The following is a 72,089-nucleotide window of genomic DNA, read 5'->3' on the forward strand; positions in this document are numbered from 1 at the left end:
ATTATAGGCTAGTATTATTTTATAGGCGGTAATAAATATAAGCTATATATTATACGATTCTAGTATGCTAATAGTTATAAGCCCGGCGCTATAATAGGACGCTTTTACTCTCGTGGATATATTAGTTATAGCAGTTATAGGCAATATAGTGTCTTCCTTCTACCCACTTTTAAAAGCTTTTATCGTGATTCTTATATTAAGTACCTTTTTTAGTCTTTCATTTATTATAAATAGAGGTATCTACTAGAAGCGGCTAGTTATAGGTTAATCGCACTAAGTAAGGCTGAATGATTATATTAGCTAGAATTAAAGAGAAGAAGGAAAAGGTCTACTGAGGAGTATAGGATTTACTAAGTTTATATAAACCCGCGGTAAGGGTAGCGCGCGGTCCGAGCGTCGGGCCTACGCGGTAGTTAGCGGTTCCGGCCTTATACCGAAACTAAAAATTCGGGGGTTAACCCGTGATATTACCCCCCTCCTCCCCCCTTAGCGCCGTAATAACTAAGGCCCGATTCCTTTTATCTAAACGCGTTATAAGAGAGGCGTGTATCCTCCCTTACGTCGGGCAGGTTCGGGTCGTGGAGTGTTCGCGGTGACTCTTCTTATAAGTCGCTAGCGCTCCGCGCTACGCCGAGCGCCTACCCGTTATATTAAATAACGCCCGGTTACTCCTTCTTCTTTATTCGTAAACTACTATGATAAATAGCTTTATAGGCTTTTATTATATTCTATACTTCGATATCATAGTATAAGTATAGTCTCGCCTAGTCTTTTATTTATAGTTACTTTTTCTTCCTATAAGCCTATAATATTGTTTGAGTAGTAAGCTCTGTTACTAGTTTTATACTAAGAACCTTATCGCTCCTTACCAACTCGCGGTATAATTATTTTATCCTTATAGTTTTTTAGTTAATCTTATAATTTATATTACTTTATTTATTCTATCAACTATTATAAGTCTCTTAATAAGCCTCCGCGTTAATTTAGTTAGGTTATAGCTAATAGCGTGCATATCGATAGCCGCCCCCCGCTATAATACCTATAACGCCTATAAGGGTAGTGTTATAAAAGCCCCTATCCCTAGCGATATCGCGCCCCACCTCCCTATCTCTAGTAATAAGCAATAAAGTTAATCTGTTAAGAGCATAGCCGAAGAAGCCCTTACTTATACAGCGAATATCGGTAAGCGCCTAGCTAAATAGGAGGTGTGTAATAAGGCCTAGTACTTCGCTATAAGAATCTTACTAACTCTCTAATAGGCTATATCGCCTTATAAGCGATAATACGGTTTAGTCTATTCCCCTAGCCGCCTCTATAAGGCTTTTTACCGCCCCTATACCGATTATATCGGTAGTATTAAAAAGAAATTTAATTAGATATACTATAATTAATCCGGGCCCGGCGCGGCCTATAATAAGCCTAAATACCATAAATACGCCGTTAAATCCTATACGTGCCGCCCTATAAGTTTACTATAATTTATAGGCTAGGATATCACGATTAACCTTCTTAGCTCCCCGTTATCGCTATTAAATTTATTAAGCCTATAGTTAACGCGGGTTATACTATATATAATAATTCTAATAATGATAATATAAGTATCTCTAAGTCTTTTTTTAGGTCGCTACTAACTCTAGTCTAGCTCCGCGAGGCCTTTAAGTTAGCTTATAGCGATTATTATACCTCTTTATCTAAGGTGACACCTACCGCTGCGCCCGCTCCCGCTATAGCCCCTACCCCTATTATTACCACCGCCCCCACTAACGCTAACCCCGCCCCCGTCCCTATTAGTAACGGCGGGGGTCTCCGCTATAAGGTAAAGGCCCTCTACTAAGAGGTTCGCGAGCAGGGCGCCGCGACGATACGCCTCCTAAAGGGTATCCTCGCTGCTCTTTAGGGACGTAGCGGTCCCGTTACTAATAGCAGTAATAATAATAGTAAGGAGGGCTTAGGCGGTAATACTACTAATTAAAGTCCTTCATAAAGATATTATTTATCTCCTTAGAAACCGGTAAGAGGGCCCGTAATTTCCCCCCCTTTAATTAACTCATAATTATAGGTTATACTGCCCTTATATTAAGTTAGATTTATCCTTATACATTCCTTATAGTATATTCCTATAAAGGGCCGTTACGTTTATTTTCTAGGCCGTATTTTACTTTAAAATAGTCTAACGCTTTAGTATTCTATATAGCGTCTAGTAGTTCTTATATAGGTTCCGTATATCATATTTAATATACTAACACCTCCTATTAGACGCCGCGATCTTATCATTTATTCCGTGTATATAGGATATTATTTACCTCCTATTCCTTATCACTATAAATGGTATCGCTAATTAGTTTAGGCTAGGGGTTAGCCACGACGTACCCGGGGAGGGGTCGCCGCTAGCTCGCTTTAGAATATTAATATAAAAGCGGGGATATATCCTAAAGGCGATATCTAATTCGATAATATAAGAGTTAATTACTTTCGTTACTTTATACTTCTAATATAGCTAGCTTAGTTTCTTTAAGGGCCTAAGCGTGGAGTACTTTACTATAGATAGCTAGGCGAGGTCTCTTACCTTAAAGCGTTCCGCCAGGAGTCGCCGCTTATTCGCGGTCTTTTTATCTTATAGTTACTTCGAGGCTATAATAGCCTACGCGAATTCTATAGCTCCTTATAAGCGACTTAGTAGGTTATAGATAGCGGCTTTTTTTAGGTATATAGGCGATAGGTCGTGGATTTAGATCGGGTTAATATAGAACCCGTGTTCTAGGAAGAAGGGGCTTATCTAGGTTATTAAGCTTTTCCTGCTATTAAGCGATAACTACGCGGCGGGTAATAAGCGACCCTAATCGTCCTAGGAGTAGTATATAAAGGCGTGAAGGTAGGCTTAGATAGCTGAGTTTAGTCTCTTAGGTCCTTTATCGGTTTATGGATAGTATACTATACTAAATCGCTGCTTAATCTCTATAAGCTTATATAATTATCGCTAGAACCTATTAGTCTAGTTCGAGCCCTTATAGCTAGTAATTAAAAGGAGTATACTATAGAATCGGAAATAATAATTTAGGAACCGTTCTATATCAGCTTTTACTTTTATTATTTTTTTCGCTTTTAGCGTTACGGACTTTATTAACCGGTCCGTAATTATTTATAAGTAATAAGCCTTACCCTCGCCGGTAAATAGTAAATCTATTATAAAGTCTATCGCGAGGTAACTATAGATCCGCTCCGGTATAGGTAATGATTTTAGTAGGCTACGCTTTACGTTCTGCTATTAGTTACTCCTATTATATAGATTATAGTTATAGATAAATTTCCGGATATCCTTATTTATACCTAGCTAAAAGAACTATTAGGCTATTATAGTAATTATATTCTCCCTGCCCGGGTAGCCGCTAACAATAAAGTTATAGATCGCTTATACTAAGTATCCTTTTAGCGGCGAGCTATCCCTAGAGCCCGGGACCTAGAGGCGGTCCTGGAAGGTTATATATCCTGCTAGGTTTAGAGAATTTTCCGCGATCCATAACTTTAGCCTAAGGGACGGGTCGAAGCTGCGAGCTTTTATAGTAATCGCGGTAAGAACCCCTTGGTACTAGGGGTTAGTCGCTAAGGTCTTAACCTAGAGTTATTAAAGGTCTATATTTATAGGTTCGAGTTATTCCGACTGTACCACTTGGTTATTCCGACTGTAGTTCAGACATAGACCCTTCGTAATCTTCCTACCAATCTTCCTTATCAATGTATATCGTCAATCTACGTCGTTAATCTACAGATACAGGCAGCGCGCTCCGTTACCTCGTTATATAAAGTAAGAATAAGATAGCCGCGGTCGCGTGGGCATAGGTGTGGACGTGGAAGACGAAGACGAAGACGAAGACGAAGACGAAGACAAAGGAGTTACTGCTACTGCTGCTACTAGCTCGATCGAACAAACAAGCTATCTGTTAATTAAGTCCGAGCAATCAAATTAATAAAAAAAGACGTCGAAGTGGTTTGCGACTATGGTTACGAAGGGTCTATGTCTAAACTACAGTCGGAATAACCAAGTGGTATAGTCGGAATAACTCGAACCTATTTATATCGAATATACACTTACCGGATATCCTTTATATAGCCGGCTTAAGAGCGGTTATAGGGATCGCGGAGTTAGGGATTAATTAGATTACCCGTCCTTATTTCTAATTATCCGAATTATCCTTTAGAGCGTCCTATTCGCGATATAATAACACGTCTACTACGAAGTTCTAAGTACTTTGCCGGTACTTTAATATAAAGTTACACTAAGCTAGCTTACCGGCCTAGCGACTTGACCTTTTAGTAAGGGAACGTTTAGTTATAAAACACTTAAGCGCCTTATAGTCTAATATTAAGTGAACTCCTTACCCTAGAAAGGTAACCGCTATATAAGCTTTATAACGGTCACGAAGAGATGGAACGGAAGAGGAAGATCTAGAGCAAAAGAGGCAGTTTGAATTATGGAAGACTGTGAAGACTGTAGAAGTAAGATACAGAGAGAGAGAGAAAAAGGAAAGGAAGAGGGAGGCGGGCAGCCTGATATATATAGTCCTTTCCTGCGGTTTATTCAAGCTACTGATTTGGTGTCCAGAGGTCCTGAAGGTCCGTGGGTTATTCCGGAGGTCCTGAAGGTCTATGGGCCCACTTAAAAGTCCGTGGGCCTACCTAGAGGTCTATGGGTCCACCTGAAGGTCCGTGGGCCTACCTAGAGGTCTGTGAGTCCACCTAGGGTCCCGGGGGACTCGGGAGGACTCTGGAGGACTTAGGAAGTCCCTGGAGGACTTAGGAAGTCCCTGGAGGGCTTAGGAAGTCCCTGGGGGACTCTGGAGGACTTAGGAGGTCCCTGGGGGACTCTAAAGGACTTAGGAAGTCTCTGACTTATAGGAGGTTTCGTATATCGTACTATACCGTATATAGTTATATTTATTTTCTGGGTATAGTACTAATATAAGCTATTAGTAGCCCGTTTTAGTTATAGAGACTTTATAGCGTATTATAACCGCTTTAACTACTAGGATATATATATAATATACTCCTATAGTAAACTTAAGAACCCCGCCCACTCACTCTTCTATAGAAAGGCCTGTAGCATACTAATCCTATGGATAGGGCGCCGCTAATATATAGTATAATAACTCGGGTATAAATAACCTACCTTTATATAATACCTTTATTTAACCCTTTTCTTCGTAAAGGTCTGCCCTAGATACGGGCCCCTGGACTAATAGAATTATCCCCCCTCCACGTCTACCTGCGTAAATTAACGCATTTAGAACGCTCCCCCCGGACCGGCGCTTAGGGCCTTTATTCTAGCCTGCCTCACTTATAGGACCAGTGGCTACATCAGACTTAAGCCCCGGTAACCACTATATAGGCCTTTAAAGCCGGTAATATACAGTATCACCACTATTATATAACCGGAGGGTATTTAACGCCCCGCTATTCTACGCACCCTATAACTTAACCGAAATCCCGAGCCCTTCCTCCTATACGCTATAGGCAATTATAGTAGCATATAATACTCTCCCTCTATCTTCGATTTTCCTTACGTTCTTTACTTTGCTATATTTTTATTATATTTCATAGAGAAATACTATACCACCTGTATACTACTAGGGTGCGAGACACTATATAAATACTGTATTTACTTATAATATAAAGGAGGACAGCCGTTTTAGGCGTCTTTTACTCTAGATAGAGAGATAACACGATGAAAAAGACCACTACTACTACTACTACTACTACTACTACTACTACTACTACTACTACTACTACTACTACTACTACTACTACTACTACCACTACTACTACTACTACTACTACTACTACTACTACTACTACTACTACTACTACTACTACTACTACTATTACTACTACTACTACTACTACTACTACTACTATTAGCTATTACTCGCGATAACTAGTTATCTTCTAAACCCTAGGATATAGCTCCCGAATACTTAGTCTGTCGCGTTAGTAGAATATCTTAAGAGCGTAAGCCGTATAAGGCTATTCGTTAATACCATTATATACATTATATCTTATTAAGGCAGTTAACGAGGTCTTTAGTGTTATATTAGCTATTAGTCCCGTCTAAAGCCTAAAAGAAGGCAATGACTTAGCGAGGTCCTTTATCTAGATAAGCGCTAACGAAATACCATTTCTTGTAAGGGCTTTAGAAAAGGTGCTAGTCTAGTAATAGCTTCTTGCGAATCTTAAAGAACTAACTTAGATCCTCTAAGCGTTTACTATTAAACTTCTATAATAAGAAGAGTGCCCTTATTCAAAGGTTTAGTGTAGGGAATACGGTTATAAAGGCTAGGATTAGGGCTGGCGTATATATAGGCGTTATAGATTATTATCTTTATATAACCTTCTTAGTAAGAAGAGCTAGGTATAGGTTAATCGATTATTATTAGTTTTAGATTTTTTTTATTAGTCTCGTATCGCTTATTATTAGTTTTATATCGCTTATAGTAATTAGTTAATAGTATTCTATTCATTTTAGATCTGTATAGTTAGAGTCGCGACCTAAGTCTATAGGAGATTAATAATATCCCTCCTTTGCTCCGCTACCTTAGGCGATTCACACGTAAAACAAGACGGCGCGCTAGAAAGTGGTGGTTAATTATAGTAGTAATTTATCTTTATTTCGCGCAGCGCGTAGGCTTCGCTAAACCTTGGATATATAAGCGGCTAGTCACGAGTTATTTATAAAGTAAGGCCTAATAATCACCTTATCTAAAGCTACGCAGAAAAACGAAAGAAAGGAGAAATCTCTATAAGTGCCCGCGGTCTAAATATAATATCACGACGACCCACTAGGGGCGTAATATAATTACCTAGAAGATCCGGTGCTTTATCGGATTATATAGATAGGGTTACTCTATAATAATTACCTAGAATAAATAATAAATAAGTCTTAACTTCAAAATATACTAACCGACTTGTATTATAAATCTTATTAAGTTTAGATATAAGTAATTTTATAAAATAGACTTTAAGCGCTTAGAATAAAATCGGAATAAATATAGTAGCAGCTATAGGGTTAAAATATCTTAGTATACTTTTCTAAAGGCCCGTTATTCCGACTATATCACTAAGATATTCTGACTATAGTTTAGATATAGACCCTTAGTAACTGTAGACGTAAACCACCCTAACCTCTTTTATTAAGTTAGATTAATTTCATCGCTTAGATTGATTAATAGATAGCTTATTCGTTTAATTAAAGCAATAGTATAACTCTTCTTCTTCTTCTACCTTTTCGCCTCCGTCTTCCTCTCTCTTCGGCTTCCACGCCTATGCCTACGATTATTTTATTTCTATAACAAGTTAGCGGCAAGCGCCCCTTTTGCATTAACGATATAGGTTAATAACGCAAGTTAACGACGTAGATCAATAATAATATTAGTAGGAAGATTATAATACATTAGTAATTAGACCTATAGTCGGAATACCTAAATAACATCGTTAGAATATCACGCCTCTTTGCCTAATAATATACTACCTCTTAGTCTTAATATAAGCAATACGTCTATATAATATTAGTAGTATTCGGCTCTAGATACGCGTTAGTAGGATAGGTTACTTATTACTTACTAAGACCTACTATATTAATTATATTAAGCTCTTTTATTATAGTAATACAAGGGCTAGAGTATATTATATAAAAGTTATAGTCTATTAGCTAGTTTTTGGGTATATAAAGATAATCAGAGCACTAACTCCTTTACTTAATTATATACTTATAGGTTTAATACAGTATAATATACATACTTATTTAGCAATCCAATCTTTTTATTACTATCTTTAGCCCGTCTTTGCCACGGGCATATACATCTAAGATTATAGCTACTTTTGCGAGAAAAACCAACTACTCCGTTTACTACCGCTGGCTTCGCCCTGCTGGATATTGCCAATGGTTGGAATGCTCGGCCCCATAGTATCCACGCCGTTACCTCCGCCGCCTCCACGAAGTGGCTTAGCGATACGAGTCCCGGCGCTAGAGAGGTTGAAATTCCCAAGACTAGGTGAATTAAGATTACGAGTGCTGCCGGCCTTGACTGCTTCGAGCTTTTCTTTGACTGCGGCGAGTTGTACTTCGAACCTGCAATAGTAAAATTGTCAAAAGGCGATATAAAGCGAGCTCCGTTTCGTACATGTAAACTGGGGTGGTATAGGCCGGGAGACACCGACACTTGTCTTCATGAAGGGCAGAAGGGAAGGGATAGGATAGGCTGTAAGTCAATATGGGAGGGCTGCGGGGAGCGTACTTGTGGTTTGTTGCTGCAAGTTTCTCCTGGCTTTCTTGTAATAAGCTTTCCAGGCTCTGAATCCGCTCGTTGCGGGCAATGAGTTTCCGCTCAGCAATCGCGACCTCCTTCTTGAGCGCCGAATTTTGCTCGACGAGCTGCCGCTGCACTTGTGTAAGCTGCTCGAGGTTTCGCTCGAGAAATGCCATCTTCTTTTGTTGGGCGCGATTATTCGAGGACCGAAGGACGTTATTGTACTGTTCCCTCGTTTCGTCAAGGGAAATCTCCAGTTCCACGACACGTTCACAGCGATTCTGGAGATCGCGCATTAAACTCTTCTTCATGATGTCGAATTCGGCGATTTGTTGCTGAATGGTTTTGCCGTGTGACATAGGGGCCGCCATACCAGACTTAACCATCTGCTGGAGATCCCCGATCAGCGCCTTCAGTCTAATGTTTTCTGTGGTCCTCTGAGCCATGTCGGCTCTGACGGACTCAGCAGCTAGAAGCGACGCTGTTTGATTGCTGGAAAGAAGACTCTCCAGTCGCGCCCTGATATCCTGGATATCCGTCTCCTCGAGATTCCGAGTCAAGAATGCTTCGTAGTCCCGTTGCACAGTCGCCAGTCTCTCCTCCGCATCTAGTCGACGTCGAGACTCGACCTCGGTCGGCGAGGAGCTGTACATTGACAGCTCAGCTTGACGTACAATATCCTTGATGTCCTGAAATTTCGCTGTGAGTGTTTGGAATTCGTCTGGCGAAACAAGATCGCCGCCGGCGGACCGTTCTCGGAGCCCCTCCAGGTGGGCGACGATGTCTGACATAACCTTATCAGTGTTGCTAAAAGCGTCTGCACTGAGGTCAAAACCAGCCATCATCTCGGCCATCTTCTCCGCCTTCTTCCTCTCTTTCTCATCCAACAGAATGCTACTCTCTTTGGCGCTTATCTTGGCATCCAACAAATGCTGCTTGAGTTCGTCCAATTCAGTGGTCAACTCTGAGTTCTGTTCCTTCAAGGCGTCGATAGTGATTTGCGCCTCTTTGCTCTCGAAGCTCAGACGCTCCATTTGCATTTTGACCTCGTTGAACTCCGAAGCTAGCTTCTCGTTCTCCATGTTCGTCTTGCTATCATGCTCCTTCAAAAACATCAATTCTTTCTTAGCTTCCTCCAGAGCCTTTTCAGCTGCAGCATACTGGGTCTCCCTTTCCGCAAGTTGGTCTTGGAGTTCGTTCTCTCTGCGAAGGAACTCGTCGCGTTCATCTTTATCAAGTGCCAAACTAGGCGTACCGGCACGATCAGCGGTGGCCAGAGTTTCTACCCTGGCTTCGGGGGCAAGCCTCGAAGGCGTCGAAGGACGAGGCACTCTTGCGTCCGCTCTAGATCCACCGGCATTTTCAATGGATAAGGGGCCCACCCATTTGTCTTTGGATACCGATTCCCCAGCACGCCATAGTTGAACTTCGCTCTCCAAGCTCAAGATATAGCTTTCAAAGTTCGTGAGTTGTCCTCGAGCCTTGGTGAGGAGGGACTTAAGCTCCGCTGGACTGAGCTCTGCATTCACCTTGGCTTTGTTCTTGATGGCCTTCGCTCTGGTTCCAAACCGCAACGTGCTCAACGTTTCAGAGTCGTTATAACTGCTCGGGGAACAGTTGATAATGAGGGTAGTGCGGCTGTTGCCACCCAGAGACTCTTGGAGGATGCGGGTCAGCTTAGAGTCCCGGTAAGGAACGTGAGATGATCTTCCATCTGTAAGTGCATTGATGACCATGCCAAGCGCACTCAAGCTCTTGTTGATCTTCTTGGCCTCCTCAAGAGTCTGGCCGCTTGCGCCAGTTTTGCCGACCTTCTCGCTGCCGGCAAGGTCCACAAGGAAAAGCTGACCGCTTTTCGCCGATCCCGTCTCGACATGTTTTTGTGTGACAGTAATGACAAATATAGAGTGCGACCGGGAGGATTCTTGGTTCATATTCGTGGCAGCGACAGCACGTGCATTGCCGCCCCTCCGCATGACTTCAAATACCTCCTGAACGCTCGAAACGTATATCTCCAGTAGACCCTTCACGTAGACGCCCCTGTTCTTTTCCTCGTGCACTGGGAGGTTGTCATTCTGAGGGGCGAGTAGATCGCGTATCTTCTCCATGTAGATTTCCATATAGCTGACTCGTACAGTATATTCCATGGTGCCGGGGCTGGACATGATGCTAGCGAAAATCTGCTCGACAATTCGAGGAATGACGCCCCTTCCATCATCGTCGTCAATGCTGGAGCCCATCATAGTGTACGACTTGCCGGCACCTGTCTGACCGTAGGCAAAGACAGTTCCGTTGTAGCCATTGAGAATGTCATCGACCGTGGACCTGATGGAGAAGTCGAAAATGTCGGACTGTTTACTTGTCATATCAAACACACGATCAAATGTGAAAGAACCCTGAGCATCCTTGGACTGGGACGCCTGGTATGTTAGTAAGATGAGTGTATGAGCAGGCAACGCGACAAACTGCATACGTCTATGGTGCAGGTATCCTCAGCGTCGAATGTGACAATGGGCTGGCCGCCTGATTCCAATTCCACCTTGTTCTGTGGCCGGAACCGGGCCACAACCTTGATGCTGTTTGCGCTAGACATGACGGGAATGGGTAACGCTGAGACTCCTACACAAAAGGATAGTCCTGTAGGACGAGGTTGCTGGGACGGGCGAGTAGGGGAAGAAGGGACAAGGGGTAATATAGTACCGCTGCTGTGGCAGGCTCGCGAGTCGAAACGTAGTCGAGGCGGAAAATGTTTCGCTGACGCCTCAAAACGGCTTCGAAGGAAAATAGAAAATATCCTGAGCGCCAGTAGGCACGCACAGCAACGCATATAACGTGGGGCCTGTGACGAAAGGTGAGTTCCAGGTGCGGATTAAGTGAAATATAGCAAGAAAGGGATTCCCGAGACCAGCGAGTCCCTAGATCCTTTTTTTTACATCGAAGCAAGCAGGTATATAATTATTATCTGTGTTGTGTTATTGGCCAGACTCTGATTCTGGTTAACCAATAAGGGTTATTATTATTATATAAACAGAGTAGAAACTAGTCGTAGATCTAGTTATTTAATTTACTATATAGAAGTTTAATTAAGATATTAATATTATATAAAGATGCTATTCCTAATCTTCTTAAGCTTATATCTCTATACTCGTAATATATAGCTAGTAATACACCCTAGCCCCTGTTTAATTATATATAGTATATTTATAGATCTAAATAAACTAATAGTATTATAGCAATAATCAGATAGAGTATATAAGATTTCTCTCCTCCCCCGTAAGGGGAGGAGAAAAGATCTCGCCCTTCGGGCGCGGCTATGATTTTTAGCTAGCTCCCTATATAATAATTTTAAGCGGGCTCCTAATAGGATAGATTATTAAGCGACCGTATAATAGCTATAGTTTATTTACTAATTCCTGATTAGCTTATTCCGTATTATTAAGTAGGTAATCGCGAAGAGTAAAGAGATAATTAGGATAAGGCACTTAGTGGCTAGGATATAATCACACTTAAGTTAAAAGGTAAGGGGTGCCGAAGAGTTAAATTAATCGCTAGCCTCCTTATCCTAAGGGCGGCTATCTATCCTTTTTTATATATATACTAGCCAGCTTTAGTCTAGCGTAAGAGTCTATTCTGCCCGATTAATCACTATCTATTAGCTTATAGCAATAACTCGAATTATACCCTGATACCGACTATATTATAGCTAGCGCCGGGTTAGGTCCTAGACCGGATACTCTATAGTCGTCTATACTTTATACCGGCCTAAAACCTTATCGTGACTCGTAACTATCTAGTACTTAGGTACTAGAGGTCCGGTACCTAATAGGGCGCCCTGTCTCTATGGTTTCTATCCCGGAAACCTTAATACTAATCTACTATCCCTATATCTTCCTCCGACCCGATATTCCTTATATCCTTTTTACCCCCGATCCGCCTAAAAACTCTATTATAACTTAGGCTTGTCCGGAACGACCGTAAGTCCTACTACCGCGACCATAACTAGTGGGCCAATGACGTGACGTCCGATCTCCCTAACTATCACACCCAATTTGTATATAGAAGTTAAGTAGGTACATACAATCACCATAGGTACGTATATAGGTACCGCCTATCGTGTCACTTCCCTTATCTTATCAACTATCAAAATTTTCCTAGGTATATAGGTACATCGTACTAGATAGAAACCAGGCACACAGGCAGATAAATTCCTTGCTATATCATAACTTAGGGCTTATTTTAGCTAAGTTTAGGGGCGAAATGGATATATTCTATAATAGGGAGGTAAGGGTGGAAGACGCGAATTGAATAGATATTATACCTAGGTAGGTATAACTTACTAAGACCCACTATAGGTGTACGGTACATTGTATGTTATAGTAGAGGTCCGAAGTAGTTATACGAAGTAGTTATACGAAGTAGTTATACGAAGTAGTTATACGAAGTAGTTATACGAAGTATATACGGTACTTTGCGTTATCGCGTAGACCCACTAAGACCCACTAATTACGGTCGCGGTAGTAGGACTTACGGTCGTTCTAGTTAAGCCCTATAACTTTAACCTAATCTGCCCGTTACGTTCCTCCCTTTAATTACGAGTACCGGTATCCCGGAGAACCTTGTCTGGTATCTGGCACAGGCCTTACCCTTTTAGGATAGGTTGCTAAGGCGTATTTTCGGACACGAAATTAGACTCTGGGCGTAAGGTCCCGGTATATCGTTATTATAATATAGTGTGGATATTTTTAAGTATCTCTCGGGTATCCTCCCAGCTAAATACAGTGGTCGGCTACCTAGTATATACCTCCAGGGACGCAGCAGGCGCCGGGCAGCAAGTATCGTATCAATAGTATACACAAAATTAGCAAGAGATCTGTTAATTTAATTGACTCTGTTGATTTAATTGACTCTGTTAATTTGATTGACTCTGTAGAAGAAGGATCTGATCTGCTAGAAGTTCGGGAAAAACTCTGCTCTTGACCCTGTAGGTGACCCGTATCTAATCTCGGTACGGAATAACCCCTTCCGTCCCTGTTCCGCGACTCTACGATATACCGGGACCTTACGCCTAGAGTCTAATTTCGTGTCCGAAAATACGCCTTGGCAACCTATCCTAAAAGGGTAAGGCCTATGCCAGATACTAGACGAGGTTCTCCGGGATACCGGTACTCTTTAATTACCTATTCCGGAATATCGTCCTTTATAATAACCCTATCCTAGTTATAATATAATTCTTTATTAACTACTTTATTATCCTGAATCCCTTTAATAAGGCTAGCCTATAACTACCTTTATTATAATACTAGGGTAGTTATTCCTTTTAGTTATAGCATTACCTTTATTATTTCTTTTATATAGGTAAAATAGGAGATTAGTCCTACCTAACCTTATAGATATCCTATTCTGTTTTTCTTATAATCCTATTCCTATTATTTTCCTCTCTTTACCTTATTCCAATTAACTTTATCGGATTAGATACTAAGCTTTATAAGTAATCCCCCGCTACGCTATGATAGAGTCGGGACTAGCCGATAATAGCTCTATTCTATCGACCTGCGTCACGTCTTATTACTAACTCCGATCTTTTCTCTAGCCTTATCCTTTTATCGTAGCTATCTTTATTTGGTATTATTATAAGTTCCCCTTACCGTTTAACTTATAGTCAGGATATAAGCTAACCACCGTTATAGCGTTATCTATTTATTATAGCTCCTAAGAGTAATAAGAAGCGTGCCGCTAGTGGTGGTAATAGCGTAGCTAGGACTCTTAGTAAACGTTAGAAAAAGGCCGCCGCCGCTAACGCCCCGGCTATTAACGCCGCCACGCCTAGTATAGCTAAGCTTATCGATATAGGCGAGGGTAAGGCTTTATAAGCCCTATGCTTATAGTATACCGGCTATCTAGCCGATTTAGATTTAAAGGATATAGGCACTATCTTATATAAGTCGTGCCGATATAACGCTAGTGCGTGTCCTATTATTAGCCTATATTTAACTCCTTACTTATATACCTTCCTAGAGAAATCGGCGAAATATTATTACTATTAGGTTAATAGTAGTTATTCGTGCCTTAATATAGGGTTATACTCCCTCTGGTATAAACCGCTCCGTGGTCCGTTTAATACTAACCGTTAACTAGTTACTAATAGCGGGTAAGGCTACCGCTAAAGTCTTATAGAATATCATAAAGGCCGTTAAGGTACGGCCCGGCGGGTTTAATAAAGCCTATGTTATAAGTATATCTTATCCCGTGTCTAATTATATACTAATAGCTATAATAGGAAGCTACGCTCTAAGCTGAGTAAATCCTAAAAGTTAGTATCGGTAAGTATAAGGCCGAGACTATTTATAGGTCCGGTAAGGGCGTATAGGCCGAGCGGCGCGACGATAAGGAAATTACCGCCGCTAAGCAGGATACCCTAGAGCGGGCTATAACCTTATTAGAGGAGATATCGGCCTCCTTAAAGGCCTAGAAAGAGATTCCGGATTTATTAAAGCAGTTCCTAGGGGTTTAGGGCGGTATTACCGTTATAGGATCGGTTACCGGTCCTATTATAAATAGTAATACCGGGGTAGTACTCCCTAACCCGGGTAACGGTAACGGTGTCCGTAGCACGCCTACCCCGTAGCCGCTATCCGCCTAAAAGAAGGGTAAGGCTAAGAAGAAGGCTACCCTTATTCTAGTCGAGGATAACACCACGATTAACGATAACGACGAAGATAAGGGTAGAGATACCCCCTTGCTTATTACTCCGACTCCTCCTCCGCCTCCTCCTACCGCTAATACTCCTGTATAGAAACTTAACGATAACCTATGGCTAAGTCTTGCTAGCCTCGCCGCCGATTAATCTTTTTTTTAATAGAAAATCCTTCTAAGGTACTCCGTGTATCCTTACTCTATTATTATATCGTCCTGATCTAGTCCCCGCTATACCGTAGTCGTTACTAAAATATATATAAAATATCCGTCGATTAGTTCTGCTAGTATACTCCTTATAGGTTTCTATGTATTATCTTTATAGCCCTAACCTGCCTACTTAATAAGATATTTATATCGTTTACTTTAGTAGCGGTGGGCTATAATAGCTTTTACCTTATATTCATCGTCTTTTTATAGTTCGACTATAACCTTCTATGGTTCGGGTAGTAATCCGTCGCGAGACCTTTATGGCTTAAGTAATAAAATAGGAAACACGTTATATATCTTTATATTAACGGGTAGCTCTAACCTATAAGCTAGTCTATAGCTGCCTACTACCCCCGTAATCTTATAGGGTCTAATATACTTATCGCTTAGCTTACAGGACAGCCAGCGTTACTTTAAGTTTTTCGTGAAGAGCAGGATATAGTTACTTATTTTAAACTATTAGGCTATACGTCCCTAATTATAATAATATTCGTATATAGCCTAAGCCCTCTATATTAGTTTAGCTAGGGTTTTACGATCGGCTATAAGTTAGGCGGCGCGTCGGTCCGCCTTTACGGAGCGGACTTTATTAGCTTAGTATAACTTCACTTCGTCGGGCCCCCTCGGCTTATAGCCTATTAATGCCTCCGCGGGGGTTATCTTTATAGCTAAATACCACGCTATATTATCGGTAAACTTAGCTAGTCCTAACCTATCCACCTAGTCGTCTTACTATAATGTATGACAAGCTCGTAGATAGTATTCTAAATTCTGGTTTTATCGTTCCGTTTATCCGTCTATCTACGGATACTACGCGGTAGATAAACAGCGATTTATACTTAGGTGATAATAAACCGCCGCCTAAAAACGACTAGTAAAAAGGGCCCCCCTATCTAAAACAATGCTATCTAGGAGACTAAAGCGGCGGAAAATATATATCTATAACGGTTCCGTGAGCCTGGGCGCTATTAGGCCATTACTTATCGGAATATATATTACGTACTTAGTTAGATAGTAGATTACGACTAAAATTATATTCTTTTTATAGCCTACCCCTCTTATAGGCGGTAGGCTAATAATAAAATTAATTAAAATCTCTAAAAATAGATATTCGGGAATAGGAAGACTTATTAGCTTACTATATAGCTTATAATGCCTAGATATAGTGCGCTAGTATACTAGATAGGTAGGGATAAACTCCCGAATATCCTTAGATATATAATTCTAAAAGTAATAGCCAGAGATCCGTTAAACGGTCCTCTTAATTCCGTAGTAGCTAGTTATAGGATTATCGTGGAATACTTATAGAACTTTTCTGCGTAAACAGGAGTAGTCGGGTATAAAAACCTTCCCTCGGAAATATAGGATACCTTATTTATCTCGTGACTAGGGGCTAGCCTCTTACCAGTTATCCCTAGCTTCTTATTAGTTTATATAAAACGGGTTTTTAGCCTAAGCCTCGATAATTTCTTTATATAATATCGGCGAGTTAGGATTAGTAACCGCTCCTAGGGTAATTAATCCTAGGATAAACTTCCTTAACAACGCTTCCGCGGCCTTAGTATATTCGGAGGTAACTTCGGAGTTATTCGGGGTATACTATAGCTTCCGCGAGAGGCTATTAACTGGGTTTAATAAGCCCGGCCAGTACTTAATTTCGAAATTATAGGCTATAATCTCTTCGAGCTAATATATATACTACGCCTTTAACTTTAGCTTATCTATTAAGTATTAGTGATTTAAGTGGTCGGTAAGGACTAACACGGGAGTCTGGCTATAAGCTATATAGTGTCTTTAAATACAGAATAATTTAATAATCGCTACTAGCCCCGAATTAGGCGTACTATAGTTAAGTTCGGCTCTATATAGTTTCTAGGTTATAAACGCGATAGGGCTCTATATTCTATCTTCGAGCTAGCTAATAACTATGCTAATTATAAACGCCGACGCGTCGGGCTTAATATATATAGGTAACGTAGGGTTAAAGTGCTAAAGGATAGGTACCTCTATAAAAAGCCTTTTTATTTCGGTAAATACTACCTTAGCCTTTACTCCGAAAACGATAATCCCGGGGTTCCCCCCCTTAGTTAGATTTATTAATAGTGCGGCTACCTTTAAATAGTTCCTAATAAATCTCCTATAGAACCCGGTAAAGCCGGTAAAAACTTAAATCTTCTTAACGGTATTTAGCTCCTTTTAATCGCGGATAGCCTCGACACGTATAGGGTCTATATAAACTCCCTCGGGACTATAGATAAATCTGAGGAACTTAACCTTATAGGTCTTAAACTTATATTTCTTAGGATTAATAAAAAGCGACTAATCGCGGAGTTACTATAAGACTTAATGTATATATACCTGGTATTTATCTAGGTCCTAACTATAAATTAAAATATTATTAAGGTATATTATATAGATAGTGTCTATAAGGCTAGCCAGGGCCTGGTTAATATATCGTTAGAAGCTCGCCGGGGCGGTCGTGAGTCCGAACGGTATTATAAGGTATTTAAAGTGCCTATACTTCGTCTAGAAGGCCGTCTTCTATTCGTCTCCGCCCTAGATACGGAGCCGGTGGTAAGTATCCTTAAGGTCTAGCTTAGTATAATAATTAACGGCAGATAGCCTATTTAGAATCTTATAAATTAGTGGGAGTAGCGTGCGGTTCTTAACCGTCACCTTATTAAGCCCGCGGTAATCGACGTAGAGCTATAGCTTTCCGCCCTTCTTCGGGATGAATAGGATAACGGCTCCTGCCGGACTACTTAATAGTTTAATCTAACCCTTTACGAGTATATCCTTAATATATTATCGGAGTACTTTAAGTTCTTATATCGCGAGATGGTAGATAGGCCTAAATAGTAGTGTTTTCCCCTCCTTTATGTTAATACCGTGGTCCTAGCGTTAATAGGCGGGTAGTCGGCCCGCGTCCTTAATATTGAATATATTAGTAAAGTCCTTATATTAGTCGGGTAGGGTAAAGGGTGCCTTAGGATAATCTTTATCCGGTTCTTCATCTAATAGTTCCTTTTCTGTCTTATCCGGATACTACTATAAGCTAATATAACCTATCCGAAGGGTAATCTCCTTAGGTAACTTTAGTATTAACACTTACTATGTGTTTTCCTTCGCCTTTGTTATAGTTCTTCGTGATATAACTAACTCTAAGTTATCTCGTATAAGAGGGTAAGTCTAAGTCTTTTAGACCTATTCGATATTAGGGTTAACTTATCCTAACCAGGGTAAGCCTAGGATAATCTTAGGGCTAGACGGGTTAAGGTCTATAATATAGAGCTTATTCTGTTAGATCTTTATACGGCCTAGTAGTCTTTTATTTTAATAATTCTTAATACTATTCAGTAGGTTATTATCGTTATACCCTTAAATAACTATCCTACCTTTAATCGGGGTCCCGTAACGACCTAATCTAGGCCTATAAGGGACTAATCCGCTATATTACTACTAGCGCTATTATCTAGATACGCTAGAGTTATAACCTAACCCCCGCCTTTATAAATACTAATATAGCCCTCCACGGGTTTAATAGGGGCCTTTTTATCCTTAGGCGAGGAAGGTTCTTATCGGTCCCTAACTATAACACGGCTTAACGTTAGCCTTATCCTGGCTATAGGCTAGTCGTTCGGGTTCTGCCTCGGGTTTTATCGCTTAACGCGAGGGTTATTATAGGTGCTTATATAATAGCCTCGCTATTAGTAGTTATGATAAGTAATATTCTTAATAGGTGGATAGGGGGAAGAAAAAAATATCTTACCGTGTCCGGGTACCGAGTTAGGAGAATTCTAGGACTACGCCGTGGTCTAGGATTAAGCAGCTAGAGTCGCTATTTAATCTCGGTATCCTTATCGATTACCTTAGTGATTATGCTAGTTATATTAGCTATACTATAACTATAGCCTACCTTTAAAACGACTCTTTAAAGGTTACGTTAAGGCCTCCGCCTTTCGGTATAAGGGGGTAAGCTCTTTATACACCTATAGGACTCCTTAGGCAATAATATAGTCGCGGGTTACTAGGTAGACTGTAGTCAGGACTATCTAAATACGCTAGAACTCGGGCAGTTCCTCTAGTAGTTCGGACTTTAGGGTCTCCTAGTTCCGAATAAATTATTAGAAGGTTTTATTATATTTCTAGGAGGACTCTTACTCGGATACAATCTAAATAGCGACCTCCTAGAGGCGGGTATCCTGGTTATCTACCCATTAACCGAGCTCGGCCTTAAGTACTAGCTATAAAACCCGCGCGGACTAACCGTTATACTTATAGTAAACTTTATTCTGCTAACGTTCCTTAAGATAGTAAAGTAAGTAGAAGATAATAAAGTAGTTCTTAGCAGCGTTAGTTAGAAAGCTATAGGGGTTAATTATAAACCGTTTCTTTATCTCCTAGATAAAGGTCTAGTACTTAGCCTAGGATATCCCGTCCTACTTCGGAAAGGGGTAATTAACTTTAGCCTAATTAGTCTGGATACCAGGACCTCTTATAATCGTATACTAAGTAATAGGGACCGGAACCACTTATCTGCTAGCGAAACGTTTAACTATTATACTGCCTAAATCCTATTACTAGTCCTGATTAAGACTGAGTTAATATATAGCTAGTTCCTTAATCTCTAGCTAGCGATCGAGTCTACGCTCCCTATCTTATTCTAGGTGGCGTAGGCGTTCTTTTAGTTATTAGTATATTAGCTATTCCTTTAGGACCTGCTTATACGGGGGCCTAAGAGGAAGCGGCTTATAGGCTAAAGGGCCCGAAAAGGTCGAAGGGGTAGGCGTCGAATAGATAATAATCGGACGTCTTTCTATAGGTGGTTTATAATTAGCTTAAACGGGGCTAGGTTCCTATTAGAGTTCGGGTATACTAGGTTCCGTCGTAGGCGTAGGTCCTTACTCCTAACCCGGCGGTGCCTTAATAGTAGGTATACGTAAACTAATATCCGGCTAGGCTTATTCCGGCTACTTCCCGGTATTAAGTATGTATTAATCGTTGATTAGGTTAGCTATCTTATCTTAACTTCTTAATAGTCCTCGCGCCCTTAAAGGGGGAGAGCGATTAATATATTAAGTGGGTAATCGCGAAGAGTAAAAAGATAATTAGGATAAGAGACTTAGTGGTTAGGACATGATTACACTTAAGTTACAAGGTAAGGGGTACCGAAGAGTTAAATTAATCGCTAGCATCCTTATCCTAAGGGCGGCTATCTATCCTTTCTTATATATATACTAGCTAGCTTTAGTCTAGCGCGAGAGTTTATTCTACCCGATTAACCACTATCTATTACCTTATAGCGATAACTCGACTTATACCCCGATACCGACCACGTTATAGCCAGCGCCGAGTTAGGTCCCGGACCGGATACTCTATAATCGTCTATACTTTATACCGGCCTAAAACCTTATCGTGACTCGTAACTATCCGGTACTTAGGTACCGGAGGTCCGGCACCTAACACGTATCCTATAGTAGTTATTCTTTAGTTTAGTAAAATAAAGCTTACTTATTATATTCTTTATCTAAATAACTAAGCTTATTCCCTTACTTATAGCGCCTTTATTAATAGCTTTTTTTATATTAATTAATTAACTAATAAATAACTCTATATCTCTATATTAAGATATAATAAGCAATTATTTTATTGTAATTAATTAACGGGCCCCTAATATTAAGTAAGCGGCGATAAATAACCCTTATAACCTAGGAGATACTAATATCTACTTTAGTATATCCGGGTAAGTCGACGATTAACTTACCCACTCTACTATGCTATCCCGCGCCGCTACCCTAGCCCCGCCCTCCTAAACGCCGCCCGCCTATAACTGGCCTACCCTATCCGAGTTATAGGCCTTTATTCCCGGTATCCGCCGCGATACTCCTAGCGCCCCCCCGCCCCCGCCCCCGCCCCCGCCCCGGTATATAATTAGATGGGTAGAAATCTGGACTAGTAGTTAATTAATACTCCTGGCCGGCGGTATGACCAACGCTTAAAAGCGTATATAGATATAGTTCCTCCGGAAAATCGCGTAGGGGCTAGAGAATAATCTAGGCGCCGGATAGTAAAGGAGTGGCGGCCGGGAAATTATTTCCTACTGGATATATTGGTTTATAAGGAAAACGTAACGCGGCTATATCTTTAGTTTTTTTTTGTTTGTTTTGTAAGGGATTTTTTTATTTTATAAGGGATACTACGTCTTTAGTTTTTTTTGTTTTTGTTATAAGAGATATTATTTTGCTTTTTTAATACTTTTTAGATATAGTTAATTAATACGACCTCTTTACCGCCCCGTAATATATATCCTATAATTAATACGCTCGCTATTAGGGTAATTTACTAGGATATAAATAAATCTATTAAGACCTCCGGGTATACGATATTATCTATATAACGCCCCTTTTTAGTTAGTAGCCTATGTTTGCCCGGCAAAAGAATAAATAATTATCGTATATTAGTAACCCTGGATATAGTGACGTAGAACTGCCTATGCGTAAAGACCGGCAGACTTAAATCCACGCTAATTATACCGAACGACTAACCTTATAACTTATTAATAGTTATCGTAAAATACAGGCGCACGGGAAACTAACGCCTACGGAGAATAAACGCGAATTCCTCCTTAGTACTATCTACTATAACCCGCGGGATAAAGTAACGCTAGCCCGTATACGACCCTAATAAAACTTTTACCTTTAATATATTAGTTACTATACGTAAAATAACCATCCGCTTACTGTTATAAAGGCCTTTGTATAGGCTGAGGTTCCGTATAAGAATAACCGGGGCCCTAATCTTAAGCTCGAGCTTAGTAGGCGGGATAGATAGGAACTCTATCGATAATAGGACGTCTAGACCCTAAGCCGGAATTATACTATTAGTATCTAATAGCTGATTTTTGACTATATTCGTAGAGAAGTAAGTCCGCGACTCCTAAGGCAGATATTCGATTATAGTATTATTAATATCGCTAATATACGCGTTGCGTGCTATTAGGATAACACGATCTATAAATACCATGTAATCGAACGGACTCTGCCGAAGAAGCTTAATAGGATAGATATAATCGTAGAGACGTATATGCTTGAAGACGGTGGTAATGGAAGGGAAGAACTTGATTAAACCACGATAAGCCTTGCTATATAATAGGTCGCGTAACTACTATATAAACACCTGATTATCCGAGTTAGCGTTAGTAACCCGTATATTCTAAGTAAGGGAGAGAACGCGAAGCTAGGGCTAGAGGGGCGATCGCTAGAAGCAGGCCTATATAATATAAGGCCGACCACTACTATAAATATTAGGGAGAATTAAGGTAAAATCGCCACCGAATATAATAGGGATCCTACTAAAAGCCTCGCTATAATCTCAGATATCCTATAACGTATAATTAACCGCCTTAAAGCAGTGCCTATACTATATAGGAACCTCGTCCTAGATAACCAAGGCCGACTCCTATAGTAAACGTATAAGGTTAGTATTCTTCTGAATATTATAAGAAGAGTCGCTCTCGATATAAATAGGTATTTTAAACCGGGAGTGGGCGGTACGGCCGCCCTCTAGTAGCATAGCGGTAATCCTAAAAGACGCGATATATAGAATAACCCGTCCTTATAATCGGAAATAGGCGTAGAGGCTATAGTATATAAACGTCTTCCCGGTACCGCTAGGGCCCTATAAGAAAAACCGACTACCACGTCTAGACTCTACCGCGTCGATAATCTTATAAAATATAGCCGCCTAATAGGCGTTAAACCTTTAATTAATATAATTAAAGGCCGCTAACTAGGCCGCACGAGTATAGTTAAGCTTTATTAGCTAATAGGGAGTTCCCCGTACTAAGCGACTTATAATAAGCAGGAGTCGGCAAACTATACTCTTTAAGAGTCCTGCCAGCGTCTATAAGCCGCGTCCTTATAAGAAAGAGACTATAGTTAATATACGGCCGCTTAAAAGACAGGGGATAACGGAGTCCCTCTCGCTTAATCCTATAACTAAGGTTATCGTAATCGACTCTACGAAAGCCTCCTAAATAGCTACTAGACTCGAAATATCGCTAAAGGTAAGCGTTATAATAAATAGCTCCTATAAGGCGTGACTAGTCTACTAAATAGCGGCCTCTTTAAAATAGGTAACCTAGTAGCGGTTATTATATAGTAAACCGGTAATAATATAGGCCTCGCGAAAAGTCCTATAAGGGACTCTATTAATTATACGTAGATCGGTAAAAGAAGTCGGGCTAGAAATAGATACTAATAGTAGCTATAAGTAATAGGGCTCTCCTAAGGTAGGCGGGACGTAATATAAGCGGCCGATTTAAAAGCCCCGTTACCTTAGTCGTTACCTAAACTCTTATGGTAACTAAGTATAACGGCCTAGGAATTCGTGATAGTATAGATCGGGACTATCGCTATATTCGTGATTATAATTAAAGAAAGCTATAAGCGGACTCTTCTACCGCTGTAATTGCCAGATAATCTAAAAGGCGGTCGCGTCCTCTTAGAAATAGATCGGCTGCTTACCCTTAGGATAGACCGGCAGGCGTATAATAAGCGGATACTCTTAATAGATAAGGAACTTAAATAACTATACTACTACCTTTATAGGCCCGCTATAACGACTTTATAGATAAAGGGATACCTTATTTCTACCCTCCTTAGTAGTAATCTAAACCGTTACACGATCGCTGCCTTTATAGACGTACTTATAGATATACTTAATTACCTTTATAGTCCCGTAAATCTTAACGTTAATATAGGCGCTGTACTTAAGAGATAGATACGGACTATAAGGGAATATAAAACGGTTATCTAGGCGGACTTTGCTAGACCGGCCCCTCTTTAATATATACTGCCTAGTAGCGCGACGCCTATATTCGGGGTAGCTATCGTCCCGTATAACGGTCTCCGGGATAAAAGGCTTCGGAAATCCCTTAGTGTAGCGGGCGACCGGGCCGCTATTAGACTATATATATAGCGTAGAAGGCTTATTATCGCTGTATAGACCGTGGGCTATATTCCTATTAACGATATCTAAAAGACGGCCGGTCGGGTCTATTTACGATATAGGTAACTCTATAGAAACTACCCTACTAATATTAGCCTGCTTTTTATATAAAGCGGGCGTTTCCGGGGTAAGGAAAAGAAGTATATACCGGTAAGGTAAACCGCGTTTTTGGTACGCGATAATCTAGACGGTCCCGGTAAACGCGCTAAAGATCCTATCGCGTAATTCCTTCTGCAGCTTATAGCACTTTAACTTAAAAATATAACCAACTAAATCAGGGCGGTTACTCGCTTCCTAGCCCGGTAAGAGCTCGCAAATAATCTCCGGCTACCCAGGGTTTATTATAAAAGTAATAAAGAAGGTCGGCGGGCTAAGGGAGCGAACGATCGTTATAGAATCCTAATAGCACTAGGAGATAAAACGCTACGCGCTAAGATAAATAGCGGGCAGGATAACCCGCTAACTAATATTACGAAAATCGCTATCCCCGTGATAAGTACCACTATTTGCAAGCGGCCTGTCTACTATTTGCAAGTGTCCTAAACCTAATTAGGAAGGTTACGCGAAAAAAGTGGTGGAAAAAGAGGTGAAAACTTTTCACGTATCATTATATAGATAAGGGCTTATTATTTCATATAGATAAGGTCTTATTATTTCATAAAGATAAGGTCTTATTATTTTACACAGATAAGGTCTTATTATTTTATATAGATAAGGCCTTATTATCACATAGATAAGCTTATATAACCACCACATTGAAAATTTTTCTACCTGCTTTTCCTACCTCTTTTCCCACCTCTTTTTCCACCTGTTTTTCCACCTGCTTTTTCCACCTCTTTTTCCACCTCTTTTTCTATCACGATAGCGTGTATTCTTCTTAACTAGAGCTTTATGCAAGGAGGTCAAAATAAGCAGTGAATTTACAGTAACGGACATTCGTAATAAGCAAGGGAGAGAAAACCTTATCGTGATATATCTATACAGGACATCTATAGCTAAGATCGTGGCGTATGCACACTACCACGCGGGCTCGCGTAACCTTCCTAATTGGGTTTGGGACGCTTATAAATAGTAGACAGGCCGCTTGCAAATAGTGGTACTCGCCCGTGATAGGCCTAGTCTACTATACCGGTATATACGTTAGCCCGTATCCAGGCCTAGTAGCGCTAGATCTAGTTAAGCTTCTTCTAGTTACACGAAGCCTATAAGTCAACTAGAAACTACTAAAAAAGCCGGCTATACGCGAAGGGTACTAACCTTTACCGCTAGTATTAATATAATAGGTAGCGGTAGTATTACCGGAACTTTACCTCCGTAACCTAACGCGTATAGTTATAAAGATCCCGTAGCCTTATATTCTAGCAATATCCGGTCCCGCCTAGAGGATATATAAGTGGATAAGAAAGTGGTAGATACGTAGGGTGCTTATAGTTAACGCGATAAAAAGCCCGCACGCTATTTCCCGGGCCCCTCTCTGCTAGGACGATATCCCGGTAGCCCCTTTAGCTAGACTTATTAGGAACCATAGTGGTAACTTTGTCTATAACGGGCAGGTTCTCCTAACAGCGGTTAGCACCTTATTCTATTACTAACCATATCTATAGGTTTAGTAGTACTTAGCCTTACTTACTAAGAGTATTAAACTATTCGCGGGCGCTAAGATAGATCTTAGTAAACGGATTATACGTATATAGGATAAATAATAGCTCGCCTAGAACCTCCCGGTTAAGCGTCGTGTTAAGAGACAGGGCGTTGGCGTGGCGGTGGTCGGCCGTAACCTAAGGATTATAGAAATATAACTATCTAAAAATAGGAATACGCCTCGCGTGATTTAGTGGCCTAGTGATATAGTAAAGGGCGTTATAAATCTAAAAAGATACGACGCCGGCGGTAAGACCGCGACGGGTCTTTATATGCTTTATAAAGGTAAAGGTAAATGTATTATTATATTAACGAATAAATTTTCGGAAGTTAACGGACCTAGGATACTAAGAGAGTAGTAGCCGTTTGATATAGGCAGGTAGTTCAGGGATAGTATTAACCTTTATATCGCCCTGATTATAATAAGAATTAAACTTAAGGCTTAACGTGGCAGACTCCTATAAACCGATTATAAATATTAGTATAGTTATAAAAGCAGGATACCTACCTATAATCTCTTGCCTATCTAATAAAGGGTAGCGTAATAGTCGTACTCTACCCGTATTAATCCTAGCTTAGAATACTTAACTACTACCTCGCTATTCGGGGGTATCTAACTAGCCGGATCTAATCGGCGAATACGTGACTAGGGATTCGCCTAAACCACCTGGTCCCGTAAAGTACGTGTATTATCGCTATTAGCCTTATTTCTAGGAGGGGAACCGGGGGCCCTGGCCGTACGGCACCTATAGCATTAGTTATAGGGGGCACCGTTACGGCGAGTCGGGAAAGCCGTAGTAGGGCGGTAAGTACGATAAGTAGTATAAAAATATCCTAAAGAGGACGACAGGGTTAGTTATAAGGGGCGCCGGGGGCGGCGGGGGGAGGTATAACGCGTAGCTACGGGTACTATATAAGCTATAGGGCTGGTTTAGCGACTAGCCTAGCTATTAGCCTGGTTAGTTCCAGGGTCGGTTTAGGCCCGGTATATTATATAGGCAGTATATATATTATTACTATAGTAGAATCTAAACTCGGCGAAAGGTTTAACGATCTTATAATAACGGTAACACCGCGTAGCCGGCGTATTAGTATCGGCAGGGTTAGTTTAGCGATTAGCCTCGGGGGCAGGGTCGGATTAGCGATTAACCTAGTTAGTAGTTTAGTAGGTTATATAGGTAGCGCATATTCTATTACCGCGATAGAATCTAAACTCGGAGAAAGGTTTACCGATTTTATAACGGTAGTACCGCCGCGTAGCGGGCGTAGTAGGCGTAGTAGGTATGGGTATCGGCTTAAAGTATCGGCTTATAGTATAGTAGTAAAATCTCTTTATGGGCGTGCTATAAAATCTCTTCCCTATAGAAATAAGCATAGTTTACGGGAAGGCATATACACGTTTAGGTCGTTAGGTTTGGTCTAAAAAGAATATCTATTTTAATTAATTTCCTATATAAAAAGAGGTACCGCCCCGATATTAATTGTCTTACGTGTTAGGGCGGCAGGTCACTAACGTACTATAGAAGTTTTTTACCGGCGAAAAACTACCTAAAAAGTCCGTGCATATAGTAGAGGTACAAAACCTCTTAACCGCCCTTTACGGGTCTAGGCTTAGTGAGTATATAAAGTAGATATATTAAAGGCACGGCGTTTTCTATATAAAAGCAGGGTTTTAGATATACTAAATCAGGGTGACTAAGTATCCTGCTAGTTAACTTTATAGCTCCCTAATATTATATTAACGTAACTGATATCGTCCTTGCCCTTATCCTTATGAATATTCTCTTTTTGGAACTGCTCGGAGACCGGATAGTTATTTTAGGTAGTATTTTCGCTATTTAAACCTGATAGTAATTAGGGATTAGAATTAGATCCGGGATTAATATATAACGTATGAACATGTTATATATTGTATTATATGTATATAGGTAGGTGCTGTTAGTAAAGATACGTTTCTTAAACCTTTTTGAATTTCCTAAAAGGGTAAACCGCGAATATACCTTTAACATAATTAAACAGGGGTTATATAGTATAATAGGTATTATATAACTAAATAGATAATATAAATATAGTTATACTCGTATAGCTACGCAGCGCGGTCTTAGGACTCCGAGCTCCTAGGCTATTAACCACTAGAGCAGGTATCGCTTATAGATAAAATTAGCTATTAGAAGGGGATTCCGATTAGTTATATTTATTATGGGCTGACCCCGTGGAGATAATCCGGTAGAGCACCGGATCTTCCGACTAATCATAGTATACTCCTAGTGGGTCGCCGCGATATTATATTTAGGTCGTAGGCACCTATAGAGTTTTCCCCTTTCCTTTTTTTCTCCTTAGCTTTAGATAATTTAATTATTCGGCCTTACTCTATAAATAACTCGTGACCAGCCGCTTATATATCTAAAGCTTAGCGAAACCCATACGCTACGCTAATAGAGATAGACTATCACTTCGATCCACCTCCTAGTACTCCGTTATGCCTAGCGGGCGAGTCGCCCGAGGCTACGGAGTAAAGGAGGGAGATTATTAACCCTTTATAGACTTAAGTCGCGACCTTAACCACCTAGATCTAATAATAATAGAACGCTATTAACTAGCTACTATAAGCGATATAAAACTAATAACGTATAACCACGCCTTATCTTGTTATACTATTAGAAAAGACTATATAGGGCCCTTAGCCGCGTATCACTACGCCTATGCCCGATATAACGCCTATTCCGAACCTTAGGACTAAAGCACTTCTACTACCCTAGAAGTTTAATAGTAAACGCTCCGAGTACGCGAGCTGGTTATCCGAGATTCGCGAAAAGCTCCTACTCGATTAATATCTCTTCTAGAATACTTACGAGAAGTGGTATTTTATTAACGCCTGCTTAGACAAAGCTCCCCGCCGCGTTATCGCCTCCTTCTAGGCCGTAGGCGGAACCGATAGTTAATATAACCCCGAAGACTTCCTTAATTACCTTAACTATATATATAAAGACATTAATAAATAACCCCGCGTGGCTAACGCCCTAAGAACGTTACGCTAGTATAAAGACTAAGTGTTCGGAAGCTTTATACCCGGTTTTAAATAATAGCTTATTATCGCCGGGGGAGGTTAATAGGATAATACTATAAAGATTATATTCCTAGAGGAAGCTCTTAGTAGTCGCCTCCGCGCCGCCCTTATTACCGCGAAACTACTAAATAACTACTATACTTAGGTAACCGAAATATAAAGCATCGTTTAGAGACTTAAAGCCCTCGCTATAAGGCCACGGTTCGGCTAAGCGCTATATAACAGTAATAATAATAGTCACGCTTATAATCACGATAGCGATATAAAGATAGGAGGAGTTAATCGAATATAGACTAAGAAGAAAAAGATAAGAGAGTGCTATAACTATAGAAAGAAAGGATACCTCGCTAAAAGATACCGCTTAAAGAAAAAAGACGCTAAGGATTATAAAGAGAACCGCGTAGCGAAGGTCTTGGTAGCCTCGGATAATAAGACGATCTATATAGGAGTCACGGATAACGATAAAGACTCGGAAAAAGAATAGCTCTAGTACGAAAACAGGCACTAAAGCCTACTATAAAGGAATAAAGGGGTTAAAAAGAGTTTATATTATAGTCGCGTAAGAGTCATTCAGCTCTTATATAAGCGCGGATTAATAAAAAGTTAGTTACTGCTTTTATAGATACTTAATATCACTATTATATAGCTATAAGTAAACGTCTTATAAAGTCCCTCCGCCTCCTATTAGTTAATAAGACTAAAAGACCCCTCTCGGGGTTCTCCGATACTATAGGGTCTATAAAGAGTTCCGGTATCGCCGTATACGATCTCGAGATCGGTGGATATATATAACGACTATTCGCCTATATAATACCAGGATTAGATTATAATATATTCCTAGGGAAACTATAAATAGAATATAACGATATTACTTATTACGCGAAGAGACGTTGCCTTTACTATAGAGTAGCCCGGATAAATATCCGACTCTAAGGCGAAGAAGAACCCGATAATATTAGAGCTATCCGTGGAGCTTAGGTGGTAACCGGGTTAGTATTCGCCGGTATTATACGGCGATTACGAAGGAGATAACGGTTTAGTAAAAAGGAACTCACGCTTTACGCTATTAGTATTAAGGATATCGATAAGGCCCTCCGAAGTAAGTCCCTAGTTAACCCCCGGAAGTATATCCTAGAAAAGATACTATAACGATTTCCGGACCTATTCTCCGACTTATAAGTAAACCGCCTTCCCCCTTATCGACCTAGGGTTAACCACGAAATAAACCTTATATAAGGGCCCGACGGTAAGGAGCCAGAATTACCCTAGGGCCCTCTTTATAATATATCTAGAAAGGAACTCTTAGTCCTATAGAAGACCCTTACCGACCTTATTAATAAGGGGTTTATATAAGCTAGTAGCTCCGCCGCTAAAGCTTTAGTTCTATTTATAAAGAAGCTAGGAGGAGGGTTACGATTCTATTATAATTACCGTGCCTTAAATACGATTACCCAGAGAGACCGCTATCCTCTCCTACTAATCACGGAGACACTCCGAAACCTAGAGCGAGCTAAGTGGTTTATAAAGCTCGATATAGTTACTATATTCTATAAGATCCGAATAGCCGTTAGCTATAAAGCGAAGATAGCGTTCCGAACTCGATTCGGCTTATTTAAATAATTAGTATACCCTTTTAGACTTAGTAGCGCCCCCGTATCCTTTTAACGATATATTAATAAGATATTATCACGCTACCTTAACGACTTTATTACTATATATATTAACGATATCCTGATTTACTTAAGCGGATCCCTCCGCGACTATAAAAAGAAGGTTAACCTGGTACTATAATCGCTAAGCGATACAGGATTAACGCTTAACCTAGCGAAATACGAGTTTAGCGTAAAGACCGTAAAGTACTTAGGGTTTATAGTCACCGCCGGCCAGGGCGTTTTATACGACCCCGATAAACTAAAGGCGATCCGAGAATAAGAAGCCCCGACCTCGGTAAAAGGAGTCTAAAGCTTCCTAGGCCTTATAAACTACTACCGTATATTTATAAAGAACTTCGCCTATATTATATCCGCCCTAATAAGACTAATAAAGAAGGATCGAGTATTCTCCTAGGGTCCTAACGAATAAGCGGCCTTCGAAGAGGTTAAGAAGAGGTTCTAGGAGGAACCGATCCTACGATAATAGGTCTTAAGTAATAAGACCTTTATAGAAACTAACTACTTAGGATTCGTACTAGGAGGTGTATTAGTTTAAGAAGATAAATAAGGATATCGTTACGTAGTCGCCTACTACTTAAGGCGACTTATAGGAGCCGAGTATAACTACCCTATCTATAATAAGGAGATATTAGCGATTATAAGTTACGTAACGTATTAAAGAGCAGAGCTCCTAAGTTATAGTTACTTTATAATCCTATCCGACTATAAGGCCTTAAAATACTTTATAATAAAGAAGATACTTAATAAAAGATAAAGCCGATAGGCTAGCGAGCTCGCTTAGTTCGACTTTATACTAGAATACCGTAAGGGTGCCGATAACTATACCGCCGACGCTCTCTTATAAAGAGAATAAGATAAACTAAAGGACTTCTCTGATAAACAGGAACAGGCGCGATATATATAGTTAATCCCTAAGACCTTAATTCCCTTAAAGATCCGCCTCCTTCGCGAATACCCACGAGTATTCGAAGCTAATAATAAATTATAACGGTTATAGGATACTACGGCAGAAAAAGATAACTAGTATCGCTAAGCTATATAAGCCGTATCTAAAGGCGATTAATAGTTTTCCCCCTTATTAGGTCTCCGAGCCTAGATTACCGACTACGGGATCACCTTATAAGGATTATTAATATTCCGAGATCGCCTATAGGTACTAGGAGCCTAAGAAAGGAGTATATTATAAACGCGAGTAATCTAATCTATACACGACTCTATAATTAGAGGTTACCCGGGGTAAGATAATATAATTACCCTTATAGCGAGACGCTTCTTCTAGCCGGGAATAAACTAAGATATACGCAGGTTTATACGTAACTATAATGTTTATAACTAAAGCTATATATAGCGGAACGCTTAATAAGGACTCTTAAAACCACTCCTGATTCCCGAATAAATAAGGAGCGACCTATTAATAGACTTTATAACGGATCTACCCCCCGCTAAGGAGAAGAAGTATAGATACTTATAGGTTATAACCGATCGACTTATAAAGGCTATTACCCTTAAAGCGATAGACTCTATAAAGGCGGAAGCTTATACTAAACGGTTCCTATACTATTATTTTCGGTTCCACGGTATACCTCGCTTAATTATAAATAACAGAGGTTCTAACTAGATAAGTCGCTTTTAGCGATACTTTTATAAATTAGCTAAAATCGAATAACGATTAAGCACTGCGTATCACCCCTAGACTAATAAAGCCACTAAATAAATAAACTAAGAAGTATAGGCGTACCTCTAAGCCTTTATCTATTACGTATAAGATAATTAGGATAGGTTACTACCCGCCGCCTAACTAGTATTAAATAACTAAGAGAGCTTTACTACTAAGATAAGCCCGTTCTTCTTTAAACACGGATACTATATTAACCCGATCTAGATCTATAAGGAACTAAGTAGCGATACTTAGGAGTTTATAGCCTATAACCTGCTTCGCCGTCTCTAAGAAGCTATAGAGTTCGCCTAAGCCTTAATAGCGGCCACGCAGCTATAATAAGAAGAGTCGGCGAATAAGCGCCGTATCCCCGCTAAACGCCTTTATAAAGGCGACCTTATATAGCTCTCGCTCACGAACTACTCTACCCTAAGACCGTTATATAAGTTAAGCTAGCTATACTAGAAATACAGGGTTACTAAGGTTATTAACCCGTATATTATAGAACTAAATATGCCTTTAAACGTATACCCGAGGTTTTATATAGACCTCCTACGATATATAAGCAAAGACCCGCTTCCTAGTTAAATTCTACACGACCCCTAACCCGGACCGATTCGTAACGGCCTTAAAGAAAACGAATAAACGGTAAAGGAAATCTTATACGCTAGGAATAGGAGGGTAGGTAGAGGCGTAAGGAGAGAGGCGTTAATAAAGTAGGAAGGATACGCCTAGATATCTTAGGAACCGATAGAGTCCCTATAAGAATTAACCGCCCTGGACTATTATAAAGAGAAGTATAGCCTGATTAAAGTTAATAACGGACTACGCGAACGGTATAAGAAAAAGAAGAGTTATAGGAAAGGTAGTAAGGGTTAAGTAAAGGTTAGGATAATAGTAAAGCCGTCTACGTTAATTAAGTCGGGGCGGATAAGCCCCGCCCCTAGCTGCCGGGTTTAGGTATCGAGATTAACGTTATTATAAGTATCCTCGCGACTATTAACGCTTTTAGCGATAATAGGAGATAACGTAAACGCTATAACCTCGGCCTGCCTATCCTTCTTCTTTCCCTTAAAGGACTTAATATCCTCTACCTTAACACGAATAACCCCTATAACGTTCTTAACTACCTATAAGAGCCGGTTAAGCCAGCGTAGGCCTTCTACCCCTATAAAGGTAATTATTACGCTAGGAATAGGCGTAACGATAATAGGAGGCGCTATAATAGGTATAGGTCTACCCGCTATAATATAGGAGTCCCCGTAGGGGGGGGGAGGCGGTGGCTTATACCGATAAGTAAGGCTTACCGGTACCCGAGTCGATAGGCGTTAAGACAGGCTTATCCTCTTATAAAGTGCTAGAGGTCTCTTTTAAAACCCCGGACGCCTTCTAGAAGGCCGAATAAGCCGCTATAAGCGCCTCCGTCGCCTTAGGGCCATAGAAGGGGTTATCGTTAACTACCTTCGCCGCCTCTAGGAGTACTACTAACGGACTAGTTATCCTAAGCGGAGGAGGAACGTATTTATAACCGCCCTTTAAGTAATTATAGCACTTAGGATCGGGTATCCTCGCTCCGGGTCCCGACTAGTCGCGGTAGCGCCGCCTATCCTGGCTATTTATAATAGCCTTTATATAAGAGTAGTAGAAGACCGAACGGGTCCTTCTAGGAGGATGTTTTATTCTATAAGCGCGCTTCGCGGGGCTTTTAACCACTATAGAAGCTTTGCCCGCGGAACGTTTACCCTTAGCCTTAGCGGCTCGGGCTAGCTAGGCGCGGCGGTCTATAGCTAAGGCAGGAGAAGTGATCTCTTTACTAGCCGGGGCGGGAGTAGGTGCCTCCTCGCCGGTATTATTATTATTATTATTATTAGCCCCCTATATTATATATATAAGTCAGTAAATATCGCGTAAAGCTCTTAGGAAGAACAGGAAACGTACCTTAGGGGCCAGAGATAATCCTAAAAACTTGAATATCTTCTAGAGAGAGAGACGAGGGGTTAGAATAATAAAACGGCGTATAAAAGGGTGGTAGGCGATAGAAAACGTACTGCTAATAGTAAAGGATATTATTAAAAAAAAGAAGAAAAAACGAGATAACGGAGGTAATAGTGAAGTTAGTATTATTAATAAACGAGTTATATAGTCAGGGAAGGTATGTATATCGGTTCCTTATATAGAAGGAACGATCCTACGACCCGTCTATAAATAATAATAATAGCCGTATATAACACGTTAATTAATCGTATAACTATAAAGGCCTACCTTAAGCGCTCTTTAACGAATAAAGAGGTTATTCGGGATTACAAAGCTACTAAGGGTCGTTATTTAATTAATAAAAAGGCGTTATTCGATTAAATAATAACGCTCCATAAACCCACACCGAAGACTAACGACTCACCGAGGGGGGAGGGGGGTAATATTACGGGCTAACCCCGTGGAGATAATCCGGTAAAGCACCGGATCTTCCGACTAATTATAGTATACTCCTAGTAGGTCGCCGCGATGTTATATTTAGGTTATAGGCACCTATAGAGTTTTCCCCTTTCCTTTTTTTCTCCTTAGCTTTAGATAATTCAATTATTCGGCCTTACTCTATAAACAACTCGTGACTAGCCGCTTATAATATTTAGCCGAGGCACGGCCTATATATAGCTTAGCCTTTAGTAAGCCTATAGCTAGGAATTAAGGTAATCTATCTCTATCTATAGCTCGATTCGGTTAATTATAGTTTTGTATTATAGTTATAAGCCTAGATAGTAATAGTATACTAGTAACTTCTATTACTTATAAAGACCGTTCTAAGCTACGATTTCTTTATCTCTTCTCTATACTTATTTTATCCCCTATCCACTTCTATCACTTATTACCTATTCCCCTACACTTATACGTCGCTTACTTTTCTTTTTTCGAGTATTATAGCCTATACCTTAAAGATCGACTACGCGGTCAATGCTTCGGATATACCTAAGCTTATATATTTAAACTACTGGATCGATGAGTACTTTATAGTTAGAGGAGCGGCTTATATACTAGAAATATAGTGTATAATCGATCCGGATAAGCCTAGTTAGTCCACTGATATCTTCCAGAGCTTAATCCTGTTTCCTAGCTCTAGATCCGTAAGCGTCTTATATTCCATGATAGCGATACCGTTATTAAGGAGCTAACCGAAGATATAGTTAAAGCAGGTTTACTTAAGGCGCTATAATCCTCGGATTTAAAGAGAAAGGAATACTAAGCCTGTATTAGGAATCTTGAAACGGTCCTGTCTCTTATTTAGAAGACTACTGACGCTACTGGCTTCGAGATAGCTATCGCTAAAGCTATCTCGGAGATATAAACAGAGCCGCTTATATCTAAGGTCTGCGAAGGTCGCTATATCATTCGCTAGTTACTTGAAGCTCTTAAAGACGCCTACGCTCCTAGTAAGCTCGCTATCCTTTTAATGATCCTGCACGATTAAGGATTTATTCTACGCGACGCCTAATATAGAAGCACTAAGCCAGAGGCTTGGTATAGGGCTTAGATCCGCTAATTATCGCGTACGAAAAACCATAAATAGAAGCAGGTTAACGGAATTTTAGTAATCTACGCGTTTATATTAGCTATATACCGCTTTATACTCTAATAACCGCTAGCTAAACTATATAAATTAGATAATTATTATAAAAAGAATATCTACCCCGAGATCCTTAATTATAGGTAGTCCTTTATCGATTTATATAGAATTCGAAGATAAATGCCTATAATAGCTTAGTAGTATATGCTATACTCGGCGGCTATTCTGATTAACTAAAGGATAATACTCCCAGGGGTTAGCGGAACTATAAATACTCCTATTAGCGCTTTTATAGTTAGAAGACCTTGAACTACTATTATTTAGAATACGCGATTACTAGTAAATACCCGTACTTTTATTTCGAGCTAGCTAAGGCCTAGTATAAGGAAATCTAAGCAGAATACTGAAAGGCTTATTAGAAATAGCTCAATTAAACCTAATTAAAGGCAGGGTAGGTTATTAAAGTACGTTCGTTAAAGGAAAACGGCTTTTTGGCCTATGCAGGTTATATTATCGCTGTTAATCTAAATCCTGATATAATCTATAGAGAAATACTAAGCGACGTAAATCTTTAGTACTATAACGCCTAGCTTATACCCGCTCTCGAAAAGCATCTTATTTAATAACGACGGAGCTATTTATCTAATAAACCCGCTTAACCTCCTTAAGCCTGGTATATTTGTCCTAGTTAACGGCGTATATATTAAGGCCGGTACGACTTTCTGTCCGATCTTAGGCCATAATACCCGAGTATTATAAAGCATTATTAATAGCGCTAAAGGAGCTTCGAAGCTGAAGTTAATACTAAAGAAGGTGGCTATTATTAAAGATGTTTATCTAAGTATAGTCTTAGAGGCTTTACTATAAAAGGTTAGGATTTAGTCCAGGGTTACGATTACTCTCTATACTATGGGACTCTAAAGAGTAGCGAGATGTTATTAAAGATAAGTAAATGATATAACCTTACCTTCCTCGAATATAAGCCCCTTTCTTCGTACTTCTTTTGATCCCGTTTAGGCTCTAAAAGCTAGGGGGTAATTCCGATCTATATAAACTCTATCCAGCTAATTATAATACTAGTTTACTAACTAAGCCTATGTTTTTATCGCTTATAAGACCCTTTATATCCCCGCTTTAATATCGAGAATCTATAGCACCTTAAGAAAGGTTATCTTAGCTTAGCGGCGCTCCGCGCGCTAGTTAAAAACGCCCGAAATATACGGATTTCTAGAACTAAGCGGCGTAACAATAAGACTGACTATACCACCTACTAAACACGGGTTATATTACGCCGGGTGTTAGCGAGTAGCTCCCCTTACCCGTTTTAGCGCGTTTTATACCTATATTAAAGACTTTCCGAGCGGCTATAATAGCGATAAATAGGCTGTTTTCCTTAGGGATAAATATAATAGATGGACCTTCGTTATAACGATACCGTTTAAGATAGGAGATAAGCTATTCCGTGTTCCTTTTAGCTTTAATAGATAAGTTAAGAGGAAGTTCTAGCTCACGATTTATAAGCTACGCTCCGATAATACACCTAGCCTACTTCTTCTAAATAGGAAGACGCTATTCAGGTACTAGAGTAGAGCGGAGGGCATAGATCTAGAAGCGACGCCTCTATATACCTAAAAACTGAATAGCGGAATTAAGCGCCTTATAATGGTAATTACGGATAAAATAAACACTATATTTAATGATGCTAGGATCCTAGTAAAGGTATACCCGGAAACGATAAAAGTAATAGTATACCTATATAATATAAGCCCTTCGTAGCAGCTTAAGTAAAAATCCCTAGTCGAATTCCTATATAACTGGTTTAGATATAAGGCTCTAAGCCCGATTAAAGAGTATATTGCTAACTTACGACTAGATTAAAACAGCATTTCTATTTATAGCTACCGTATATATCCTTTAATACGTAATAAAGAGGTAAGGAGAGATAAAGGGAGATCTAAGATTAGCCCTAGGACTTATATCGGGTATCTTATGGGCTATATAGCTTATAATATCTACCGAATTTAGGTCTCGTACCTAGATAAAATAATGTCTACATATAATATATATAAGCGGCTGGTCACAGGTTAATCGCAGTAAGTAAGGCCGAATAATTGTATTAGCTAGAATTAAGGAAGAAAGAAGGAAAGTGTAAAAGGGGCGTAGGGTTTACTAGGTTTATACGAGTTACCCGTAAGGGCGTAGCGTGGCCTAAGCGTGGGAGCTTGTGCGCGGATTAACGGTTCCGGCTATAAGCCGGAACTATATTAAATAGGGTTAACCCATAATATTACCCCCCTCCCCCCCTCCTCGGCTCGGGTTAACCTTAGGCCGGCAGGCGTTCCTAAAACGGAAATAAGGGAGGGGTGCGCTAAGGTCTATTAGCTATAACCTTCTCCCTATATTTAATCCTTACGCTAGGGTCGCGTTAGGTTCGCCGCGACCTACTATATTCCTCGCCGGTTCTCGGTTCCCTCGGTATACCTGCCTAGGCTATTAAATAATAGCCCTATTATGCCTTCCTCTTTATTCGTAAACCGCGATATTAGACGATTCCGGGGGTTTCCACCGTTTTCTATACCTATAATCGTAGTATAAGCATAGATTTCCTAGGCTTATAACGTAGGTTCGTTTTTTCCTTTTATAAGTCTATAACGCCGTTTAGTTATACGTTTTCTTATTCCCTTTAAGCTATATACGGGCGAATATTATACTAACTCGCCGCGGGGCGGCTTATTTTTAGTGTTTTCTTAATCGTTATTCCTCCTAGCCGATTTCTTTCGCTCCGACTATTAATTAACCTCTCTTTTCGCGTTAAATTCGTCGATATAAATCCGCGATCCCTAGGGGATTACTGCTAGCGCGCGTACCGGCTAACTTTATAAGCGTAGATAGCTTCTCCTCGTCGTAGTAATCGTTATACCCGTAAAGGCAAATAGCACTCCGCCCCCCTTAACCACGAGGTCGCTACTCCTACTCCCCCGCCTCCTAGTAAGGTAGATAACCGGGCCGCCTTTATTAAGTCCGATACCGGTAAAGCCCTCGTTATAATAGCGAACGCGGGTAAACGCCCGAATAAAGATAATATAGGTAATACTTTGTTTATCCTAGTAGCGAGTATCCTGCTAACTCTCCGGTAATAACCCTCGCCTTCTCCCTCTAAGCGCTAGCGAGGACCCTAATACCCTCCCGGCTATCCTAAAGCGGTTATATACTATCCTTATATAAACCGAATTACTAATAAAAAATTTAATTAGAAATACTATAACTAGTTAGGCCTAGGCGCTACTCGGCGTAAAACTAAATATTATAAGTATTCGGTTAGAATATATAGTTACCGCCTAGTAAGTACTATACGACCTCGCTTCTAGTTCTTTATACTAATTCTTCGCCCTATAGCTACCCCCCGGTACTATAAAGTTTATCGCCCCTATAATTATAGCCGGACGGGTATATAAGGTATCGCCTAATAATACGGATATAAGTAGTTTCCTCCTCCTTTTTTATATTCTAAGCTAACTCGCGCGTAGCTTTAGGACGCCTAGATTATAGCACGCAGCGACTATTACGCCGCTATCGGTAAAGACGACTCCGATAATTCCGCCGCCCCTACTACTAACTCTAACGGCGATAAGAAGGTCCGCCGCGAGCTCGCGGGTCTTTATCGTAAGGTTAAGAAGCAAACGCAGCTTCTTCGTAACGTCCTAGCTACGATCCGTGCTTAAAAAACTATAGATAAAGGCAGTAGCAGTAATAGTAATAAGGCTACTAACTAAGACTCGCCCTTAGGGTAACTTTAATAGGCCTAAAGGCCGGGGGGAGGGCTAGCGAATACCCTCCTAATAAATAATTAATATTAGCCGGTTTTTAAGAATATATCGCGGTTTCCTAGCGACCTTATGTCCCTTTTACGGTGTACTTATATAGTGGTCCGTTATTAATATCTACTAACCCGTATCGTTTTTCGAAGTCGTCTAGCGCGCGTGTTTCTTATACGGCGTCTAAGGGTTCCTAGGTAGGTTCCACGTAGCCAGTCTATCGCACTAAAACCTTATATCGGGTCCCGCGACCTCGCCGCTTATTCCTCGCGTATAGGACTTCTTTTACTTCCTATTTATTATCGTTATAAAGTATATCTTATATAGGTTCGGGTTAGGGGTCGTCCACGACTTATCCGGGCAAGGGGTTACGGCTAACTCGCTTTAGGATATTAACGTGGAACCACGGATAGATCCCCGAGGGGATATCTAACTCTACGATATAGGGGCTAATAACCTTTATAACCTTATACTTTTAATATAACTAGCCTAGTTTACGTAAAGGCCTCGGCGTCGTGTAGTTAGCTATATATAGCTAGGCTAAGTCTCCTACTTTAAACCGCTTAGTAGGAAGTCGCCGCCGGTTCACGGTCTCCTTATCTTATAATTATTTCGCGGCTATAAAGGCCTAGGCGAACTCCACGGCTTCTTATAGGCGGCTTAGTAGTTTATACGCCGCGAACTCCTTAGGATATAAGGGCACCTCTTCACGGACTTAGATTAGGTCCACGTAGAAGCCGTGTTCTAGGAAGAACGGGCTTAGCTAGGTTATAAAGCTCTTCCGGTTATTTAGCGATAACTACGCCGCTAGTAATAGGTAACCCTAGTCGTTTTACGTATAATAGATAAAAGCTTTAAGGTAGGCTTAGATATCTTAGTTTAGCCTTTTAGGGCCTTTATCGGTTTATAGGTAGTACGCCGTGCTAAGTCGCTATTCGGTCTATATAAGCTTATAGAAGTATCGCTAGAACCTGCTAGTCTAGTTTAAGCCGCGGTCGCTTATAATCGATAAAGGTATACCGTGGAATCGGAAATAATAGTATAAAAACCGTTCTACATAGGCTTCTGCCTTTATTAACTTTATTACTTTTAGCGTAATAGCCTTTATTAGCCTATCCGTAATAACCTATAAGTAATAGGCCTTCTCCTTCCTTATAAAAGGAAGATCGGTTATAAAGTCTATCGCGAGGTGGCTATAGATACGCTTAGGCACCGGTAATAGCTTTAGGAGTCCTCGCTTAGCGCTATACCACTAATTCCCTTAGTAATAGGGGTCGTAATTATATAGGAACTTACGGATATCCCTATTTATTCCGGGCTAGAAGAACCGCCGGGCCGCTATCGTTATAGTATTTTCTTAGCCCAGATATCCGCCGATAACTAAGTTATGGATCGCTTAGATAAGGCGCCCCCTTAGTAGCGAACTTATAGGGCCCGGCACCTATAGGCGTTCGCGGAACGTTAATAGCCCTTCGAGGTTCACGGAATATTCGGCTATTTATAGCTTAAGGTTTAGGGATAGGTTAAACCCGCGAGTATATAAGGTAACGGCGGTAAGCGCTCCTTAGTATTAGGCGTTATTAGGCATCGCTTTATCCTATAGTTATTAAAGGTTATCGTCGGCTTTAAAGACTTATCGAATAACCCCCCCTTTTTTAAGCACTTATCGAATAGCTAGCGACTTTACTAGGATAGCGGCGTTAGGTATTAGTTAAACGACCCTGCCTTATTCGTGTTCGTCTATTAAGTCTCGGGGGGTATCCTGCTCCTAGCAGGAGAGCGTATTAGCTACGTAGTTCTTAGTACCTTGCCGGTACTCTAGTATAAAGTTAAACTAGGCGAGTTCTCCTGCCTAGCGGCTTTATCGTTCCGTTAATACTCGTTTTATTATAAAGTACTTAAGGGCCTTATAATCCGATAAGATTATACAATATTCGTAGTTAGTTAGCTCCGCCTTCTAAGCGAGGACGTAGCTTATAATTACTAGTATCTCTTTATCGTGGATAGGGTAATTATACTCGGCGGGCGTGAGTTTATATAAGTAGTATATAACCACGCACCTATATCCTAGGCGGTCCACTTAGGTTAGGACTCTACCTAGCGCGTAGCCCGAATAATCGGTCTCTAGGATCGTATCACGATTAGGATCCTAGAGTTATAGAACAGGCTCTATCTAAAAGAGTCGTTTAAGCTCCTAAAAGGCCGTATCCTCTTCTAAGCCCCACCTAAAGAGTCGGTCCTTTTTTGTTAAGGCTATAAGCGGGGCGGAGATACTAGTAAAGTCGCGTATAAATATCCGGTAGTAATTAGCGAACCCTAGGAAACTCCGTACTCCCTTAACGGATAAGGGGGCTTCCTATTCTATAATAGCCTTTAGCTTATCCGGGTTATATAAAACTCCTTCGCCCGCTATTATAATAAACCCTAAATACTTTACGGACTTTACGCTAAATTTATACTTAGTAGGGTCTAGGTTAAGGCCGGCGTCCGCGAGTTTACGTAGGACTAGCCTTACCTTCGCTTCGTGTTCTTTATAAGAACCACTAGAGTAGATCAGGATATCGTTAATATACGCGGTTATAAAATCGTCTAGGAACTCTTAGAGGGTCTGGTTAATATAGCGCTAAAAGGTCGCGGGGGCGCCGCTAAGTCTAAAGGGGTATATAAGCTACTCGAAAAGACTAAACCTTATTCGAAACACGGTCTTATTTTCGTAACCAGGAGCTATACGGATCTTATAGAAGGCTACTACCACGTCTAGCTTAGTAAACCACTTAGCCTTAGCTAAGTTACGTAGGGTCTTAGTAATTAGGGGGAGGGGGTAGTAATCTCGCTCTATAATAGCGTTTAGTGCTTAGTAGTTATAATAGAAACGCAGGCCGCCCCCGGGTTTCCGTATAAATAGGACTAGGGCTACGGCGGCCGAACTACTAGCCCGAATAAATCCCTTATCCATTAAATCGTTAAAGGTCTTCCGGAGTACTAGTAGCTCTTCCCTGGATATACCGTAAAGGGGTCCCCACGGTAAGGTCGGTTTATCCCCGCTAAGACCTAGCTTTAGGTTAATCTTATAATCGACTCCTAGACGGTAAGGCGGTAATTAGTTAGCCTTATCGGGCACGAAAAGGTCGCCGAATTCTTATAAGATATTCGCGGGGATATAGTCGCGGGGATCCATAGGTTCTTTCTTACGGAGAGCCTTATCGATATCTTATATACTAACGGCGCGGATAAAGGCGTTAAATTTATCCCTCTTTTTGCCTTTTAGTCCTTTTCTTATTTATCGTACCGTGGCTATAAACACGGACCCCGAGACTAATCTTACCTCGCGGATAGCTTACACGTTAGCCGGTTCCTCTTCTCCTACTAATCGCAGGTTAATATCGGCGACTCCGTGGTATAATCTACGGTTCTTCGCGTAGTATATAACGTCGTTATATTCTATCTATAGTTTCCCTAGGAACATATCCTAGTCTAGTCCTTCCACTATATAGGTAAATACTCGGTATATATAGCCGCTAATCTCGAGTTTAAACACGGCGATTCCGGCGTTATTAGCTAGCTTAAACGTATCCGAGAATTCTTTTAGTAGTCGTTTCCTTTTATCGACTAATAGTAACTAGAGTCTTTAGGTAAAACGTTTATTTATAGTAGTATAGCAGTTATAACCCGTATTTATAAGAGTATATATATATCTTCTATTTACTCGCGTTAATATTAGAGCTAAGTCGCCGCTAGCTAGGTGTTTAAACGCTTCCTACTCCTGCCGTAAGGCGGCTATCGGCTTTAACGCCCGCTTTCGCGTTAGAGCTACTCTTTTTCTAACTCTTTATTATCCGAATTATCCGAACTCGTAACGATATCGCTATCCTTAGCCTGCACCTTCGCTACGCGGGCGCCCTTAGCCTTTAAGCCTTTAAGCCGGTTCTTATAGTTTATACGGATATATCCCTTCTTCCTATATTCCTAGCACTCTCGGTTATTATAAGGTCGGTCCGTAGTCGTATCGGGCCGGACCTAATTAATCCCGCCTATCATAACGTCTCTATTAGCGTCGGTCTCTCGGCTCCGGGCTCGGTTTAGTATATAGGTGTTCCGACTAGTTAGGCGTAGACCCTCTAGCTTCTAGGCGATACTCTAGACCTTAATAACCTAGCTCGTATAGTTATAGGGTAACTTCGCGGTAACTAAGGCGCTATATAGCTTCTGGCTTAGGGCTCCCTTTAGGAAGGTGATCTTCGCCGAGTTAGCCTACTCGCTACTACCTGCTTAGGCGATCTGTTTCTCGAATTTCGGTAGGAACTATAAAAAGGTTTATTCCTCGCGTTATCTAAGGGAATATAGTGCGAAGGCCGCGTAAGGTTATTGGTTCTAGTCCTTATATATACGGTCTAGGTAGGTAAGGAACGATTATAGGTCGCGGGTACCTCCCGGCCCCCCCGCGGCGTAAAAGGCTAATACCACTTACTATATACGCCCTTCTAGGTATAAGTTAATATAATACTATATTTCTGCTTAGTTATTAAATAAGTGTTCGTCTAGCTAGAGCTTATCGCATATCTGCTATAACTAGGTAGTATACTCCGTTCGCCTTTTACTAAACTTCGCGGGGTATAGTAGACGTTTAGTACGTAATAGATATAGTTCCTAGGGGACTTCGATTTAGGGTGGAGCAGAGGTCGCCGGGGTAGGAGGGCCTGCCACCGATTCTATAGGAGTATTTATAGGGGCCCCCTCCGAGGGGGCGCGAGGTTAAGGGTAGGTTACTATAGGGCCTAGGCGTTCGCGAGGCTATTCGTAAATCGTTAAAGCAGCTCTTATTATTAAGCTATCTATTCCTATAAGGGGCTAAGCATCGTATTAATAGCTTCGGTGATCCTTCTATCCGTCCACTTAGCCAGCTCGGCGGGGTTTATAGGACCGCCGCTACCTAACGGCGCGTTCGTATCTGGCTCTATACTAACGCAGCGCGTAGGGTTCGCTAAATTCTAGCTATATAAGCGGCTAGTCACAGGTTAATCGCACTAAGTAAGGCCGAATAATTATATTAGCTAGAATTAAGGAAGAAAGAAGGAAAGTGTAAAAGGGGCGTAGGATTTACTAGGTTTATACGAGTTACCCGTAAGGGCGCGGCGTGGCCCGAGCATAGGTGCTCGTGCGCGGATTAGCGGTTCCGGCTATAAGCCGGAACTATATCAAATGGGGTCAACCCATAACAATATAAGTTTTAATAAGCAGATCTTTAACTAGAACGCGACGGAAAGCTAAGAGGTGCTGTCTATAAAGGAGACTTCTAAGTGGATAGTGTACATCCATAATAAGATAATCACAGAGCCGTCAGTATATAATCGGACTAATAGTCGCGCACGGACTACCGATCTAAATATATCTTATTACGTATAGTAAGGGATATAGTTTAATATCTTAAGTTAAAGTCTTAGTTTAAAGTTAGTGCTTAGTTAACGAATATACTACGACTACGCTACTATTCTAAGCTATTAAGCCTTTTCTATTATATCTTTTCCTTAACTAAAGTCTACAGACTTCCCTTTTTTTATAATTCTTTAACTTCTATACCTTTAAGGTAGTAAGGCCGAAGATACTACCGAGAAGGACTCGCGGAATACGCGTGCCTCTATGGGGAGCTAGTAAACTGGATACCGCGCAGGAGGCGCCCATTATGCCTAAACTAATAATAACGGTGCCAGAGTAGAAACTGGATTAAAATAAGGACTTAATAGATACGCTGGTTATGCTCGGTCTCAAAAATACTAGTTTGTAGGTCGATTAGCGATCTATTACCGGCCCCTTAATATTAATATAAGAAGCGTTAATTACGATATTCTCGTAATACCTTTAATAATAAAGTGAAATTAATTACGTGATTATAAAGAAACTCGCCGAATAACTAAAGCCCAGGCGCGATTATAAAAACTGCTAGTATATAATTATAAGCCAGTTAAAGAGCTATCTATAGTTATAAAAATAGACGATTAGCTAATAGCGATTAAGGGCAGGAACTAGTTCAGGCCTAGTACCCTAGTACGATAGTAGATCGAATAGCCTTTAACGAAGCTTATATCAATCTTCTAAACGTCCTAGAGGCACTATATAAGGAAATTTAGTAAGCCGAACCAGATTAACTTTATAGCGTTTATTTAGTAAGAGTATCTATCCCGAGATATATAACGGTATTACTATTATTAAAAACTTTATAACCTACGAGTAACTAGTAATATAACGGTAATAAAGCTATTTAAATAGCAGGATAACCTATCAAGGTTACTAGGCTAGGAGATAAGCGGAAGCGAAGAGCGTGTCTATAATTATTTTAGTCGGCTACCCCTATATATTAAGAATAAAATACGAGAATGAAAAACTAAGCTAGATAAGGCTATAACGCTAGCTTAAAAGGCATAACTACTTTAGGATACGAGTTCAATTAAGAAGGCAAGTAGTAAGTGATCAGATACTGTCACTGATTCGAGATAATCCAGGATATATTAGTTATCGTAGATAACTTTCGTATATATTAGGAATATAGTAACTAGCTTAGAAGAGAAGAAAGAGAGGAAGAGAGAGAGAGAAGAAGCAGATATATGTAGACGAAGGAATAAAGAAGAGAAGGATACTGTATTACGCAGTAGACTTAATATAAGCTTTCTGCATTACGCAGTAGACTTAATATAAGCTTTCTACTTTACGCAATAGTTTACTATTACGTAGTAGACCGTGTTGCGTTACGCAATAGACTCTTATCTTCTCTTCTCGTATTTTATATTACTAACCTTATATATTAATAATCAAGCCATAAATGCTTTATTAATATTATTAATATGTATAGGTTAGTATAAAGATATATATATCTTTATGCTTCTTATTCTTCTGCCTATAATTATATAATAGTTATTAATAGCAGATATTAACACCCCCTCGTAAGCTAGACAATCTAGCTTAGATAGCATTTATTACTAAATTAATAGCTGCTGAAAAGGGTATTAAGGCTCTTTATTTCGACTTTCTTTCTTTTATACAAAAAATAAGTCTACAGCATTTTATGCATACTATAGGGGAAAAAAGTATTTAAAAACTCCTTTTTTGATTTAAGAAAATCTCCTTAAAAGGCAGATAATTCTTTAACTTAGGCAAAAACCCTTATAATAGGGAGAAAATACCCTAAGTATAATAGTAGGAAAACTCATAGGGTAACCCTATATAGGTAAAAAACCTACTTCCGAGGTAGATCTCTTATAATCTAAGCAAGAGATCCTAAAACTTTTAAGATAGGCAAAAAGTTTAAAAATCCTTATACCTAGGTAAAAACCCTATAATTTAGGTAAAAACCTTCTAGGTTAGAATGTGGGAAAAACCATATAGTGAAAAACCCACTAAGCCTTTTATAATAGGCAAAAGGTTAAAAATCCATATAGTGAGAAAACCTAGAAAGGTAAAAAACCCACTACCCCCCTGACTAGCCTTTTTGATCTAATGATATAAGTCATTAATAAAAGCTTGTAATAATATTTATATACCAGTTATAGTCTTATGTTATATAGTTAACAGCCCTGGTTATAATAATAATACCCACTTAAATATACGGTTATTTTATTCTTATTATAGTGTAAATACTAACAGCGATTCTATTATCGGTTAATATCTTTATGATTTTCAGGGATGTTAAGTGAATTTGTTAGCCCCCTCGTGAGCTAGATAATAGAGGGTTGATTGGCTTTTCTATACCCGAATCTAAAATAAGATCTCTTAAGTATAGATATTAAGAACTCTTAGGCAGTAACCGAATATATATATACATCTTATACAGACTATATCAGGATAGGATTTTGACTTAGCCCTCTTTTAAAGCCATAAAATAGTCTTTTAACGGGTTACTTTAATACCTAGGATATAGATACCGTATAGACTGATATTAGTCTATTTTGCAGTACTAGGTAAAGTAAGGCACCTATTTCCTGGTAATATATTTTATATCGGCCTTATATACTTCTTTTTATAAAAGGAAATAAAGTATTCTTTGAGTAGTAATAGGGGTATATGCGGTTAAAGACTTAAGTTATATACTACTATAACTTTTAGGTAGTATAGGCTTATAGCTTCCTTTCGGAATTAATAGTAGTTTAATAGCCTGAATTGGTCTTTTGAAACTCCCTATAGATAGGGATAGAACCTTTAATAAGTATATAACTGTCTTTGTATAGCAGGACTTATAATGCTTTAGGCAGCTTTACTTTAGGTAATATTATATTCCCTAGAATATTAGGAATTCTATTAGGAATTAATGCCAGTGATATAGGCTTTTATAGGCCGAATAATGCCTTGTCTTTTAGCCTGTATTAACGGCTTTAAGCCTTATAATAGTCATAAAGACTATTAGGCTATATAGATAACTTAATATCCATTTTAGTATATATATACTATATAGATTATATTAGCCACTTTGTATATGCTCGCTGTTTAAGTTTGTAGTGGATCGTAGCTATATAGTATCTAACCGAGATAAACGCCGAGAATATAGGTTAACCTATAGCTATATGTTTTATAGGTGATTAATTATAGTTTTACTGCACTTAAGTGCTCGTTTTCAAAACCATATATAACCCACCGGGCCTTATATTGGCTTTCCGGTATAAACTCATTTAATATATCTTTTAGACCTACCACCCCCCTTTAAGTGAATAGGCAGCGTTTTGTCCTCTTTAAGAGATAGTATATATAATATACGTGGTATTCCAGGTTTTTCTTCGAATCTTAGCTTCTATAGCCTCTATCCTTTACAATTTATTCGGGCTTTTATAGGCTTTGCTTTAGATAGCTGGTTCGTATATAATTTATAGTAAAGAGTAAATACTCTATAACAAACTGCTAAAGACTTCATTAAAGGGTACCTTCTGATTAATATAGTAAGGCCTTACTTTTAGATTGTAATATGATCTTTAGGACTCAGAGATAAAGTCCTTATAGCTTCCCCTTTTATAGAAAGGTAGAAGCACCACTTCCAGATTAACTAGAGGGACTCTGGAATTTAGAAATGCGTTTTTACCTCTTACACTTATAGATATATAGAGGATTTCTAACGATCCTATTAATATAGCGGGTCTTTTTATAGGAGACTAAGTCTCGGTTAGAGCCCTGATGCCGCTATAGGTTGTAGCCCTTTAAATAACTTTTAGTGTTATTATTATTTGTCTTCTTCGGATAGAGGAATTTTCTTTTATAGGATTGCTTTTAAGGGGAAGTCATAGTCTGTTATTCTTAATTTTACAATAATTAAAGGGCCTGACTGGGGAGCCTAGACAGATTGATATCCGGGCTACAAAATGAGGCGAAATGAGGCGTTAAGTAGATACATGAAAACAATCCTGAAAGCCGTATGTACCCATACCTACTTTGTACGTATGTACCATATTATAAGTTCGGTGCCCAAAAAAACCATTAGAACACAGAACTCTGAAGGGCGCGTGTACTTCGTACAGGCAATTAGAGCTCTATGGCCCCAGACTTATAACAGTAAGACCACCTATGTCTTTATGAATAAACGTACCTAAAAGTGGTGTGTCCAGGTACTTATAATGGTCTACGTACGTTGCTACTCAGACAGTACATGTAAATTGGTTATGGTACTTAGAGCTTTCGTGTTACAGCCACGAATCCACTCTCAGCCTCATTTTGTAGCCCGGATATCAATCTGTCTAGGCTCCCCAGTCAGGCCCTAATTAAATCAGACTCCTTACACTGCTTTAAAGACTTTCAGTTATTTATATAATAAAATATAAACCGATTATTATATATATACGCTTTTAAGGTCGTTATTATTTCTTATAGAAACCGAAGTCCGGATAGTTATATAAGCCTATTTATAAACCACGTAAGAATCGTAGTTCTGATTTTCTAAGATTAAGGTCCGTATAATATTATACATTATAGACTAATAAGAAATATCAGGCTTCTTAATTCAAAAGGCATCTTATAGTCCTACAATTAAATTAAGAGGATAAGCTTAATAGCCTTTACCCTAAAGGTATTTTTTAAACCTGTATAGAAAGCTAGGTCCTAACCTTTATAACTATACTAACCATAGCTTATAACTTAAGCTATATGGTTTATGCGTATAAGGGACTTTTATAGGTAGAACGTCTATAATAAGACGTCTTAGTGAAGAGAGTCCTTCGCTGCCCCGAATTGCTTTTAAGCGATACAGTTCTTATATTTTTAACCCTTTCTTTATATATAATTAATCCTTTAGCGAAGAAGAGTATTTTAAGTAAACTGCTAAGGCCTTAGGTTAAATAACCTAACCTTTTATGCTTTAGGAACATAAATTCTTTAAATAAAAGCTTTTCTTTGCTTTATTATTGCTGTTTTCTACCCGGTCTATTATTGGATATATATGTCCTAGACCTTTTTCTATAAGGTAGAATAAGATCTATTTATAGATATATAAATCCTGGATCTTTAATGCGTTCTTGGCTTTGTTCCTTTTAAGATATAGAATTCTTCGACTTTTAACTTAGATAGTTATCAGATTTAATAAACCGTTAGAGGTATAAATATAGTATATATCTAAAGAGTTATATAATAATAATATTATTATTAAGTGTTTTATTCGTTATAAACAGTAGGAAGACTTCTTAGCTATAGAAAGGATTATATCTAAGTTATCCTTTAAAAAGACTATGTTCTTAGTTTCTTAAGGCTATATACTCTTTATAGATATTTTGATACTATAAGCCTACTACCCGCTTATGCTATTAATAGGATATAATAGATATAAATAATGCCTTTTTAGATAGAAGTAAAGTAACTTTACTATTAAAGCAGTAACTCTGTTTGATGATATAAGGCTACGAAGATAATACTTCGCATTATTTAATTCATTAACTGATTTTATAACCAGTTTATTATGAATAATAGAAGGTTTTACCTCTTCTATTTCTTCCGTAATATCCATAGCCTTTTTAGGTAGGTATAATAAATAGGATAAATATCCTAATATTAGGATGACTGGTAATATTACCAGGATTATCTAAACGTATAGTCTTTAAGACAGTAAAGTCATATTATATTCCGAATTTATAGAGATAAGATTTATAATCTTTTTATCTCCTTTAGATATTAAATTCCTTATTAGATAAAGATATAGACCCTTATTTTTCTTTTTTAAGTAAGAGGTAAATATAAAGTCTTTATTACCTCTTTTCTTTATTAAGAAACATAGGAGCGAGGCTTAAAGCCTTAATACTCCTTTAAAGGACTTGTCTTTTAAACTGTTTATAACTTAACCCCCCTTAACCTAATAGGTATTAGGATATTATTTAGGATATATAATAAAGCAGAGGTATCTTACTTTTAAAGCAGTTATTATTATATTCTTTGTCTTTTTATATCTTTTCTTTTAAAGGATTCTTAAGAACTTATTTTAACTACTTCTTTTATTAAGAACTAAGGTGATAACCGTTAGCTACTTCTTCTTATTAAGAAGTATAGTAGTAACCGGACTTAGTTCCACTTATCGATTAAATCGATATATAAAGTCATAGACCTATTAAGAGTACTCGTAGTACTCTTAGAATAATATAATAAAGAGCTCGTGTAGTTACACGATTATTTCCTTTACCTTTATACAGAAAGATATCTAATTAAGAATAATTCGTAACTACTAGGTTTTATAAAGGAATATAAAAGTCTTAACCTTTATATTTCTCTTTTATAATAATAAAGTATAGTCTATGCTTAATATCTTTTAGAGGTTTAGTTATGTTTATAGCGTTAAGACTTTTACTATAAACGTAGATAATAATCTACTATAGTATAAAGACTCTTCTTTCCTTTCTTATGCTTTTATAATAAAGGAAATAACTTAAAGTAAATAGCTTAAAGTTATAGTTTCCTTAAAAGCTTTCTTTAATAAAGAGAAGTGTCTTAAATAATCTTTAATAACTATAAAAGTTTAAGATAAAAAATCTCTTTTATAACTTTATTATTCCTTATTATTTCCTAATAGATTTAGGAGAAGAAAGACCTCTTATATACTCTATGAATAAAGTAATAGATAGTGGATCTGGAACTAAAAACGGTTTATAAAACGGTTAATTATTATAGATAATATCTTAGTAAAGACTTCTACTTAATTATAGCTAAGTATTTAAACTATTTCTGTAAGCTATTTTATTAATCCATATAGGAAGATATAATATGAGTAGCGTAACGGTATACTTATAGCTCGTATTTACCCGTTTAATCCCTGGTCTTGTTTTTATTTCATCTCTTTTTCCTTATTTTATATCGGTTATTCGAATCGATTATTCGTATCGTTTATTAGCGGCTAAAGATAAAGGAAAAGGATAACCTCTATTGGCCGGGAATTCTAGTAAATAAGAGGAATTCTAGAAGAAATCCAGGGAAATCTAGGAAAGTTCCTAGAAAATTCCACGAAAAGGAATAAAGTCCTAACGGGTCCTAGGAAGACCTAGGAAGGGTAGAGTAGTCGTGGGAGGAGTCGGCGAGCCGCAGGAAGTCAGGAAGTCCTGAAAAAAGAGGCCGAGTCCTAGGAAGTTCTAGGAAAGCCAGCGAGTTCGAGGTAGTCCTAAACGGAGAGGCCGAGTCCTTAGAAGTTCTAGGAAAGCCAGCGGTAGTCCTAAACGGAGAGGCCGAGTCCTAGAAAGTTCTAGTAAAGCCGGGAGTTCTAAGAAGTCCTGAAAAAGAGAGGCCGAGTCCTAAGGTTTAAGGAAAGGGGGAAACGTCTTCGGTTCTTTCTTTAACCTTAGAATCGTTAAGTAGCTAGAAGAGTAGCTAGAAGAGTAGCTAGAAGAGTAGCTAGAAGAGTAGCTAGAAGAGTAGCTAGAAGAGTAGCTAGAAGAGTAGCTAGAAGAGTAGCTAGAAGAGTAGCTAGAAGTGTAGCTAGAAGAGTAGCTAGAAGAGTAGCTAGAAGAGTAGCTAGAAGAGTAGCTGGAAGAGTAGCTGGAAGAGTAGCTGGAATAGTAGCTAGGAGAGTAACTTAGCTAGAAAAGCAGGAAGCTTTCTAGGAAAAGAATCGTCTTCAAGAGGAGTTTCGAGACAGGATTATCGTTAAGAGGAGCGGAAGAAAGGGGGGCTTACCGGCCTTATAACCTATTAATGATTCGAGATAATCCAGGATATATTAGTTATCGTAGATAACTTTCGTATATATTAGGAATATAGTAACTAGCTTAGAAAAGAAGAAAGAGAGGAAGAGAGAGAGAGAAGAAGCAGATATATATAGACGAAGGAATAAAGAAGAGAAGGATACTGTATTACGCAGTAGACTTAATATAAACTTTCTACTTTACGCAATAGTTTACTATTACGTAGTAGACCGCGTTGCGTTATGTAATAGACTCTTATCTTCTCTTCTCGTATTTTATATTACTAACCTTATATATTAATAATCAAGCTATAAATACTTTATTAATATTATTAATACATATAGGTTAGTATAAAGATATATATATCTTTATGCTTCTTATTCTTCTGCCTATAACTATATAATAGTTATTAATAGCAGATATTAACAGATACTAGTTATAAGAGGACTCTGGTAAACTTCTAGTATTCGGATAGCCGCTTTAGTCGGGGGGCACTCCGGTAATAAGTCAGCGTATACCCGCCGACCCTGGTAAGACGACGGACTCCTTAAAGGGGGCGCCCCTAACGAGCTAGAAGGCCTCGGGCTTAGCCCTATAGCCTTTATAAGTATAGAGTATATGCATATTTACTAGTAACTACTATAATAATAGTAAAAAGGGCTATTATTCTAAGGACTACTATAATAATAAAGAATAGCAGATAACCAATGATAGGGTAATAAAGAGTCCCGCCTGCGTTAGTAATATACACGCTATATATAGTAACACCGAAAATAATATTCGGGTTAAGGAACGCTATTTATCGGGAAATGGGTCGGTATAGACGGGGGGGGCTAAACCTATACCCGATAACCGGCTAGCGATCGCTATGGGCGAGGTAGCGAGATTCATAGCGATAATAATCCGTTTTAGGTAGGAGATCCAGTTTAGCGTGGATTTAGATACCTATATATAACTAGATATTATTAGTCTGGCGTTAGTAGAATACCTAGGGGGGTCAAAACCGCTCTTAGAGGTTAAGACAGTAAAGATTAAGGCTTTAATAGTAGCCTAGTAAGGGTCCGCGGAGCATAGGGCTTAGCCTTTTATCTACTAGATATAGAAGCACGCCCACGCCTATTAAAGAGGGTCTTCCTATATACTAATCGACCTAAGGGTACTGGATAATTATTACTTTTAAACGATTCCATAAGTTAAGAGGGTATTATGGCAATACCGTTTACTAAATATTTATTTATAGGCCGATTGCTATTATAGACCCCGAGTTAGAAGCGTACCGGGTTATTAAAAAGCGAGCGAGGGTGTATATAACATATATCGCTATCACTACTGTTATTATACTGGGTATACTGGATATAACTATTCCGTCCATAAATAACGGTGAGGTGATATACGGGCTAATCGTCGAACTACTATTAGAAACCGCCGATTACTAGGATATGTTTTTAGACTAGGTAGCGAAAGAGCCGCCCTTGTTAAAGGACGCCGAATATATAAGTAACTTATAAGATAGGAAGGGACCCCTATTCGGGCCGTTATATCTCTTATCTTAAGCCTAGCTAGAGGAGCTAAAGAAGTATATCGCTAAAGGGCTAGCGGGCGGTTATATCTAATTGTTAATAAGCCTGCTAGGCTTACCGGTATTATTCGTGCCTAAGAAGGATAGTAGCTTATAACTCTGCGTTGATTATTAAGAGTTAAACGCTATAATAATTAAGAATAGGTACCCTTTACTCTTAGTCGGCGAGCTATTGGATAGGCTCGCCGGAGCGAAGTACGTTTTAAAGCTGGATATCCGAGATACCTATTACCGGATCCAGATTAAGAAGGAGGACCGCTAAAAGATAGCGTTTAGTATAAGGTACGGCTATTACTAGTAGACGGTTATATTATTCAGGCTAATAAATACTATAGTCACCTTCTAGGTATATATTTATTATGTGCTTATTAGTTTACTAGGTATGTACTCTATCGCTTACCTTAACGATATTCTCTTCCATACTATCTTAGAAGAATAGTATATAAAGGACCTAAAAAAGGTTTTCGATTGGCTTTATAGAGCCTAGCTATATATAAAACTATTAAAGTACGAGTTTTACTAAGGTCGAGTAGACTTCTTAGGGTTTATAGTAACCCGCTAGGGTATCGCGATAAACCCGGAATATATATATGCGGTCGCTAAGTAGCTAACGCCTAAATCGTTCTATAATATCTAAGTTATCCTTAGTTTCACTAATTTCTATAGGAGGTTTATTAAGAGATACTCTGAAGTAATAACGCTATTAACTACGCTACTAAAAGGTAGTTAAGCGGGTAAGAAAAAAGGGCCCTTTAAGTTCCTGGATAGTATTAAGCGGCCGTTTAAGGTACTAAAGGTCGCCGTTAGCACGACGACTATTCTATACTATTAGAACCTGGTACTAGATATATGGGTCGAGATGGACGCCCCGAATAAGGCCGAATCCGGGATCCTAAGTTAGAAGTATAAGATAGGACAGCGACCGGTCGCCTACTTCTTCCGGAAGCTTTCTAAGACGGAGTAACGATAGGGTCTAGGATAATAGGAGCTATTAGCTATAATAAAGAGCCCTAAGTATTAGCGCTATTACCTAGAAGGTATAGGATTGGCGTTTATAATATTAACGGACTATTAGATGCTTAAGAGCATACTAACTGCACTAGTATAAGACCTTTATAGAAGGCTTATTAACTAGGTATATGGATTATCGTTATTCGACGTTAAGGTTTAATACCGCCTAGGTAAGATAAACCCGGTAAATGGCCTATTAAGATAGCCGAATTAGATAGTGAATAAAACGCTATACGATAATATTCTTTTTACCTTATCGTAAAGATTATAATTAGCTAGCGATCTCTAAATACGCGTTCGCTAATAGATCACGAGTATTCATTGTACCTTAATAAGTAACGCGGTAAAGATTATATACGTTTAAGCGGCTCGAGTAACACTACTCGAATATAGGCCTAGTCAGAGCCTTAACAAATTACATTACAAATCACATTACATTATATATAAGGTAATTTATAATGTAATTTTATAATATAAGGGGGAAAAAAGAATTACACTTTTTTAGTATCGTTTTTCTATATACTAAACGATATATTTTAGTTAAATTAGTATATACTCTGTATTCTAGAGGGGCTATTATATAATATATATATTCTATATAATATTAATTAAGATACTCTTATAACTACCTGCTTTTATACTAGGTACTATAAATACTTAATATAAGGTATAAACTTAGTAGGGCCACTAAAGTCACTATTAATATAAGCTATACTAATAAGAATAACTTAATAATAGCGGGCTATAGTATATATTCTAGGATACTATACTTTATTAAGTGTTTACTAATTTAGATAAACTATCTAAATAACTAAATACATAATAGTAATCTTATAATATAGATAATATAGTTATAAAGCATATAGATCTAGTTAATAAGCTAGAGCCTAAGTCTACTTTATATAACTACTTACTTTATTAAATAAAGCCTTATAAAATATTAAACTTATTATAAGACATAGAAAGTCCATAGACCTTAGTTAAGGAAAAGATATATCACGGGTATAATTCGTTAAAGCCAGGGATAGCCTGAATAGAAGGGAATAATATGTCTTAATAGTCACGAAGGGGATTAGATACGGTATAGTGTCCGGAGATAGGTGATCGAGTCGGCTCCGGGACTAGTATTATCCGGGCCGGTCTGGTATAGTATGATAAGGAGGATCACCGGCGGATAGATCGTGGTCCTAGGAATGCTTTCGGGGGGATTCTATAAGGTTCTCGGGGAAGAGGCTCTGGTTATCTATAAAAGGGATAGGTAAAGCTAAACTCCTAACTTAGAGGTTTAGCGAATAATTTAACTCTTAATTCGACCTATTAGTTTATATTACCTTTTTAATTATCTTATAACGTCTCTTTACTCTTTATATAAAAACCCCCTAATATATTATTCGCTTAACGGTTTTAACAGGTATAACGACTATTAAGAGTTATAAGTATAATTCACCTCTGCTAGTTAGCTAATAAATAACTATACCTCCTTATACACGCTTTAATACTATTCCCCCTAAGGACAGAGATTACGAATCGGTTTATAAGCATACGCGATCTCCTAGTCCTAGAAGCGATACCACCGCGCCTCTGCCTAGTAAATAGGAGACTAGTATCCCGTAAAGCCCTCTAAAGCTATAGCCAGAACCGTCTCTAGCACCCTAGCATAAGCCTCCTATAGCCCCTTAGCGCGAGATACCTATAGTTTAATCGTCTAACACTATAAAGCTATAACTTAATCTTTAGTCGGGTATACGTTATAATATTAAGGAACTAAAAAATTATCTTACGGATTAACTACTTCCCGAGGAGCTAGACTTCCTCCTAAGCTATTATAAGGAACGCAGGGAATAAGAGCGTAAATTAAAGCGTCTAGAAGCTATCCATCGTAATAAAGACCCGGACGCTACCTTACCCCTTTACTTAGTAAACTATTACCCTCCCCGAAATAATCGTGGCGATTTATTTAAGGTAAACCTCCCTACCCTAAAATAGGATAGTAAATCGTATAACCAGTTTAGGACCTTTATAGAAGAGATTCAGGAACGCTTTTACCTTAATCTAGCTAGTTTTATAATAGAGGCGAAGAAGGTCTACTTTACCGCTAATTACCTTAAAAGGAACACGAAGTCCTATTAGCGAGCTCACTAGAGGAGGACCTATAGTTCTTCGATAGAGGCGATATAGGCTAAGCTAAAGGCCTCCCTAACCGAGTAATTAGTCGATAATAAGACCCGCGAGTTATTGGTTACGGAATAGATCTTTTCGGAATAGACCTTTTAGTAACCTGGTTAGACCTACGATTAATTTCTCGATAAGTTAGATTCCTTATATAATAAGGTGTTTATCCCCCTTTTCGTAATAAGTGGCGTATATAATTTATTATATCTAAGCTAAATAAACCTCTACGTAATTAAATTATTACTAGAATTTTACCTAAGACCTTCTTGGAGCTAAACCTTACGGCTTGCTAGGCTAAGGTTATATTATCTTATAAGGGTAAACTATCCTATTAAAATCGCGGCTATTACTTATATACACCCTATGATCAGAGTTATAAAAGGAAGCGCGGAACTAGTAGTAAACCCTTATTACCCTAAGCCAGCGGCTCTTATAAAAGCTCGCCTACGCCCCTTACTACTATAACCGCGGCTATTACTACTACCCCTGCCTAATAGCGGGATAACCCTAGCGGAACCTCGGAATTCTTAGGCCCTCGGAAATATTACGAATACGGAGAAGAGGGCTATATTCGACCTTTTTACCCTTATCTACGGAATAAGCGGACTGGCTAAAGTTCTACCTTAGCTATTAACCCTGATTAGGAGGCCGTGGCTCCTAGTCGACCCACTTTAGGTTAGGTATAGGCCCTACCCTAAGCCCTATAGGGTTAGGCCTTAGATAACGCGCTATTAGAGTCGAACTCTCCCCTTAGTCTAGTAAGGGTAAAGCTTAATATACGACTAAAGGGTGGATAGAATTATCGAGTTATAATTCTGGATAGCGCTACCGACTTCGATATTATCGATAAACGCGTAGTGCTCCCCGGTAAAGTAATTACCGGACCCCCTAAAGAAGTTAGCTAGGTAAATAAGGAATATATAACCTAGATACTCGGATCGATCTTATCTATAGTTCGGATTATAGATAATAAGAATCGTATACGGATATAGTGTATAGAGTTATATATTATAGATATAGGTGATAATAGGTCGGGGGTTATCCTCGGGATCCCCTGGTTAACTAAGTATAACTTAATAATTAACTGGATAGAGAAGAGTTAGATATTTCGGATTTAGAAGGAGGAGTTAAAGTTTATAGGTTTATAGAAGGAGTTAAAGAGGGCTACGAATAGGGCGAAGGTGACTATTAGGCTTATAAGGGCCTAGGTAGCTCGGGTTAGCCGTGTCTAAGCTTATATCTCGGAGGATACGACCACGCCTACTCCCCTACCTAAACTACTACCCGAACCCCCGGAGGACCCTTTACCTACGGGTTAGGAAGAGTTAATAATAGCCGTGCCGGAGCAGTATTATAAGTTCGTAGATATATTTAACGTGGAGGAGGCAGGTAAGCTACCTAGTTATTATTAGTAGGACCACGGGATTAAGTTAGAGGAAAGGAAGACGCCCCTATTTAGGCCGATTTATCCGTTAGCGGAGGAGGAGTTAGCGGTATTACGGGAGTACCTTTAGGGCGCCCTCGTTAAAGGATAGATTCGTTATTCTATTAGCCCTACGGGTACTCCTATTCTTTTTATACCGAAGAAGGGTAGGAAGTTAAGACTATATATAGACTATCGGGGGTTAAATAAGGTTACTCGTAAAGACCGCACGCCGCCCCTATTAATATATAAGATTATAGACCGGCTTTTATTATTAAAGGTCTTTACTAAGCTAGACCTTAAGGACGCCTATTATCGACTTTATATACCACCCGGCGATAAGTAGAAGATAGCTTTTAGGACTCGTTATAGTTATTTCGAGTATATAGTTATACCCTTTAGGCTTACTAATACCCTAGCCAGCTTTTAGTAGTATATTAACCAGGCCTTAAATGGGTTAGTCGATACGATTTATATAGTCTATCTAAATAATATCTTAATTTATAGTAAGGACCTTAAGGTTTATCGAGTATACGTTAAGGAGGTTTTAGGGAGGTTAAGGGAGTGGTTATTATACGCGAATCCTAAGAAGTGTATATTTAAGACTTAAGAGGTAGAGTTCCTAGGGTTTATTATTAGAGTGGATAGGGTTTATATAGATTAGTCTAGGGTCGAGGCTATCCATGATTAATAAGAGCCGAACTTAGTAAAGACTATCTAAATCTTCCTGGGTTTTATTAGGTTTTACCGGCGTTTTATTAAGAATTATTTAAAGATTATAGCGTCGCTCTCGGACTTAATAAAGAAGAGTAGAGTAAAGGGGGTGTTTATATTATCTATAAGGGAGAAAGAGGCTTTTAATAAGTTACGCTAAAGGTTTTAGGAGGCTCCGGTTTTATAGTATTTCGATCCTAAGTTACCTATTTAACTAAAGCCGGATATATCGGGGTTCGTTTTAGCGGTAGTAATTAGTTAGTGTATAGATCGGGTATAGTATCCTATCGTGTTCTTTTCGAGGAAGCTTAGGGGTATAGAGTTAAACTACTTAACTCCGGATATAAAGTTAATAGCTATTATTAAGGTATTCCGGTATTAAAGGCACTACCTAGTCTATAGCTAAACCCTAGTAGAAGTTCTAACGGACCACCTTAATTATCGGTACCTAATAGATAAGCTAAAGATTAAGCTATAGTATACACGATAGCTAGAGGAGCTATCGGTATTCGACTTTAAGATTAAGTACCGGCCAGGGGCTTAGAATCCGGCTAATAGTCTATCTTAGAAGCCATAGTATGTTTCTAGGTAGGCGGACCTAGATACGGAGCGTTAGAAGCCTATTAAGAGGTTTACCCGTAAGTTTATATTAAGAGTAGTAGAGAAGGCAGGCGGAGCACCTAGGGTCTCCGAGGACTTATTACTAAGTTTAAAGGAGGAGGTAGCTAATACCTAGAGGGAGGATCCCTTTTATATTTCTTTATCGGGGAAGGACCGGTTATCCGACCCGTGGTCGAAGGATAAAAAGGGCCTAATCCTTTTTAGAGGTCGCCTCTTTATCCCGAATATATAGGGGTTAAGGAAGAAGATCCTATAGGCCTTCCACGATAAACCCACCGCTAAATATTATAGTTCCGGCAGAACGATTAAGAGGATTTCGGACTTATTCTATTAGGAGTATATATCCTAGAATATAAAGAAGTTCGTGCCCACGTATAGGGTTTATTAAAGGACTAAGGGGAGATAGTATAAGCCGTATAGCCTATTAGCTAGTCTTCTAGTTCCGTCTTATCCGTTCTAGGAGATCTTAATTAATTTTATTATAGGTCTCCCTTCTATTAATTAGGGCGGAAAGAAAAAGGATACGATCCTTATAGTGGTTTACCGTTATATAAAGTATTCCCTTTATATCCCTTATAGTAGTATACTAACCGCTAAACGTTTAGCCGATATTATATAGTTAAGAGTTTTTAGTATTTACGGGTTACCGGATAATATTATTTTAGATTAGGGTTCTTTATTTATAAGTAAGTTTTAAAGGACCCTATATAGTCTTTTAGGTGTTTACCGTAGAATATCCACTACGTTCTATCCTTAAACCGATAGCTAGATAGAGCGTTAGACTCAGAGTATCGAGTACTACCTTTATAGTTATTACTCGCGGGAGTAGACCGACTAGGTAGATAAGCTATCCCTTACGTAGTTTACTTATAACACCGTATAGCACTCGGTAATTAAGTAAACGCCCTCTATAGCGTTAATAGGCTATAATCCTTATAGTCCTAATAATATCCGATTACCTAAATCGTTAAACGTTAAGGCAGTATCCGCTAAATAATAAGTAAAGCACCTAATCGCTAATCGTTAAGTAATAAAAACTTTTATCCGGAGGGCTTAAGAGTCTTATAAAAGGTTCTATAATACCGGATAGACTTAATAGCGGTTTAAGGTAGGAGACTATATTTTAATCTCCTCGAAAAATATTAAGCAGAAACAGCCTAGTAAGAAACTCTTAGATAAGTACCTCGGGCCGTACCGTATTATCTTAGTTATCGGTCACTATAGTCTCGCCTATAAGCTAGATCTCCTATAGTCGATAAAGATTTATAATATTTTCCCGATCTCTTTATTAGAGCCCTGGCGGTCCCGTAACGGTTAGGCCCCCGAGCCTATAGAGGTGGATATAGAGCTATAGGAGTCGGAGGAGTATAAGGTTAAGGAGATTTAGGCTTATCGGTTTAATAGGAAAAGGAGGTAATACTTAGTTAAGTAGGTGGATTATAGGGTATAAGGATAATACCTAGGAGCCGAGGCGTTATATCCCGGAGGAACTTCTTTAAGAATATTATAATCGGTAAAAGGAGAGGGCGCGAAAAGTATAAAGACTATTATAACCCTAAAGGGTCCTTCGTCGTTATTATTAATTTATTATATTATAGCCTTAAAGGGCCCCGTCGTTATTAAAATTCGTTATATATCCTAAACGCCTAAAACGAAAAACTATATTTATAGATTAATTAGCGTATCGATAGCGCCCCCTAGCCAAACTCTCGTGCCACCTTACTTATCCTGCTAGCTATTAGCGGCCCGACCTCCTTAGCGATAACGAAGTTTATTATTATCTATATCCCTAGTCTTAAGGAAATTATAGAACCCCTCTAGGAACTTATTAGCCCTCTTTATCTCCCTTACTATAGACTGCTTATACTATATACGGTGATCCGCTAGTTCGGTATAGAGATAGCGGTTATACTCCTCATTATTAAAACCGTCGGTATTATAACGTTAATTACCGGCTAGGGCCTGGTATAGGCGTCCCTGCAGGTACCTTATATACTATAGCTTATTATCCCTTATTCCGCTAAATTTAATAGCGTTAAGTAAAAATTTCTAGAAGGTACGGGCGGCTTTAATAGCGGCCTAGTTTAACTATGGTTTTATTAGTAACCCGGGGCGGTTTATAGTAGGGAGGGGGCATAACTTATAGTCTTGTAATTAGCACTATTACGAATAGCCTGATAGTAGAAGCACTTAGTTAACGCTATAGACTCGCTTAAGTCCCGGCACGACTAAAAGATAGTAGGACCCTTACTATCCAGGATAATATTAAGGAATCCATAATAGCACTGCTAGCAGGGATTATCGCGGAGGTCGCCCCCCTCGATAACCTCTATTACCGGGTATAGGTTAGCGGGATTATCGCTATTAGGAGGTATAGTATCGCTATCACCCCTATTAGCCCCCGGACCGATATCGGTAACGTTTTTATTACCGAAAATATCGTTACCCTAGGAGCTCTTACCTCTACTAAGGATAAAGTTATTATTATCGTCTTCGTTATTATTAATATAGATAATACCGTTAGCGCTACCTAATATAGTTATATCCCTATTATAGTTAACGATACTACCTTTATTATCGGCATTATTATTATTATCGTAGTTAACTAGACGTCCGACTAGAGTCTTCTAGTTAGTGGTGGATAGACCACTAGCCGAACTATTATCCGAGTCGAACGCTAGGAATAGCTTCTTTAGTATTTCTTTAGCCTTATAGCCGACCCTATTAAGGGTATCTTTATTAAGGAGGGCAGAGCCCCTTATTTTAGTAGGAGTCGTAAGCGACTCTATACCGGGTACGGCTAACCCCTTTACTTTAGTAGGCGTTTTAATAACCGTACCGGGTATAGTTAGCCTATTATTATTATAGCGCGCTTTAGTAGGCGTAGCGAGGCCCCTCGTTTTAGTAGGAGTCGTGGACGACTCCGTACCGGGTATAGCTAATCTATCGTTATTCTTACCACCTTTATTAGTAGGCTTCTTAATAATACTATCTTAGATAATAACGGACTTCTTCTTAGTGGTATTAAGGCCACTACCGGCCTTATCGGGGCTCTTCTAGACCGCGGCCGCTTTTTTCTTAGGGGTCCTGTTAGGAGAGGTATTAGTAACACTAACTAAGTTAACCCGTTTAGCTAACTTCCGGGCTACACGTAACTATTTCTTCTAGGAGACTATAATACTACGAGATACGGGGATTAGTACGGGTCTAGGAATAGGTACGCGATCACTTATATTATTATTCTATATAAAATTAAGGTATAATATTAATAGGGGTTATTATTATTCGTATAAGGGACGATTATAATAAGCTACTTTAGATATTAGAACCACTAGAACTAAGGGACCGTAGGGAACCTCGTGTAACACGATAAAAAGACCCCTAGGAAACTCGAGACGAACCACTAAGATAAGGCCTTACGAGTAGACGAGATACGGAGATAAGGATTAACTTATAAATAAAGCTTCGGAATAAGGCTATTATAATAATTACTCGAATAGGTAAAGAGGAGAAGAGAAGAAAATAATAATAAGCTAGGAGGATTAGCTAGGATATATTCTACGATAATCACCGGACCTTAAGTGGAGCCTATATAGTTACTCCTGCCTACTCTACGATCTAGGTATACCTACTATATTAGGAGCGTACCTATGGTTTATTATTTAGATAATAATAAAGCGTCGTATATACTCCTTTAAGTCTATAGGTTTTATATTTGGCTAGGCGATACGATTATTTCTAGATTATTCACGAGGCCTTTAATAATAGTTTAAACGCGGAGCGTTAAAGGACCTACGAAGCTTTATTTAGGCTTTATTATAATGGTTTAGAGGTTTAGGGGAATTAATCTTTATATTTATATTTAGCTCTGCCTTTAATAGGTTATTTATAAAAGGCCTTATAGTAGGATAGCTATAACCTGGATACGAATAGTGGCTTATAAGCTAAAAGCCTGGTATAGGCTAACTTAAGCTATTCGTAATTAGGTACTATCCCGGGCCGAGTTATTTTTTTTAGAGCTATATCCGGAGGATATAGGTTAGACAGGAGAGGGTCCTTACGAGGGTACCCGGTTAACTATATTACTCCTAGGGATATAAGCACTAGAGAAGGGGGCGTGATATCACGGGTATAATTCGTTAAAGCCAGGGATAGCCTAAATAGGAGGGAATAATATATCTTAATAGTCACGAAGGGGATTAGATAGGGTATAGTGTTCGGAGATAGGTGGTCGAGTCGGCTCCGGGACTAGTACTATCCGGGCCGGTCTGGTATAGTGTGATAAGGAGGACTACCAGCGGATAGATCGTGGTCCTAGGAATGCTTTCGGGGGGATTCTATAAGGTTCTCGGGGAAGAGGCTCTGGTTATCTATAAAAGGGATAGGTGAAGCTAAACTCCTGACTTAGAGGTTCCGCGAATAATTTAACTCTTAATTCGACCTATTAGTTTATATTACCTTTTTAATTATCTTATAACGTCTCTTTACTCTTTGCACAAAAACCCCCTAATAAGATATTATAGAATAGGGTTAATAGGTTATAATCTTAGAGCGGTCGCTATATTATTATTAAATAAGCGATAACTTTAAACTAAGATTTTAATTAAAGAGATTAAACTAAGTCTCCTAATACCTATAATAAGGTAGGTTCGAATTACTGGCTTATATATAGCTATTAGTCTGATTATATACCCACGGCTCTACGATCGTCTCGTTACGATTATCTGTATAAAGAGACGTATCTCTAGTATAATAGTAGTTGCCTTTAGCCTAGAACTGCTATAGAGTAGCTTTCTTTTATAAACTACTATTACTATAGATAGAGTAACTCTATTAATAGAATCAGGTTATATATTCCCGAATTAGAACGATTAGATTCTTAATGTCTATAGTATAGCTTAATTATCCTAAAATAATGATTTATCTAACCTAGCTTAGAATTAGTCTTATTACTATTTTCTATCTAATACTATGTCTTGTGCCTGACTCATATAATATCCACTTAGCTATAATTCTGAGAGTTCTATAATACTTATATTTACGTAGTATAATATCTTTTAATAATATTATATACACTTAGGCTATTAGACCTCGAAAGAAGTAAGAATAAATAATATAGTTATAGATATAGGATAACCTGGTATATTAAGATCAATTAAAAAGTAGTTGTAAGATATAGACTAATTTTTATGCTATCTTAATCTACTAAGATAAAAATATATAAAACAATATCTTATTCTTTTATTATACATACTAAGTTGTATTATAAGATAGTACTTCTCTACGTAGTATACTTACCTCTTCTAAATATACTAATATACTATACCTCTTAATATAAGTATATAAGTATATCGCTACTAGCATTAGTTTAGTATTTTACTTCTATTATTAGTTAGTATTTAGCTTATATATAATATAGTAAGTAACATATCTATAAGTATATATATATATATATATATATATATATATACATATATAAGTATAACTAGTAGTTTCTGGTATCCAGTCTTATTACTACTACCCTAGTTAGAGTAACTAAGTCCCCTGGTATAATTAACTATAGCTTATAACTTATAATAGGTTTCTATTTCTAGCTAGCTATATAGATCTTTAAGATATAGTCTACTAAGTCTTCGAGAATAGTATCTTGAATACTTAAACTATTAGGTTCGAGGTAGTAATAATATTTTATATACTAAGTCTATAATATTTAAAACTCTAATAGCTTACTAAATGGTTTTATACTTAAGATAATAACTATTAAACCTTTTAATATATAATCTAAGTATATTACTAGGCTTAGAATATATAGCATTTTATATATTTATATCTATACTTAATTATACTTATTCTGAATATATACCGTATGTTATATTATTATTATTATTATTATCGTTATTCTCTTACTCCGCTATCCTAACTATCCTAGGAGCCCTGTTTAGGCTATACGGTCCTTCGTAGCTGGTTATAGAGGGGGAAAACCCTCTAGGGTAAAAAACCCCTATACTCTCCTTATTAGGGTTAGTGCCGCTTCAGGGCCATAATAGCCCCGGTAGTAACTTAATACGTATCTGGATCTTACCTCTAGTCTAGTGGCTAACGGGAAGGTAGCAGGCTAGGGGTTTCGGGTTAGCCTAGGGGGTGGCACCCTATACAGGGGGCCGAAAGAGGTCTATGGCGGCTCCGCTCTCCCGGAGTCCTCCCTGTATCGGGGTGGCCGGCTTTATTTATACCTTGCTTTAGGCGGGGGTTTTAGCAGGGGCACCTGCCTTTATTATATATACCTGCCTTATTCGGTAGTCTTTTATAGCTATAGCTAGGTCAATTAAAAATTTTAAGGGCCTCCGCCCTTCTCTTTGTTTTTCCGTTTATAACCCTTAATTCACGTTTTTATAGGTTTTCCGTTATACCGCCCCTCAAATCCCGCCTTTATTACTGGCTATATGCTATAGTTACTAACGATAAGCGTTTAGTCGTGATTCTTAATAGGGTCTTTTCAGCTATAGTTTATTTATAAGTAGTAGTAGAAGCGGGGGATCGGTGGCTTTAGGGCGGGCTAATAAGATAGGTTATAGTTAATTAAAAGAAGTAATCGAGAATAATTAATAACCTTATTCCGTTAATATAAGTAGAGGGGGTGTCGTAGAGGGCGAGTATCGGGTCTGAGTTCGGTGCTAACTACTTCTAAGATACCTCCTAAGAAGAATTAATCTAAGAAGAAGAAAAATGCGCGTTATTACGAGCCGCGTGCTGTGCGAGTCTTACCGTGGGTGTTCCTGTGGGGTATTCTTAGGGTGCCGGAGTGGTAACGTCGAGCTACCGTTTCTAACTCTAATTAGTTATCTTAGATATACTAAACACCTCGGAGGCGATAAGCCCGAAGATATAGATACCTGCCCTAATACTACTGGGAAGTGTGCGGTATACTACTAGTATACTAATACCCGTCGGCCTTATAAGGATATAAGTCGGTCTCGTGATGGTGTCTTAGGGGTGCCGAGACGGGGTGGCGGCGTTCTGATAAATATATTATATTAATACCTGATATCAATGATTATTATATAGATAGAGGTAGAAGAATCAGGAATTTAAATCTATATATAGCTTAACACTACTTTATTTATACTACTAACTTAATAATATAGCTATGCTTCAATTATCAATATATACAGTGAATAATATAAAGATATAAGATATAAGAAGAGATAAAAGTATATTATATGATATAATAATTTATAACATAATAAACAAGGTATTATATACTAAGGAGTTTACTGTATAATACAAAGAAGGTTTTACTAAGTCCATTTTTTAATAGAAAGAAGCTTACTACTACTTCTTTAATATAGCTTTCTCCTTATCTATTTTATCCATATATAACTGCTAAATCTCCCTCTCTATCTTTCTTCTTCTCTTGGTTAGCTATTATATTCTATGATTATGATTGAATGCTATAGCATAGTACCCTATTCCATTTATCCGACCTTTAATCACTTTAGTATATATTATAGTTAGTCTTTTAATCTACGGGTTCCTGTTAAACTTATAGATTTTATCTTAAGTCTAATATATTATATAATAGGACTCCCTAGGGAGACCTTATATTTCCAGAGACAGACCTCACACATAACATTTTTATAGGGCAATAACAAAGCCATAAAGCCGCTCAAGTACTGCACCTCTTTTTATATACACTATATACACACCTAACTATACGTTATACTTTACACCACTACTCGACATTCCATAAAGTCAGTGAATATTTAAGGCATAAGCAGCCTAAAACTAGCCCTTAAATTTATCTAGGACAGGGAAGAAAAGGGACACAGGAATAATAGTACTTACTAGTAGATTCGAAATCGTAGCCACTAAAGTACTATGGCCGGGCACCGCGGGAATGATCCAAAAAATGTCTCTGTAAATAGAAATATTAAGTACAGGTATCTACTTAAGCTATATATATAAATTGTATAGGATACTTAGGGAGCTTCACGGCTTTGTTATGGCCCTATAAAATCCCACGAAGACGTTATGTGTAAGGTCTGTCTATGGAAATATGAGGTCTCCCTAGAGAGTCCCTATATTGTAATTACAGAATGTTTCCTTGTCTTAGGTCTAGGCTTATATAAGCCTATTATAGTAGTCTCGAAGGAAAGTTAATTAAATAATAGCTTCTTAGGATATTAGAAAGATTTCTTTGCTAGAGTAAGTTAGTTTTAATAGATATAGTAGATAATAACTAATTAAACTTTATTAAATTAGTTATTCTCTATAAATAGTATAAAACTACTATGCCCAAGCTATACTATAGTGAACTACTTATATATACGAGTCGAAATTATAATGCTAGTATTTTAATACTTAAACATAGTATAACTATAGTTTTTAAAAGTATTGAGAATATAACTATATATAAAGTAAGAGTATAGTAAATATATTAGTCTTATATCCTTACTAAGCTTATAATATCCACTTAAATTATATTAAAAACAATATATATTAATATATTAACTCCTATAATGGTATATCTCTACTATATATATAGAAATATAAGTATTTATATACTTATATATAGCCTATATTACTTAGTATAGTACTAAGATAGTATATATAGTATTATATATAGGATATGCTCTAGAATACTCTCTTAATCTATTTATAGAAAAACTGTAATTTTTCTCCTAAGATTACAAAATTATATTACAAATTACATTACATAGAATATAATGTTTTCCGGATAAATTACATTATAATACATGTAATTGATAATTTTTCTTTAATGCTCTAGGCCAAGTAAGCGTAAGCGGGTATAGACTCTATAAGAGGGAGACTTGCTTAGCTTAAAACATAAGGACGGAAAAGGGCTATAACCCCTATATCCCACTGATAATACCCAGTATATTATTATCGTTACTATTACCCGCTCCCGAATATGAAACGCGAGGTATAAGGCGATTACCTAATAAAGCGTCGCCGATAAGATATTACTAATACCCGAGGCTAAGGCTAGGGTTACTATAATACTGGATTAGTATATCCTATAGTCTATAGTTAAAGAGCGAGCTAGGAATAAAACGGCAGGTTAGCATATAGTTAACGAGGAGCTAGAAGATCTAGTTAAAGGGCTATAGACTATCAACCCGGATTATGTATCCTTAATTAAGAATATTCACCAAGAGGTTAGAGGGAGAACGGGATATTTTCTAAGAGAAAAGGATATATTACTATTTAAGAGACGGTTAGTACTGCCTATATAGGGCTCGCTAAGGGCAGAGGTGCTATAATAGCACCATGATAACCCTAGCCCGGAGTATATAGGGGCGAATAAAATGCTTAAGCTGATTTTAAGAAGGTCTTACTAGGTAGACTTAGCGGTAGACGTTCGCAATGATAACGCTGTATATTCGGTGTGTTAAGGGGTATAGATACCGCGATATAAGCTATGCGGTTAGCTAGAGATACTCCTGTTACCTATATATCCGTTGTAAGAGATTAGTATAGATTTTATTACGGGTTTACCGCCTATAAAAGGGACTAATAGGTATATATATAACGTGCGGAGGTTAGATTCCGTTCCGGTAGCCTAGAGGCATAGTAATGGACCGAGATAAGCTATTTACTAGCTAGTTTTAGATAGAGTTCTGCTATAAGGAGGCGAACGCTTAGCGATTATCTACTATATACTACCCGTAGATATATAGTTAGACGGAATAAACGTATTAGTTCCTAATAAAGTATCTATAAACGATCGCTAATAATATAATAATATAATACCCTATATAGTTATTAAAAGCAAGGTTCGCTTATAATAATAGCGAGTACTCCTCGCTTAGTATTTTACTAAATACAGTATTATATAGGTACTATATATATATAATATTATATATCAACCTTAAGGGCGATACCCAGTTATAAGACGTTTAGGAATATATTAAGTAACTAGCCGAGGTTCGGCGAAAGGTTCGTGAATACTAGGCGCGCGCTATAGAGTATTAGGCTCGGCACTGTAATAAACGCTACTACCTATAATAGTATAACATAGGCGATATCGTCGAACTATATATAAAGAACTTCCGAGTCTAGTAAGTGTCGAAGCTAGCACTATAATATATTCAGGTAGCCCCTATTGTGTACTAGTAGTGCCCTGGTATATAACCACGAGGCGGTTAGGTCGGTTCGAATCCGGCTAGGGGCGCGCGTAAAAAGTTTTTCTTTTTACGTTACCCGGCCCTATTCGCGGGTAGCCCTTATCTGCCTTAGCACGTATAATAAGGGTTAAATAGGGGCGGCCCGATAGCCCTATTACCCGGCTCGTAGCTAGTTGATAATAGGCGCCGGCATCTCTGCCGCTAAGGCCGACACGCCTATATCGTTAACTAGGGCAGGTAGGCCCTACCGTAAACAGGGCCATAGCGGATTAGTTACCCGTTACGTATATAGAGACGGTACCGCGCTCCGGAGCGCTTAAAATATCCCGGCGGGACCTATATAAAACGTAGAAGCTACGAACCGTACGATTACGTATAAGGCAGTCTATAGATAATATGAAAAGCTTAAATATAGGTCCCGGATACGTTAAATCCTAAAGATAGGGTTACTAGCTTAGGATAGAATTAATTACTAAGGGTCTATCTTAGTAATTAATAAAGAAGAGAATAACGGGGACTAAAATAAAGGAATATAGAGCTTATATATTATTATTATTATTATTATTATTATTATATATTATACTGTTTTAACCTAATTATATAGGCTAGCCTTCTAGGCGATAGTCCTTCTCTGATTTAGGAGGGGGGAAAACCGGTTAGGATAAAAACCCCTCCCCTTATATAGTATAGTATGGGTGCCCCGGGGCGGTCGCTATAATAGCGCTATACGGCCGTATATTAGCTCGGTGCGTATTCCGGATCTTACCTCCGGTATAGTGGCTAACGGGGTATCTATTATCGGGTTTCGCCCGTGTCGGGGCGGTACGTTACCGCTCTAGTAGCTCCACGGCCTTCTGGCCCCTATCGTTTTATATTATATAGTCGTCTTTATTATATTCCTCCTTTATATAGTCCCCTTTATTCTATATGCCTCTGGGTAGGGTATGGTTCTACTACGCTACGGCTCCGCCTATCCGTGACTATCTTATTATAGGCGCCGGAATAGCGATCGCGCCTACCTTCCTTTATAGCCGCCTAGTTATAGGAGCCTTTTAATAGAAAAACCTTTCCTGACCTTTTTCCTTTTTCCCTCCTCTCTTTTCTTCTTTAAGCTATCTTATTAAAGTAAGTTCGGCGCTACCCTCGCGGGTAGCCTGCGTTATCCGTATACCCAGTGCTAGCCCGTTTCGTTTAAGCTAACGTCTACTTAATCTAGATAACCTCCGTCGTTAACTAATCCGCCGGTAATAGCGCTGATAGCGCTAGTAACGCTCCCCTACTAGCTGGCTCTACTAATAAGAAGAATATGCGTTATCCGTGTGCTATCCGTGCGTGTATAGCGCGTCTAACTTAGGTAGGAACTAATTCCTATAACCGTCTAAGCCTCCCCTTATACCCGCTATATCTCCGCTATTATAGTTAATCCACTAATTAATAAATACTATAACGTTACCGGTACGGGGGCTTATTATTACCGCTATACTAAGGGAAAAAGAGGAGGCTATAAATCGGTGCTAGTAACTTACTACACGGCACTAAACCGGTTAATATAGACCGTTTATAGCGTTAGAGTTAATAATACTACTACTATAAGTGTTAATCGCGGGGTCGCTATATAGTCTTCTATTAATTATCCTAGACTCGCTATGCTTATAAGGCCGCCGGTAAGCGTTAGTTAT

At 38.7% G+C, this 72,089-nt stretch overlaps 3 protein-coding genes across 3 annotated transcripts; 2 read left to right on the top strand and 1 right to left on the bottom strand.

Moving 5' to 3' along the window:
* Positions 1 to 7,796: 7,796 nt before the first annotated feature.
* Positions 7,797 to 11,159, bottom strand: ACRALDRAFT_1064934 (uncharacterized protein). The gene is made up of 3 exons (XM_071017069.1): positions 10,771 to 11,159; positions 8,286 to 10,708; positions 7,797 to 8,119 (listed from the first exon to the last, which is right to left on the bottom strand). Exons 1-3 carry the CDS (start codon positions 10,888 to 10,890, stop codon positions 7,864 to 7,866), a joined length of 2,799 nt encoding a protein of 932 aa, XP_070874264.1. The 5' UTR covers positions 10,891 to 11,159; the 3' UTR covers positions 7,797 to 7,863.
* A 26,309-nt stretch (positions 11,160 to 37,468) lies between these two features.
* ACRALDRAFT_1071764 (uncharacterized protein) lies at positions 37,469 to 39,528 on the top strand (the record flags this gene model as incomplete). Its single annotated transcript, XM_071017895.1, has 4 exons — positions 37,469 to 37,471; positions 37,513 to 37,546; positions 37,877 to 37,903; positions 39,356 to 39,528. The coding sequence occupies 4 exons, from the start codon at positions 37,469 to 37,471 to the stop codon at positions 39,526 to 39,528; spliced, it is 237 nt and encodes a 78-aa protein (XP_070874265.1).
* A 9,438-nt stretch (positions 39,529 to 48,966) lies between these two features.
* On the top strand, positions 48,967 to 57,474 carry ACRALDRAFT_2020656 (uncharacterized protein; the record flags this gene model as incomplete). Its single annotated transcript, XM_071020030.1, has 6 exons — positions 48,967 to 48,973; positions 49,006 to 49,036; positions 49,076 to 49,106; positions 49,200 to 49,256; positions 49,299 to 49,340; positions 57,463 to 57,474. The coding sequence occupies 6 exons, from the start codon at positions 48,967 to 48,969 to the stop codon at positions 57,472 to 57,474; spliced, it is 180 nt and encodes a 59-aa protein (XP_070874266.1).
* Between the last annotated feature and the right edge of the window lie 14,615 nt (positions 57,475 to 72,089).

This window comes from Sodiomyces alcalophilus (genome assembly GCF_042370955.1).
Source record: "Sodiomyces alcalophilus JCM 7366 unplaced genomic scaffold ACRALscaffold_5, whole genome shotgun sequence".
NCBI classification, from domain to species: domain Eukaryota; kingdom Fungi; phylum Ascomycota; class Sordariomycetes; order Glomerellales; family Plectosphaerellaceae; genus Sodiomyces; species Sodiomyces alcalophilus.

What these genes read in the sequence shown, in the direction of transcription:
- ACRALDRAFT_1064934 (XM_071017069.1), bottom strand. Translation starts at nt 10,890, where the DNA reads ATGTCTAGCGCAAACAGCATCAAGGTTGTGGCCCGGTTCCGGCCACAG. An exon ending in AGGATACCTGCACCATAGAC is followed by an intron (nt 10,709 to 10,770) that starts GTATGCAGTTTG and finishes CAGGCGTCCCAG; the next exon opens with TCCAAGGATGCTCAGGGTTC. An exon ending in CTTGCAGCAACAAACCACAA is followed by an intron (nt 8,120 to 8,285) that starts GTACGCTCCCCG and finishes TTACTATTGCAG; the next exon opens with GTTCGAAGTACAACTCGCCG.